This window comes from Mesocricetus auratus, unplaced genomic scaffold (genome assembly GCF_017639785.1).
Source record: "Mesocricetus auratus isolate SY011 unplaced genomic scaffold, BCM_Maur_2.0 Super-Scaffold_100676, whole genome shotgun sequence".
NCBI classification, from domain to species: Eukaryota; Metazoa; Chordata; class Mammalia; order Rodentia; family Cricetidae; genus Mesocricetus; species Mesocricetus auratus.
In genome coordinates, this window is record NW_024429266.1 from 187,362,324 (window position 1) to 187,423,698 (window position 61,375).

General features: G+C 39.7%; 3 protein-coding genes across 4 annotated transcripts; 2 read left to right on the top strand and 1 right to left on the bottom strand.

The window, feature by feature from the left end:
• Window positions 1–3,669: 3,669 nt before the first annotated feature.
• Klrb1 (killer cell lectin like receptor B1) lies at window positions 3,670–20,373 on the top strand. The gene is made up of 6 exons (XM_040739142.1): window positions 3,670–3,790; window positions 15,761–15,859; window positions 16,575–16,649; window positions 17,150–17,304; window positions 17,656–17,771; window positions 20,106–20,373. Exons 1-6 carry the CDS (start codon window positions 3,706–3,708, stop codon window positions 20,227–20,229), a joined length of 654 nt encoding a protein of 217 aa, XP_040595076.1. The 5' UTR covers window positions 3,670–3,705; the 3' UTR covers window positions 20,230–20,373.
• Window positions 20,374–36,796: 16,423 nt separating this feature from the next.
• LOC101839334 (killer cell lectin-like receptor subfamily B member 1F) lies at window positions 36,797–51,771 on the top strand. 2 transcript variants are annotated; one of them, XM_021235299.2, is made up of 7 exons: window positions 36,816–36,939; window positions 37,991–38,092; window positions 41,210–41,308; window positions 45,544–45,618; window positions 46,112–46,266; window positions 46,617–46,732; window positions 48,647–51,771. In XM_021235299.2, the coding sequence occupies exons 1-7, from the start codon at window positions 36,855–36,857 to the stop codon at window positions 48,768–48,770; spliced, it is 756 nt and encodes a 251-aa protein (XP_021090958.1). In that variant the 5' UTR covers window positions 36,816–36,854; the 3' UTR covers window positions 48,771–51,771. The 2 variants fall into 2 exon arrangements, with proteins under 2 accessions (XP_005084141.1, XP_021090958.1); XM_005084084.4 differs by lacking the exon at window positions 37,991–38,092 and having other exon boundaries at window positions 36,797–36,939.
• A 2,351-nt stretch (window positions 51,772–54,122) lies between these two features.
• Window positions 54,123–60,728, bottom strand: LOC121136555 (C-type lectin domain family 2 member H-like; the record flags this gene model as incomplete). Its single annotated transcript, XM_040737101.1, has 5 exons — window positions 54,123–54,388; window positions 55,712–55,850; window positions 57,372–57,478; window positions 58,023–58,198; window positions 60,500–60,728. Coding segments are annotated over 5 exons (687 nt in total), but the record flags the coding sequence as incomplete, so codon positions are not given.
• Window positions 60,729–61,375: the final 647 nt, after the last annotated feature.

Here is a 61,375-nt window from a genome sequence, read left to right on the forward strand (position 1 = left end):
ATTCCTGCCCATTGTTTCATTTTATTAAAAAGAAACGCGTCTCTGTGGTGACCCAGACCAGCAGGTCATTCTTCAGTGACAGGTCCTGAGAAAGAAGGTCCAGGATAAAGAAGATAGAACAGGTAAGTTTGGGAGGTATTGCAGAAGCTATGTCTTATGCTAAGCAAGTTTACTAAGAAATACGTCATCTTGTACACTATTTCCAGGGAAGAAATGGGACAGAGCCAGAAAAAGATGTCATACAATATAATTAAGTCCAAAGGAGGTTAATCAAACAACAATGCACAAAGGAAATGAGGAGACTCTAAAAAGCATGGCAGACCAAACACACAGTGGCCTTGGGGATGATAACTCCAGTCTTTTATGGAGGGAAGTCCCATTAGCAGGAACTGAAACTTAAACTCCTTTGAGGCCCTATCGCCAGCCCCAGTCTGGCCTTGCCAAGTTCACTCCTGTGCCAGGACACAGAACTGTATTCCATTTTCCTTTTCATCAGGGCCTCTGAGAATGCCTTGGATAGTTCTGGCTCTCAACAGTGTGGGATGTTTCCTCCTAGACCTTCAGAAAGATGAAGCATGAGAGAGCTGCATCAGTTGCCTAGCCCCTTCTCTAATGTATCTCTGGGGCTACATCCTCTCATCTAGTCTCTGGACTTCTCGCAGAGGTGCTCTGGTGTGTTTGGTGATGCACAAAGTAATGGCTGTGTGGAGCAGTAGGTCTTGTAGCTTCTGATGAGCCATTCTGCTCATGTCATCCACTCCTCTGTAGTTTTAGCCTGAAGCAGAAGTTCCTACCTCACAATTATCACTTTCTGTCTCATATTTTCAACTTCTAGAATACAATTGTTAATTTATCACATTTGTTTTCACATGAAGGAATAATGTTGCTTACATTTTGCTCCCATTATTACCTTGGAATGTTTGATATCAAAATAGACCTACAACTTGTCTTTATGTTTTCTTGAGACATTCAGCATTAGTTTCTTTATTTCCACTCTCTAAAATCCTGGATTACTTACAGTTATTCATTATTAGACTTACTTAGATTTAATGTCACATTGTGTGCATGTAACACCACATAGTAATGTCTTTCACACATTCTCTCTCTTCTCTGTTTCCATGTATTTTATTGTGACAAGATCAAGGTAATTCTGAATTCTGATATATTTTGTGGTGAAAAATATCATGCTGGAAATCAGGTGATCAGATGACATCTTTAACACAACTAAATTCTCAGGATTGCAGTCTCAAGAGAGCACATTTTATTATCTGTAGGATGATAGCCACATAACTGTGCAGCAGTTGTTTCTGATATTGTGTAACCCGCGAGTGGTCAGTTTTCTTCCCACTCATGTGGACAAATGACGCTCATCTCTGCTTGTTTTTTTCCACTTAGTTCACACTTCATAGAACAGAGGTGTTTGTAAGCATGTTTATCAGAAATCATCTTACCTCAAACCTGCCATTTTTAGCAGAGCTATTGCAGATTCTTAGTAGCCACAGAAATTACAGCTCAAGTCAGTGTCCTCACAGCAGGGTCTGATTCGTCTGCTTAGAGCATCAGATCTCTTCACTTTATGATATTTCTAACTCATCCCCACAGCTTTCATTGGCTGCAGGATTGCTTATTTAAGTATGCTCCATGAATGAACTTAATACTTGGAATGTTTATTCACACAATCCACATGTAAGGCCACACCGTCTTGAAAAAGGAGTTCATGTGGCAGGGACATACATTGTTAACAAATTTTCTGGTGATTCTTGTATATAATAAAACTGAGAACCTTATGAAATATACACTGAAATTCCTATCTGCTATATTTGATAATTTTCTAGAACTGTATAGAGTAACTCAAGATTGACATCTCTGGAAGGTCTTGCATGCTTGTTGGAATCTTAGGTTTAGATGAAGAATGAGGAAGATCTTTGTGTCTGGCATTGAGTGAAATGACTATGAACAAACAGTGACAGCTGAGGAGGTTTCACGGAGTCTTAAGTGTGTTATGAGACCTGCACACAGGCTTCCTCTCATTTTTTAATCATCTTGGGGAATGAGGGTGTACATCATGCTGTGAGTACACATCTCCTGTCTTCTAGAACTCAGCCAGCAGATTGCTGCCACTGACATGTAATTTTGAGTGCCTGGTACATTTCACTCTGTACACAGAAAGGAAGTTTAAGGAAATCCGTGCTTTACTTCTTCTTTACCTATAATCTGAGAATGTCTGACATGGAATTTGGAGTCTTGCTCTAAGTCTCTAGGCCTGAAAATCCTTGAAGGAATTAACACACTCTATAGACCCAAGTCCTCCACTCTCTGCAGCTCTGACAGATAAAGTCATTTCACTCAGGTGAATATTATAACAACCATGTGAGCCTTCAGGACAATGCTGAAAAGCACATTTGACTCCCTCCTCACAGCTTTTCCTATTGTGCCAGTATGTATCTAACATCTGTCTGTCTGTCTATCTATCATCTATCTATCTATCTATCTATCTATCTATCTATCTATCTATCTATCTATCTATCATCTATCTATCTATCTATCTATCTTCTATCTGTCTATCTATCATCTGTCTAGTAATAAGCCTGAGCTCAGGCTTATTACTAGCTAGCTCTTACACTTTTCATTTACTTTTTTATTTAGAAGCAATCATTTTACATATCAATCCCCCCATTCTGTCTCCTTCCCACCCTCTCATGTCTCCTACCAATCCCCCAACCAATGTCCCACCTACTCCCCAATGGATAGTGAGGCTTTCCATGGGGGAATCAGCAAAGTCTGTCACGACATTTGGGGAGGGCCTTGGCCTTCCTCTATGTATGTGGACTGAAATAGTATCCATCCATAGAGAATGGGCTCCCAAAGTTCATTTGTGCATTAGGGATAAATACTGGTTCCTCTGTTTGAGGTCCCATAGCCTGCCCAGGCCTCCTAATTGGCATCCACATTCACAGGGTTTGGTTCAGTCCAATGCTGTTTTCCCAGCTTTATGACTGGGGTCTGTGAGCTCTCACAAGGTCAGGTCAGCTGGTTCTGTAGGTTTCTCCAGGATAGTCTTGACTGGTTTGCTTATCTCTCCTCCCTCTCTACAACTGGAGTCCAGGAGTATGGTTCAGTGCTTTAGCTCTTACATTTTAAGCTAACCCATATTCCTTATTTACAGTCTGTCACTTAGGGATACAATTATTAACATGGTAGGTTCATCTAATGCTCCCTCTCTGTGTGGCTGGCAACTCCTGACTCCACCCTCTTCCTCCAGCATTCTCCTAGTCTGGCTCTCCAGCCTAAACTTATTCTGTTCGGCTACTGTTCAGCCCGGTTCTTTATTAAACCAATCACAACAAAAATACATTCACATAGTGTAAAGGAATATTCCACAGCAGGTAGTCATGTACCCTGACATTTGCTCTGAGGAAATAACAAAACACACGGCTAAAGAAATAAGAACAAAAAAGTCTTTTCCATAATTTTCTCAAAAAGCATACCATGTGTTATATCTTCCCTTTGAAAGATAAGAATGAGTAAACTGTGAGAGCATAATGAACACCAAGTCCGGTAACTGGAGAAACCCTCAGATACAAGTGTGTGTGGGTGTGGACACAGGCAGGAGAGTCTTCACAGCGGATTTCCTTTTGTTCATTTGGCCTCACAGAGCTTTGAGTTTCTCTTCACTCACATGCCAGTGCCATACCTCCTACCTTGATGGACACATCAGTTGTCTACGCTGACTTAAACTTAGCCAGGACTCAGGGGCTTAGCCAGGCATCACATTCATCTCTTCACACAGGTATGTGGCTTTATTTCTTCTTTCAGTACCTGGACATATTCTAGAGTTATGATTCCAATTATGTTATAATTTTAAATGATTGCTTTGGCATGGTGAGATGGCTCATCAGGTAAAATCACTTGCTGCACAAATCTGACAACAAAAGTTCAATTCCCAATACCTTTGGTGGATGAAAATCACCTCCTGAGAGTTGCTCTTGCATTTCTACACCTGGTGTGACATGCACACACCTGCGGTCACACAGACATATAAACACAGGCGCTCACACACTCACCTATTCATTTACAAACACACACACACATGCTCACACATGTCAGATAATCACAATTTTGTAGAGAAAACTTAAATGTAATTTTATTCAAGAAGTTCATGAAATGTGAACAGGGATTCTCCTATTGGGCTTCAGTTAAAAGTCTGTGAATAAATAACATTTTCCATGTATGAACAGACAACTGTTTTAGACACGGTAGACTTGCTGTAAGAGCTTGCCCAGTCCAGATCCTGGTACAGAGCCCCGACACTTTGACTCAGGTCTACTACAGTTGCACCCTTGGCAATCAGCATTGGGGAAACCAACCCTCACCTCTGCCAGAGAGGTTAGTAATCTAAGTGAGAGAACTCTCAAAACATGAGATGAGAGTGTGTGAAAAGGGGCCAGAAACTGAGGTGAGAAAATGTGTCTAAAATTGTTGCAAGACTAGTATTGCAGTCAGTGATCTAATTGAACTTACTGATATCATTACATTGTTTTCACTTTAACATTAATACTACATTGCGAGAACTATGTAATTATCAATATTGAAAGACTTTCTGTGAATGCTGCCCTGGGGACCAGCCTTCAGCAGTGCAGGAATTGAGGGGGAGTCACAGACTCGGTGAACTAACCACTCAACTTGACCTTTCTATCTGAGGGAGTAAAACTTAACTTTCCGGGGCCTGTAAAAAGAGAAAAACCACACACACACACACACACACACACACACACACACACACACACACACTTAGGGTCTTTCTATGATCTCTCTCTCATTTATTTCTTTTCTTACATCTATCCAAATTGATGCCTTTTATGCATTTATTTTTCCCTTTATACCTTATATACCTAGCAGAACCTTTCAAGCAACATAAAAATTACAATGTGGTCACATTCTGTTCTTTTTAAGTGAATGATTACATTGAATACAAGTGAAAAATGAGATGTTTCTCATTTTACTTACATGGTTAAACATTTTACATATTACAGAAGGAAAAGAAATTATTCCTGTAAACACACATACTTTCATGTACAAGAAAGCTGCTGTAGATTAACAGAATAAGCAAACAAGTAAGGTATTTTTCTCAGTTCTTTTGCTTTCAGGCTGCATTTTGTGGTTACAAAGAAAGGATCAATTGTTTTTATTTATCTCTAAAGCTAATGTTATAAAAGAACTTGTAAGAATCACAAATCTAAATTTTTTCTATATGAAAAATAATCAGTTCTACTTTAAATCCTTAGAGAACTTACCCATTTGTCATTTTTTTTATATCAGGGGGCTAAGTGCAGGAGTGGGTATGAGGAATTAATTATCACCTTTGATCACCAACGCATTCTATCAAGAGAGATACAAAAGCCAGCAATAGGTTGTCATTGTTTTTGTTCCCTGACTTCAGTGAGTCTCTTTTTCAACTATTAAAAGTATGCCTTTCTAAACTACAAATTGTTCCCCAAGATTTTCTACCTCAAGGGCATTAACAAAAACATATACCTAAACTTGTCATTATTTATAGCTATGTTTTAGCTAAAATGCACACTGAAACTCATTATCACATCTTCAAACATTAATATTTAAAGGACTTGTGCTAGACTATCTTCTAGGAATCAATTGTTTTCCTTAATCATTAACCCAAGCCACAGTCTGTAGAGCTCCTCAAGAGAAACTCATAAGTCCTAGAACAAATAAGAACACTTCCTTCTTTTTATTTTCTATCCTTACAGCCCCTGTTTTATCAGGGGCAGGGACAACAATATGTCCTGCTTTTATCTATATAAAATTTCCCATTAAAATAACCTCTATCACAATACCTTACTATATTTATTCAAAACCCTCAATCATAAAAATTCTATTTAAAGTAGCACTATTATTGCATTAAATCATTGCTTCAGTTAAACAGTACAGCTTAGGAGGAAATCATCTTCAAATAATCCTCAGGCAAAAATGCCCATTAGAACAGGATATTTCCCTGAGATAACCACAATACATTAAAGCTAGTGGAAAATTGCCTCACATCCATTGACACAATGCCAGATACCAGAGAAAATTAGCAGTGTCAGAGGTGTAATGGCACAGTAGCAAGAGGTGTTCTGGACCGACCCCTTGCAGCCTTGCCTATCAGAGACTGACTCATCAGTGCCTTGCATTCTGGTGGATGGATCACCTGAAATCAATCGCCACCAGTAGGTTAGGGACTATTTTTATATATAATTTTTTATTTAAACTAGAAACAAGCTTGCTTTACATGTCAATCCCAACTCCCTCTGCTTCCCTTCCTCCCTTGCCCCCCACCAGCTCCCCAGCCCCCCACCAAATCCCCACACTGTTCCCCAGGGAAGGTGAGGCCCTCCATGGGGATCTCTAGAGTCTGTCATTTCATCCAGGGCAGGCCCTAGGCCCTCCTCGATGTGTCCAGGCTGAGAGAGCATCCCTCCATGCAGAATGGGTTCCCAAAGTCCATTTGTATGCCAGGGCTAAATAATGGTCTATTATCCAAGGCCCCATAGAATACTGAGGCCTCCTCACTGACACTACATTCAGGGAGTCTGGATCAGTCCCATGCTGACCTCTCAGTCATCAGTATGGGGTCCAAGAGCTCCCCCTTGTCAGGTCAGCTGTCTCTGTGGGTGTCACCAGCACGGGCTTGACACCTTTCCTCATCATTCCTCCCTCTCTGTCACTGGGTTCCAGGAGTTCAGTTTCTGTGTTTATCCGTGGGTATCTGCCTCTGCTTCCATCAGTTGCTGGATGAAGGTTTGGCAGTGGGATTGTAGGCTGGCACTCCCATGATCCATGGCTAAAATCCATATATGAGTGACTACATACCATATTTGTCTTTTTGTGACTGGGTTACCTCACTCAGGATGGTTTCTTCTAGTGCCATCCATTTGCCTGAAAATTTCAAGATTTCATTGCTTTTTACTTTTTTTTCTGCTGAGTAGTACTCTGTAGTATAAATGTACCACATTTTCTTTATCCACTCTTCAGTTGTGGGGCATCTAGGTTGCTTCCAGGTTCTAGCTATTACAAATAATGCTACTATGAACATAGTGGAACAGACAACCTTGTTGTATGAATGTGCATCTTTTGGGTATATGCCTAAGAGTAGAATTGCTGGGTCTTGTAGTAAATTGATTCCCATTTCCCTAAGGAATCTCCATACTGATTTTCAAAGTGACTGTACAAGTTGGCATTCCCACCAACAGTGGAGGAGTGTTCCCCTTTCTCCACATTATCTCCAGCATAAATTGTCATTGGTGTTTTGATTTTAGCCATTCTGACAGGAGTGAGATGGTATCTCAGAGTTGTTTTGATTTGCATTTCCCTAATGGCTATGGATGTTGAGCACTTTCTCAAGTGTGTCTCAGCCATTTTAGGCTCCTTTATTGAGAATTCTCTATTTAGTTCTGTACCACATTTTTAATTGGATCCTTTGGAGTTTTGGAGACTTGCTTCTTGAGTTCTTTGTAAATTTTGCAGATTAACCTCTGTCAGATGTGGGGTTAATGAATATCTTTTCCCACTCTGTGGGCTGCCTTTTTGTCTTGTTGACTGTGTCCTTTGCCTTACAGAAGATTCTCAGTTTCAGGAGGTCTCATTTGTTAATTGTCGATCTCAGTGCCTGTGCCACTGGTATTATGTTCAGGAAGCAGTCTCCGGTACCAGTTCATTCAAGGGTCCTCCCACTTTCTCTTCTAAGAGGTTCAGTGTGGCTGAATTTATGTTGAGGTTTTTGATCAATTTGGACTTTTGTGCATGGTGATAGATCTGCAGTTTTCTATATGCCAGTATCCAGTTATGCCAGCACCGTTTGTTGAACATGCTTTATTTTTTCCATTGTATAATTTTAGCTCCTTTGTCAAAGATTAGGTGTACAATTCTATTCCATTGGTCTACCTGTCTATTTTTGTGCCAATACTAAGCTGTTTTCAGGACTATAGCTCTATAATAGAGCTTGAAGTCAGGGAAGGTGATGCCTCTGGATGTTGCTTTGTTCAACAGGGTTGCTTTGGCTATCCTGGGTCTTTTGTTTTTCCATATAAAGTTGATTATTGTTCTTTCAAGGTCTGTGAAGAAATGTGCTGGGATTTTGATGGGGATTGCATTGAGTCTGCAGATTGCTTTTGGCAAGATTGCCATTTTTACTACGTTGATCCAAGAGCATGGGGGATTCTTCCATTTTCTGGTGTCTTCTTTAATTTATTTCTTTAAAGACTAAAAGTTCTTGCGATACAGGTCTTTCACTTGTTTGTTTAGCATTACCCCAATGTATTTTATGTTTTTTGTGGCTATTGTAAAGGGCCATGTTTCTCTGATTTTTTTCTCAGCCCTTTTATCATCTGTATATAGTAGGGCTACTGATTTTTTTGAGTTGATCTTACATCCTGCCACTTTGCTGAAGGTATTTATCAGCCATAGGAGTTCCTTGGTAGAGTTTTTTGGGTCACTTATGTAAACTATCATATTATAATCTGCAAATAGTGAAAGTTTGACCTCATCCTTTCCGATTTGTATTCCTTTGTTCTCCTTTTGTTTTCTTATTGTTCTAACTAGAACTTCAAGTACAATATTGAAGAGGTATGGAAAGAATGAACAGCCTTGTCTTGTTCTTAATTTTAGAGGAATTGCCTTGAGTTTCTCTCTATTCAGTTTGATGTTGGGTTGCTATATATTGTTTTTATGATGTTTAGGTATGGTCCTGTTATCCCTGATCTCTCCAAGACCTTTGTCATGAAAGGGTATTGGATTTTGTCAAAGGCTTTTTCAGCATCTATTGAGATGATCATGTGATTTTTCTTTCTCAGCTTGTTAATATGGTGGATTACATTGATGGATTTTTGTGTGTTGAACCATTCCTGCATCCCTGGGATGAAACCTACTTGACCATGGTGGATGATTATTCTGATGTGTTCTTGGGTCCGATTTGTCAGGTTTTTTTTGTTGTTGTTTTGAGACAGAGTTCCTCTGTATTGTTTTCGAGGCTGTCCTAGAACTCGTTTTGTACACCAGGCTGGTCTCGAACTCACAGAGATCCATCTGCCTCTGCCTCCTGAGTGCTGGGATTAAAGGCATGAGCCACCAACGCCTTTTGCGATTTGCAAGTATTTTATTGAATATTTTTGCAACAGTGTTCATGAGGGATATTGGTCTGAAGTTCTCTTCCTTAGTTGTGTCTTTGTGTGGCTTGGGTATCAATGTTACTGAAGCCTCGTAGAAAGAGTTTGGCAAAGACCCTTCTGCTTCTATTGAGTGGAATACTTTGAGGAGAATTGGTAAAGGCTGTTCTTTGAATTTCTGGTAGAATTCTGCACTGAGGCCATCTGGCCCTGGGTTTTTTTTTTTTTTTTTGGTTGGGAGACTTTTGATGACTGTTTCTATTTCTATAGGGGTTATAGGTCTATTTAAGTTGCTTATCTGTTCTTGATTCAATTTGTGTAAATGATATCTATCCAGAAAGTTGTCCATTTCCTTTAAATACTCGAAATTTGTGGAGTACAGGTTTTCAAAATATGACCTGATGATTCTCTGGGTTTCCTCAGTGTCCGTTGTTATGTTATCCTTTTCATTTCTGATTTTGTTAATTTGCATGTTCACACTCTGCCATTTGGTAAGTTTGGATAAAGGTTTTTCTATTTTGTTGATTTTTTTCAAAGAACCAACTCTTTGTTGCATTGATTCTTTGTATTGTTTTCCTAGTTTCTACTTCATTGATTTCAACACTCAATTTGATTATTTCCTGGTGTCTACTCCTCTGGGGTGCATTTGCCTCCTTTTGTTCTAGAGCTTTCAGTAGTGTTGTTAATTCTCTAGTGTGACTATTCTCCAGTTTCTTCATGTGGACACCTAGTGCTATGAACTTTCCTCTTAGCATTGCTTTCAAAGTGTCCCATAAATTTGGGCATGTTGTGTCTTCATTCTCATTTAATTCTAGGAAGTCTTTAGTTTCTTTTTTTATTTCTTCTTTGACATAGGAATGGTGCAAATGGGCATTATTCAATTTCTATGAGCTTGTAGGGTTTCTGCAATTTGTGCTGTTTTTGAATTTTAACTTTAGAGCATGGTGGTCTGATAAGATACATGGAGTTATTCCAATTTTTTTATACCTGTTGATGTTTGCTATGTGGTTGATTTTTGAGAAGGTTCTATGTGGTGCTGAGAAGAATGTATATTCTTTTGTGTTTGGATGTAGTGTTCTATAGATGTCTGTTAGACCCAAATTGGGTCATAACTTCTATTAGTTCCTGCTTCTTTGTTAAGTTTCTGTCTGGTAGTCCTGTCGAGTGGTGAGAGTGGGGTGTTGAAGTCTGCCACTATAAGTGTGTGAGGTTTTAGGTTAGGGACTATTAAATTAAAAATGTTAAAATTGGGAAAACATCTTGGAGTCACCAAATCAGGGGAAAGTGAAGGCTGTGACACTGCTGGGACCATCCCAACCAGCATGATAGGAAGAAACATGCTTTTCTTTTCCTTATGTCCCTGCCTAGCAAAAGGATGGGAAAGGGCTTTTTGAAATGGATGCAAGAAAGTGAAAGTTGAGAAAAACAATGAGATTTCCTCAACACTATTATCCAAGATCCCAAAACAAGAGCCTAGAAAATTTTGTCTACCCTCATTGTGATTATTATCCCACCCATTATTAACTTGAACAGAAACCTAAAGGACAAAAATAGTAGAATAAAACCAGAGCAAAGATTGTGAAGAGAAAACACTGACCCAGTAGTGAAAGAAATGAAACTGTCTGAATCCATGAGGTAAACAGCTCAGACTTTGGGAAATTTACAGCATAGTAATTAGATGTCTCAGTAAACAAAAAACAGAATGAGGGACATAGGCAGTGACCTGTTTTAAACATTTTACATATTACAGGTGAAAAACAAATTATACCCGAGCAACCTGTTATAAATTTACAGTGTGGGCAAACAAGGTATTCTTTTACTGGCAGCCTGCATTTTGTGGTTACAAAGAAAAGACCAATCACTTTATTACTTATCTAGAAAGGTAATCTTTAAAGAATAACAAAACTAAACTTTTATAAATGGAAAACAATTGTTTGGCTCTGCTTTAAATCTTTAGGGTGCATATCCACTCATCCTTAGTTTTTTTTATACCAGGAAATTGAGTACAAAAATGGGTACAAGGAATTAATCATCATCTTTGGTCATCAACCAATCCTAGCAAGGAAAGCATGTCAGCTCGTAATAGTTGTGCTGACTGTATTTGTTACTTGACCTTACCAAGTTCCTCATTCAGCTATATGCCTTTCTAAAATTTTAGATTGCCTTCTTTGGGTTTTTCATCTCAAAGCTATTTGATGAAAATAACTTAGTCTAATTTTGTTATTTTCAGAGCTTTGTTTCAACTGTGATATACTCTGAAACCTGAGGACACATCTCCCACCATTAAGGTTAAAAGAATTTAAACTAGGTATGCTATTGGGACTCAATTATTTTTCTTAATCTTTAGCCTAAGTCAGTCTATACAGCTCCTCAATAGAAACTCATTTATGTGTTCTAGCTGTGTGACACTTCATTGTTTTATTTATTATCATTATTATTATTATTATTATTTGGTTTTTCGAGACAGGGTTTCTCTGTGTAGTTTTGTAGACCAGGCTGGCCTCAAACTCACAGAGATGTGCCTGCCTCTGCCTCTGGAGTGCTTGGATTAAAGGTGTGCACCACTACCGCCTGGCTCTCTTGTTTTATTTTTTAATCATTTGTACACTCTGCTTTATCAAAGGCAGGAGCAACATTTTATCTTACCTTTACCTATATTAATTTTTCCACTATACTAATCTCTATCATAATTCTTTACTATATTTATTAAAAACCTTCAGTCATCAAAATCCTACTTAAACTAACACTATTATTGTATTAAATCGTTGCTTCAGTTAAACAGTACAGCTTAGGAGGAAATCATCTTCATAATAACCCACAGGTAATAATGCTGAGTAAAACAGGATGTTTCTATGAGATAAACACACGACATAATAGGCAGTGGGGAATCTCCCCCACCCATTCACAGCATTCCAGATACCTGAGAAAGATGGCAGAAGCAAACATGGAAAGGCACAACAGAAGCAAAAGACATTTTGGAGTCTGTGGTCTCTGGGCATTGTCAGTCAGAGATTCACTCATCAAGGCATTCTTCTCCTGATGGGCCGACACCTCAAACTTCTATTGCCATCTGCTGCTCCTCTGACATAGTCAGTAGCAAATGATTTAACTTACTTAATGACTATTTGTCAGCTTCCTAAAACTGCTGTACAGTCCTAAGACCACTAGTGTTTGTCCGCAATTTCAATCATACAATTCAGCCACCAAAGATAATGAAAAGAAAGAAAGAAAAGAAAAAAGAAGTAGATATGGATATATGAGCAATTCCTGACCACTCAATGAGAATAAGGAACATTTTAGAACATCTGGTTTCAAATTTTAACATGTAACTCAAAGCATGCCAGGAATTATAGAAACAAAACAAAAACAGCTATAGCTGTAGAAATTAGGAATCCCTAGTCATGCATGGTATGATACAGCTGTAATTCCAGTACTGGAGAAGTGGAGACAGGAGCATCAGGAGTTCAAGGTCATCTTTTACCACAGAGGAAGTCTGGGAGTAGTCTAAGCTACAGGAAATCCAATCTGAGAAACAGAACCTGGCAAAACCAAAAGCGATGGGAAAGTTTGTTCAGAATGGTACAGTATTTTGTTCTAATACTTAAATCTAGAAGGTCACTCATAAGATGGTACTGCATAGAGTGTTAGAAACTAAATGAGAACAAAGGGAGACTGTGATTAAATTAGAGATGTAAGAGACAACCAATATTTCTGGTTATTAGCTTTATAAACAAAATTCATGAGTGAGTACATACTGTGTTTGTCTTTCTGTGTTGGGTTACTTCACTCAGGATGGTTTCTTCTAGTTCCATCCATTTGTTTGTGAATTTCAAGATGTCATTGTTTTTTTACCTGAGTAGTACTCCACTGTGTAAATGTACCACATTTTCTTTATCCATTCTTCTCTTGAGGGGCATCTAGGTTGCTTCCAGGTTATGGCTATTGCAAATGATGCTTCTACAAATGTAATTGAACAGGTATTTTTAGACATAGAGCAAAGGATAACCAGCTTATAATCTATAACCCAAGAGAAGCTAGGAAACAAGGAGGATCCTAAGAGAGACGTACATGAACCCCCGAGAAGGGGAGAGGGACAAGATCTCCTGAGTAAATCGGGAGCATGGGGGGAGGCAGAAGGAGGTAGGAGAGAGAGGAGAGAAGGGGAAGGGAGAGGAGAACATGAGTAAGGTTGTTATGTCATGTCCTATGACTTTTCCTGTGGCTGTTACTGAAAAAAAAAACAGCAGCAGCAGCAACAACAACAACACACCCAAAAGGTTTTGTTAATGTCAGTGGGAACCAATATATATGAAAGATTTAAAAGGCTTACAGAAAAAAACTTGTTCCATGTCTGATGATTCGGCAAATAAAATACAAAGATTGGAACATAAGATTGAAATACTAACAGAAAGAATTTGTTCCATGCCTGCGACTAATGACAAGCTAGCAGATAAAACATTGTTTCTGGAAGGCAATTTACATGCCATTCAGATAATATCTAAGGATGAGAATATTAAATGTTTAGAATCATATATAAATAAAAGGAACAAGAAACTGACTGATTCAATGAAATCTTTAGGAACTTATATGGTCCAGGAAGTTCAAACACTGAGAGAAACAATGATAAATAGACTACAGGCCTTACAAGACCTTCAATCTGATACACCAGAAGCAGAGATACAAACAATAGGGCATGAAAAAGATTTAATATTACCTGCACCTTTTGGTAGTTGCTTGCTTGCACTTCCTGCCTACTCTAGTATTGTTATCCTCCTTCTCAGGTCTTTGATGGGGTTGAAGATTAGACTGTCATGGTTATTGTTCTTTCTTCCTAGATAGAAATATTAGGTTAAAGACTTAAACTTTCCAGCTTAGGACAACTCTATAGTAATCTCTGTTATGCCTTTACCCTAGGACTGGATATGTAGTTCTTGTCATTTGCTCTTGTTGCTTCACTGGCCAAACGTAGTTACTACACATGAAGAATCAGGAAGGTTGAATTGGGGGAAGAACAGAGTAAAAGAGAGCAAGGAAAGAGATACCTTGATAGAGGGAAACTTTATGGGCTTCACAAGGAACCTGGCCCTAGGGAAATTCCTAGGAATCCACAAGGATGACCCCAACTAAACCTTAGCAATAGTGGAGTGAATACCTTAAATGTCCTTTTCCTGTAATGAGATTGATGACTATCTTAAATGCCATCATAGAGCCTTCATCCAGTAGCTGATGGAAGCAGAAGCAGACATCCACAGCTAAACCCTGAGCTGAACTGGAATCCAGTTGTAGAGAGGGAGGAGGCGTCACCCTCTCGGAGGAGTGGATAGGGGGTGGGATGGGGAGATAGTGGGAGGAGTAGGAGGATGAGAGGGAGAGGGAACTTGGATTGACATGTAAAATAAGCTTGTTTTAATTTAAATTAAAAATAATAAAAAACTCACATTGTTTTCCATATCTAACCCAATTTTTAAAAATGTCTAACATAAAGTTAAATTCACAAATTTGTGGGATATTATGACCACATTTCAAAAATTAATTAATTTCATAGTCTAATAGGTATAAGATATTCATTACCGATGGTTACCAAAGAAAGTAGAGATATCAAACATGGTGTCTAGGCAGTGCAATGTGGTAGATATAGTGTATGTTATGTTATAGCACAGAACCACTTATCTGCTATAGACATAGTTTGTATCATGTTATAGCACAGAACCCCTTATTAGCTATACATATAATTTGTCATGCTACAGCACAGAATCCCTTATCTACTGTAGACATACTTTATGTCATATCATAGCACAGAACCCCTTATCTGCTACTGACACTGTATATGCCATGTTATAGGACACTATCCCTTATATGCTATAGATATTGTGTATGTTATATAATTGCATAGTAACTCCTTATTTGCTATTTCAGTGTCTGTAGCTTCTGTTACTTGCATGTAACAGCAGTCTTAAACCATTAACTATAAAATTATAGGAGTAAGTAACTCAATGTTTTTATCTAGATACTGTCCTGAGCAGCAATGAGGAGATCTTGTACATTGAGGTTAGGAAGTGAATTGCTAGTCACCAGCACTTGTGTCCTAGTAACACTCACTCAGTCAGTGCTGACCCCAAATTGAAAAAGTAATGACGTCAACATCACAGTCATCCCAGCGAGCAGCCATAAAGCATTATTTTAAATAAAGCTGATAGTACAAAGTACTTCATAGCATTTTACTTAGTGGAAAAATTCATTTTTACTGACACACACCAAGTTGTGAAAACTGTAGCCACCATATGTAGTATGTGCTTAGTTAAGATGGAAAAATCAACTCTTCCCTACCCCCCCGTGTGTGTGTGTGTGTGTGTGTGTGTGTGTGTGTGTGTGTGTATAAAATAGTGCACACAGAATGTACCATTAAGTTTAGTTCAATCAGTGCACTAGGAGTTTTGGAAACACTCCTTGTAGTTAAGGGAGGGTTGTGAGCCTAGCCTTTAATGACTGAGCCATCTCCCCAACCCATTAAGGGAGGTCTTCTGTAGGTAGGAAACCACCTCTGATTTTTCTCTCAGATGTACCCAAGAGGATTTAACAAGTGTATTCTTTGTTCATCCTAGATGCCTGTCAGTGCCCACACTGGCGTCAGTTGGTCCTGGAACTCAGCTGTGCTTGGCTGATCCTTCTTGTCTTGAGCCTGACTGGACTCAGTGTCTCAGGTAAGTGAGGTAAGAGCTTTAGCTTCATAATTCCCCAAAAACATTAGTCCTTTTATAGCATTTGACCACCTTGAGCCTAGGGGAAGGTCAATGACATCTAATGTTACAGGACAATATCTTGTGCTCATTGTAGAAACTTCACATTATGTTGTATGAGGTTTGGCATATATCCATTTAGAGCTATAAAAAGTAATAGTCAAATTGTGACAAAAGATGGTAATAACAAAGAACACAAAAGACCCTCATATTTAGCTTACCCAGTCAACCTTTTCTCGGGGTTGGTGTGACTGCGAGCAATCTGAGAGTTTCAACAACACCCACAGATTGGCTTGTCAATCAGAAGATATGCAGCCTCAGAGTTGTGTGAATCCACATGTTCTGTGTGTTTCTTGTTCAGATATCCTGGTTCAAAACTTGTCCCTCAATCCTATTTGCTAATATTTCATCCTGAGTCCAGATGTTCAGATGAAATAACTTGATTTCCTGAAATAAGAAATAAAACAAGCTGGGTGTGGTAACACACACCTCTAATCCTAGCACTTGGGCAGGTGGGTCTCTATGAGTATGTGAGGCCAGTCTGATCTAAATAGGGGGTTCCAGGACAGTCCAACCTGTTACCCAGAGAAACCCTGTGCCAACCCCCACCTCTGAAAGAAAGAAATAGACCACCATTCATTCCAGCATTTAATCTTCTCTGTGTGATCTTATTTAATAGTGGGATTCTTAGCGCAAAAACCACCAACAGAAAAATGCAGTGTGGCTGCTCAAGAGAACAGGACTGAACCAAAAGGTAACTGTGCGGCTTAAATTTCCTAAGAAATTTTGCATACATGTTACCTCAGTTAAAGTCCATAAGAGCCCTCAATGAAGACACTATATCACCTTTTATGTCTTAGAAAACATCCAAAATAAACCATTAAGAAATCGCAGGGAGCCATGCACTCTGTAAATATTGTTGCTGGGAGTTGCACTGAATTGGGCGATCTTGACATTTATGTTTGTAGGCAACTGGCCATGCTGCCTCAGGCTGATGGTGCACATGATCACTAAAAGGCAGATAACAAGTGAAAAAGCAGAATATCTGATTATTTTAATCAATATGTTAAAGTTTATTTTTTGTGAAGCTAATAATAGAAACAAAAAAATGAATCCTTTGTCATTAATTTGGATTCCTTGACACATGACAGCATTAACCTTGTTCTGGCATGCTCTGATGAAGAAGCTACTGTGTGGAGTTGATTGTGGTGCAGCAGGAACAGGGCAGAAATAAACAAATATTTCTTATTCTAGGGGGATCAGCCATGCTAAAGTGCCCGAGAGACTGGCATTCATACCGAGAGAAATGCTTATTTATTTCTCAAACTTCAGGACCTTGGTCTGAAGGTCTAACTGATTGCTCTGTGAAAGAAGCCACTTTGTTGTTCATTGAAGATGAAGAAGAATTGGTAAACAGATAAATAAAATTGCCCAGTTAGAACATAATTCTTTCTTGAATCTGTGTTGACGTCTCTGGACTTAGCCAATTGTCTACGTTGAGGAAATGGAGATTTGGATTTTAAGCAGCTCATAATCTAAGAGACTAATTGGATTTATGAATTACTAACTGACAATAATGGGCCAAATCAATTAAAAGTAGAAATACATAGGGAACAATTTTACAAAGGAGACAGACTTATGATGGTGGGGAACTAGGAAGAGCTCAAATAGCAGACATAGTGTTTTAGAAGTTTGGTACAAGAAAGTCAGTCATGATAAACAGATTGATGATTACGTCTCCCACTATGTTTTGATTATAGAAATTCATCCGGGATTTCTTAAAGAGCAAAGAACATCAGTTTTTTATTGGACTGCATTATGTATCAGCAGAGAAGATGTGGAAGTGGATCAATGGCTCTACTTTAAACCCTGACCTGTGAGTATTAAATGAGCTCATCTGAATATCCAATTCACATCCATATTACTGAAAATTTACTTTTGTAGTTTTGATTTACTTTATAAATTCTTGAGTCTTGAAATAAGCTGAAAAGACAATTCTAAAATAAGTTGAAAAATTTCTTGTACAAATAGACATCAACCCTTTATGATAATGTATGTGTGTATATTTATTTACAAAGGAATTTTAAAAGACAGGGAACATGGGGAACATGTCTGCTTGGAAATCATAGAATTTCTTTTTTTTCATTCACACACTCAGCTAGAAATAAAAAAAATTGTTTTATTTTATGTATGTGTGCCTGAGTGTATGAGTGTGGCCAGAAAATTAATGTGGTCATTAATTTTCATGGAACTGGAGTTACAGATGGTTGTGAGCTACCCTGAGGTTGCTGGGCCTTGAACCTGGGTCCTCTGCAATGGCAGTAAGCACTCTTACCCTCTAAGCTAGTTCTCTAGCCTCTACACTGAAATTCTTAAGCAGTACTTTAAAATTGTGGAAAAATGTTGCCATACAATTTTGTGTGTCATTAAGTGAATTTCTTTAGGTAGAACCAAAGTAGACATTGCTGCTTAAAAATAATTTCACATATAGTAAGATTTGATTTTTCCTTTGTGTGTGTTGGTTCTCTCTCTCTCTCTCTCTCTCTCTCTCTCTCTCTCTCTCTGTGTGTGTGTGTGTGTGTATGTGCGTGTGTTTGTGTGTAATTGTACTATGATGTAAAATGTTTACATGATTTTAATTCATAGTAAAAATATGATGACACGTGAAGAAATCCAAGTAAGGCAGAGGATTTATCTCAGTGGCTGTGTGCTTCTGCTCTTTGGATAAAGAGATGCTGTCGTTAGACAGTAGTGAGCAGGTACATTTTGAGGCTTTCCTGTTACAATATAAAGAGAGTCAGTTAAATCTGTTTTTGTTTTAACTGGACTGAGGTAATGGCTTTGGGTAAAAGCTCTAACTGTATAAACATTACAGTGTGACATCCCACAGAACTCTTATATAAAAAGCCAGATTCAGAAGTCCACATTTGTATCACAACACTCCTGCACCAGAGGGGCAGGAGGGGACAGGAGAATCACCCAGAAGCACCTGGGCCAGAGAGTCTGGAATCCACAGCACAATGTCAGAAACAAGGTAGAAGGGAGGCTCCCCCCAAATTGTTCTCTGACTTCTACACATTCTCTGACCTTTCCTTTCTTACCCCATCTCTTCTCTAAATTAGCTCTATGATCCCTTGTTTTCAGACTAGGAAAACAAGGGGAAAGCAAAAATTTTGCAAGCAGGAATATTTTGAGAATTAAATGAGATAATGTTAAAGTCGTCACTGGAAGTCTTGCTGGGGAGGTCCTGGGAATCTGTCAAGGGCTTTTGGAAAAGAAGTCGTTGATTTAAGCAGTTTGGCTTGAAGATTGAAGAAAGAAGCTAAAGCATGAAGAAATGTAGGGACATTTACAGAAGTCCAGTTGAAGGGAGTTCATAGATGATTAGCATGCAGGGCACTGGGTGACATCAAATTTGCTGCTATGGCTCAAGGGCTCCATGCAGAAATAAACAAAGGAAAAGTGACAGCTGTGATGGAGCCCTGCCTACTGCCTGATGTGTGACATCTCTGCTAGACACAGGTTGGTCTTGAACTCACCCCTTCCTCATAATCACCCTATAAGATCCCTGTTATAGTGCTTTACATCTGGCCTCAACCCACATTCAGCAATCCACAGGAACCCTGTGTGTGGGAGTAGTGTCATGATAAAGCAAAGATCCACCATCTCTGGAATGAGACAGGAAGAAACCTGAGTTTCTTCCACATGAATTGAGGCTCTTTTTCTCTGTGCATCTAATTCTGTAGACCCACTGTGTTCATTCTGTATGTTGAATACATTTACTGAGCACCTACCATGTAACTTTTGTAGTACATTAATGTAAATATACCTCAATGCCTTCCCTAAGCAGTAGTTGGTTATAACTTGTGTTTAAGGAACTTGAAGCTCAACATAATGAAGATGTTTTCCACATGGTCACATGACATGTCAGTTGTACATCTAGGAGATTTCATGACAGATTCTCATACCTTCTCCTTTTCATACATCATGATAAATATGCTTGATGAACTAATTCTTCTCCAATGAGGGTGCAACTGAAAATTCTAGTGGTGTTGATTGGCAGTATCTTTAGTGTTTATAATGTTTATTATTGTGTTTACTATGCTTCAACACTGTGTAATCTGCAGTATCCTTACATATTCAAAAATGGCTGATATGATCACTTTTAGAAAATCCTAAAGACTAGGAGCATCTATTCTTTGCTCTTCAGATTACAGGTCACTGGAAAGGCCAAAGAAGACAGCTGTGCTGTTATCTCGAAGACAGAAGTGTTTTCTGACACCTGTTCTGCAGACAACCGCTGGATCTGCCAAAAGAAGCTGAAACATGTCTGAAACCCTGTGTCCTGACTCCTGACTGCAAAGCTCATCTCCATTGCTTTACCTTCCACCCCAGATCTATGCACTGAACTGTCAAGCCCTCCCAGCACAGTTAGTGGCACAAAGCATGGTTCATAAAACCTTGGTGACTCTTACTGATGCTCAGTTGCAATGTCTTTATTCTGTAAATGTAAATGTACACAGACACAGATGTGCCATCCTAAGAGAGGTGCTCTATAGGAGGAAGCCCAGGCCAGCAGGGGGCACTGGAGGCCTTGTGTGACCTTTGTTGATCTCTGTCCCTGAGGTCATCTGTAGACAGCTGTTTGCAAAGTTTTCATCTGTACCCTCCACTCCAAACTATTTCACATCTGGGCTCTAGAACCGTGATTAAAGTCTTTGCTGCTGACTCTGACACCAGAGGCCCAGAGTTGGCAGGGGAAGAGTTGCTTTTTATGGACACCTCCAACATTCACAATTGACTAATGCCGTGATAATGAGAGTGACTGCAGGTAAACAGCTCTGTCAGTGTGACACTTCCCACTCTGCTGTAATCCACAAACATGTCCTGGAGAGTTGGTGGCACCTTGGTTCTGGGCTTGTCAGTCTCCAGTCCTGTGAGACAGGAGGGTCTATTTTCTCCGGTTTTCTATTATAGCAACAAAAATGGACTAAGGCAAGGCCTTAACTCTTCCCTCTGTTCCACAGGCCTTCTCATTTTAATGTTTTCATCACATCTTTCTTCCACACTGTCTATAGTCTATGGCTCATGCACAAAATGTAGGAAGTCTGCAATTAAATATTTTGTTATTTTAGTAAAAATTAATTTTAATAACTTTTTAGTAAAAAATTAACAATATCTTTTTAATTCTTCAGTTGCAGAAATTAAAAATTAGTTTTTACTCTGATGAATCTCTTTTATATCAACTCTCACTGAAAAAACTTGACAAATTGTCAGTGGCAATCCAAAGAAGAATAAAATTGAATTTACTGTATAATGAGGCATACTAAAATTTCTATTAAAATAGGTATTTACATATTCTAGACACTCATAGTCCAATTCAATTACTTAAATTGAAGCATATGCTAAGGTCCGAGTAAAATAATTTTTAAATAAAATATTATTTTGTATGGATGAATGTTCGGCTTGTATATATGTCTGCGCACCATGCACATACAGTACACTTAGAAGCCTGAAGGGGGCATTGGATCCCCTGGGAATTGAGTTTTCTTTTTTTTTTTTATTCTTTTTTTATTTATTTATTTTTCAGTTTAAATTTAGATTAGAAACAAGGTTGCTTCACAAGTCAATTCCAGGTCCCTCTCCCTTTCCCTCCCTCCTCCCGTGCCCTCCCCCAACCCCCCCATTATCTCCTCATTTCCCCAGGGAGGGTGAGGCCCTCCATGGTGGTGTCCATAGTCTGTCATTTCATATAGGGCAGGGCCTAGACCCTCCCCCAAGAGTTCAGGGTGAGAGTGCACCTCACATTGTTCTATGGGAGTCCAAAGTCCATGTGTATACTTGGGATGGGTACTGATCTGCTGCCCAAGGCTCAATAGATTCCCTAGGCCTCCTCACTGACACCCACATTCAGGGGGTCTTGATCAGTCCCATGCTGGATTCCCAGGCTGATGCCTGGGATTCAAGAGTTAACCCTTGTCAGGTCAGCTGTTTCTGGGGGTTAAACCAGCCCAGTCTTAATCCCTTTGGTCATCAGTCCTCCCTCTCTGTTACTGGCTTTCTTAAGTTCAGCTCAGTACTTAACCGTGGGGAATTGAGTTTTCAGTGGCTGAAAGCTGCAATGTGGGTGCAGGGATCAAACCTGGATCATCTACAAGATCAGGCAATGCTCCTAACCACTGAGCCATTTCAAAGTGTCAATATTCTTACTTGTCAGAAGCAAGTACTTATATTATTGTTGATAGTAACTTTCTAGTATATTAAATATCAAAGAATAATTCGTTTGTTAAAATCCTTATGAAAAAAATTCTGCAGGAATTCCTTTCTGAGCAAAGCAGCACTATAAATCAATGGTTAACATCAGCAAAGTTTTGGAAAGGTCCTGTGGTTGTTAAGAGCATGTAGCTAAGCAGATATGAGCAGGAGGGTAGCAAGGTCATGCACACCCACCTTTTTCTAGTTGGGTACTTCCTGACCAGGGAGGGAGTCAAGAGGACCATGGCTGTGCATTGGTGGCTGTGTCTCTTGATGGTTGCAATGTTCCCTTGAAGCTACAGTTAGGCTCCTCCTGCCATGAAAGAAACTAAGGTACCAGGGGACTTTCCCAATGACCACACATGCCACCAATGAATAAGATGATAAGCAGGGAAGGAAGTAATGTAGGAACATCTTGGCTCTGGAACAATTTCCTTAACATAGGAGAAAGGAAATTCCCAAGAGAGTAATTGAAAATAAGATTGTAGAATTGGGACCATAAGAAATTTCTATACATTCCATTATTCAGAGTCCAAATGAGCTACCTCCCACCTTCAGATCAACCTGCTCCGATCTTGTTTTGGAGTGTACAATCCCTTTGAGTTACTTTGCTTTGCTAAATAAACTTTGCTCAAATTTTGTCTTGGTGAATTCTTTCTGTGAGAAGGCAAGAATAAAGGAGAAGCTGTCACTTGCTAACAATGACACCATCAGGACAGAAATCAGAGGGGACTATTACCATAATTGACAATGTGCACACAGACTCTTGGGATGGTGTTGGTACCTGTCTTCTGATGCTGCTCAGAAGGAGCTGAGTCCTTCTTGATGGTTCAGTTCATCATCTATGGGTGTTAGATCTGAAATCTAGTAACCCTAAAGGTTTATTGGTAGGAATATTTTCCCATGACACCCACCCCAAGAAAACAAAGTATCTGTGTCTGTCACTTTTGTTCTATCTCTAATTTACTATTGGATAGGATACTACTGAGATCTATTTAAGCTATGAAGGTGAAATTCCACTAGGAAGCCATGTCTCATTGTATCTCAACAGGCTAAAAATATGAAATCTAATTGTGATTACTACATGTGTGTATACTCACCTGCCAGATTTATTTTGAAGGGAGCAGGCAAAAGAACCTTGTCCTAAGCATTGCCATTGTGACTTTAGCCTCCATTTTACCTGTAGGGTGAAACATGGTTCTAGTTTCCAGGCCCTGGTGAAGCTTGGAACTGTGCCATGGCTGACCAACCTCCTCTTTAAATAAGAGAAATAGTCTGTTCTGCCCCTTAGTTCCCTAATACATTTTGGTTGTTACTAACAATAGAAGGAACTTATGTATCTCATTGTTTGCCATTCATTCTTTGCCACTTGATAATGATGGAACACTTAAGGAAATACTCTCATCCCTGATTGGTGAAAAAAGTAAATGTACCTTGGCATAGGTGTGTTTATGGTTTAGTACTTATAAACCCCACTTCTGCCCCTTCTTGCAGATGTCAGGAGAAACAAGCTTCCTGAGTCCTTATCCCACAGCTGTGATCAATCAGGACTCCACTTCTGTATTGATTTATTAACATCTTTGGATTCCATAAGTGTAGTCTCTCTTACCATGTGTTGCACGTTGGGCTGGGTATAAAAATTGATGTACTTTATATGACTGGAAGCCACAAAAAAAGTTGATGGTTAGTTTTGTATTCAAACCCGGCCCTCTGCTAATTACCAAACAAGGTAACATGGCTGTCATGCAAAACAGCATTGCGTTCCTCTTCTCAAAATTAAATGCATCCATTGTACCATCAAATAATCTCACTCTTTCCATATCCCTGATTAAAAAAAAACAAGATGTTTTAAAATTTAATTTTCAGCTGGGCGGTGGTGGCTCACGCCTTTAATCCCAGCACTCGGGAGGCAGAGGCACGAGGACCTCTGTGAGTTTGAGACCAGCCTGATCTACAAGAGCTAGTTCCAGGACAGCCTCCAAAGTCACAGAGAAACCCTATCTCGAAAAACAAAAAAAATTAATTTTCAATGTTTAGAATGGAGTAGGTTTACAATTTTTCATCTTTTAACCTTAAGGTGGTATCTATCTTTGATCTTTAGGTGTGTTTCTTGCAGCAAGAAATAGGTATGCACTTTCATTTAACCCAAATTTCCAGTCTGTTTGCTTTTATTGGGGAATGCAAAGCATTGACTTTCAAGTATTGACTTGAATATTAATTAAAAGTTGTGTATTAGTTCCTTTCATTTAATAATGTTGTTTTCACCCATTTCTTTCTTAACCATTTTCACACATGGTTTCACTCTTCCCAGTGGCCTCACAGGTATTTTTGTCTTCATCTTCAGACTGAAGGGTTCCTTTGTGTATCTTCTGGGGGAACTTTGTTGGTGGCGAAGAATTTCTTTATCTTGTTTTCATTCCATTTATATTAATTAGCAACAACTTCAGGATTAATGAATGCATTAATACCCAGGTATTTTAGAGTTAAGGGGATGTTTTAATAGCATCAATTAAATAGAATGCTTGGTTTTTTAAAATAACAGTCAAGAAGTATATTTCTAACTACAGTATAAACATTTCAGCAAGAGCTTTTTCTGCCTATTTTCCACCAATTTTCATAGCAGTGTGGAGGGAGGATTAGCATGTGATTCAGCAAATAAAAATAAATGAGTGTGTGAAGAACTTCATGACTCACATGGAGACATCATATAGGATCATGACTGTTCATGTTGGTTTTTCTACTGACATCCTTCTTTTCTCCTTCACCTAAAGGATATTTTAAAGAAATGTTGAGAAGTACTCTCTAGAGCATGGAGTGATTGTTCTGTGGCTAAGAACACTTGTCAATCTAGAGGAGAGTATGGCTTCTATATTAGAGTTCTCTAGAGTAGCAGGATTTAGAGAATGAATCTCTTTGTCTATGTTTACAGAAAGCAGATTTCTTAGAATGACTTGCAGGTTAGAGTTCAACTAATCCAACAATGGCTGGTTATGAATGAAAGTTCAAAAATCCAGAAGTTGCCAGTCCACAAGGTTGGATATTACATGATGGAATCCTGATGAAGTACACTCTAATGCAAGTGAATGAATGGACTTGTGGGTTGATACATTATGATCTAATAAAGCCATTGGGGGTCAAAATGCAATGATAGCCACAGTCATAGAGCCAGGCAATGGTGGTACACACCTTTAATCCCAAATCTCAGGAGACAGAAGCAGATGGATATGTTAGTCCAAGGCCACACTGATTACACCAAATTCATCCAGTCTAAAAGAGAAACAGCTTACACAAATGTGATTTTAGCACTTGGCTTAGCACTTGGCATCGCAGGCCTTTAATCCCAGCACCAGGGAGGTGGAGACAGGAGTGATATGGCTGGGCAGAGAGAGGAATACACCCTCTGAACAGGAAGATTGAGGCAAGGGAAGAACAGAGAAAGAGAGCAAGGAAAGAAATACCTTAGTAGACAGAGCCATTATAGGTTTAAAGAGAAATCTGGCACTAGGGAAATGTCCAGGCATCCACAAGGATGACCCCATCTAAAAATCTAAGCAATAATGGAGAGGCTACCTTAAATGTCCCTCCTCTATAATAAGATTGATGACTACTTTAAATGCTATCCTAGAGCTTTTACCCAGTAGCGGATGGAAAGCAGAAGCAGAAATTCATACCTAAACACTGAGTCAAATTCCTGGAATCTGGTTATAGACAAGGAGGAGTAGTGAGCAAAGGGGTCAAGACCATGCTGGGAAAAACCACAGAAATGGATGACCTGAGCTAGTGGGAGCTCAGGTCAGCAACTGGGGAATCAGCATAGGACCAAACCAGGCCTCCTGAAAGTGGGTGTCAGTTGGGAGGCCAGGACACTCTATGGGAACTCTGGCAGTGGAACCAGTATTTATCCCTAGAGCATGTACTTTGGGAACCTATTCCCTATGAAGAGATACTCTCTTAGCCTATATACACAGGGGAGGGCTTAGGCCCTGCCCTGAATGATATGACAGACTTTGATGATCCCCCATTGGAGGCCTCACCCTCCCTGGGGAGTAGAAGGGGGATGGATGGGATATTGATTGGGGGACATGGAAGAATGGGAGGAAGCAGGAACTGGGATTGGTATATAAAATAAGATTGTTTTAAATTTAAATACAATTAAAAAAGAGAAAGCAGTACAATTTGGGGGAATGTTTCAGTTTGTTTCATGATATTGGAAATGGATTTTTAAAAAATTCCTTTTAAATGATGCATATTGTATAGAAAGCGTTCTTTTCTGAATTTTAATTTTATATTCTGAAATGTTAAGTTACTTTATCAGTTCTAATTAGCATGTTTGTGTGTATGTCTGAGATATAGTGTGAGACAGACATGGAGGTTTTCATCCTTTGAGAATTATACATGCACATAATGCATTTTGATCATATCCACCCCTCATATCCTTCCCCTTCATCCCATCCCACAGCCTCTACCAATGAATGGCTTTTTGTTTGTTGTTGTTATTTTTTTTACTTATAACACAGTGTGAGTTCAGGGACTTCTACCTGTAGATGCATAGGTGTAGGGCCATCACTAGAACATGAGCAACACACCAGTGGCCACACTTACAAACAAAACTGTCTCTCCTTGTCCTAACAACTATCAACTGCTAATAGCTTCCTAGGAAGTGGTGGGGACTTGTGAGCCCCTCCCCCAACTATGCTGATTTTTTTCCCTATTTTTTAGAAAGTGCCTCTCTGTAGTCTGGTGTCCTGGAACTCATTGTATAGACCAGGCTGTCTTTGAACACACAGAGAACATCCTGTCTTTGCCTCCCAAGTGCTAGGATTAAATGCATGTGCCACCATACCTGGTCCATGCTGGAATTTTGACTGGTTTGATAATACAGCTGCTGTGAGTGTGTGAGTGTAATGACAGTGTCATGTCCAGAAGACAGAATTTTAGGTTATTTTTACATTCTTTTAAACCATTCTGTCCATGATGCTCCCTGAGTGGGAATTAATATAGACTCCCCATTTAAGGCTGAGTACTCTCAGTTACTTATTCTCAGTACTCCATGCAGTTGCATTCTTACTATATTGATCATTGCTGAACACACACACACACACACACACACACACACACACACACACACACACACACATTATTGCTTCACTCACCAAGGTGGAAAGCATCATTAATCTTTGGGGATAGACCTACATATTTAGAAGGTAGTGTGACAACATTTATCAAAACAACAATAGGTTCTTATCTTGGGCCTATGATCTCCATAGCCACCTATCTTATTTAGGGTTTCTATTGCTGTGAAGAGACACCATGACCATTGCAACTCTTATAAGGAAAACATTTAATGGGGGAGGGACTCACTTACAGTTTCAGAGGTTATGTCTATTTTCATCTGGCAGGGCAAAAGGCAACATGCAGGAGACACAGTGCTGGCTACATCTTGATCAGAGAGCAACAGGAAATGGATTCAGACACTGGGCAGTATGTTGAGCATAGGGAACCTCAAAGCCCACCCCCAGCGACATACTTGCTCCATCAAGGCCATACCCACTCCAACAAAGCCACACCTCCTAATAGTGCAATTCCACATGAGCTTATGGGGGCCAATTACATTGAAACTACCACATTCCACTCCCTGGCCCCTATAAGATTTTAATAACACCATAATGCAAAATGCATTTAGTCCAATTTTAGAAGTCTCCATACTAAATCCCAACCTCAATAGTGTTTAAAAGTCTAAAGTCCAAAGGATCTTCTGATATTCATGCAATTTTTCAACTGTAATTCCTTATAAAATCAAAATAAAAAACAGATAGCATACTTCCAACATATAATGTCACAGGATATACACTACCATTCCAAAACAGGGAAAGGAGCATAGTGAGGAAATACTGGACCAAAAACCAGTTGAGCAAAGTCCAAACTCTGCATCTCCATGTCTTATGTTTAAACGATTGTTCAGAGCTTTGTTGACTATAACACACTTCTTTCTCTTGGGTTGTTTCCAATTCCTGGTAGTAGATTTCCTTGGCAGGTATCCCCTGAATCTGGCATCTCAAACATCTTTGTGTCTTCAAGGAAATCCAGGCTTCAAACTCATAGCTTCAAACAATGGCCTCTTTAGGCCTCCATTTGACACATGACTGGCCTCGGAAGTTTTCCTTACTCTTGGGGGAAAATTCCACAGCCTTTTTCTTCTATCCTTATCTCCAGAACCACATGGCCAAAGCTGCCAAGTTCTGCTGCTTATTGTGGTTGGAACGTGTGGTGATATTTTGTTTATGATGTAACAAATAAAGCTTGCTTGAAGATCAGAGTGCAAAGCTAGCCACACTAGCTAGCCATAGAGGCCAGGCAGTGGTGGCATACATCTTTAATCTCAGCACTCAGAAGAAAGAGGCAGATGGATCTCTGTTAGTTCAAGGCCTGCCGCCCTGAGCCGTTTGAAATTGATTCAGTCTAAAAGAGAAACAGAGCTCACACAAAGATGATCTTAGCACTTGGGATACCATGCCTTTAATCTCAGAACTAGAGAGGAATATAATGCAGAAGGGGAGAGGAACAAAGGAGTTTGAGGAGCAGTGCAGTCTGGAGATACAATCTGAGGGTAGGATTGGCCCTTCAGTCTGAGCATTGGTAGAAAGGAGAACTCTCTAGTGACTGGTAGAGAGAACTCTCTAGTGACTGGCTACTTTATTTTTCTTATCTTCAGCTTTAACCTCAATATCTGTCTGAGCTTTCATTATTAAACCAACTAGTATTTGTGCTGTAGTCAGGCATATCCCAAGAATACCCCAGTCCTTGGAACCAACTTCGGTCTTAGGGTTTCTATTGATATGAAGAGATACCTTCAGCATGGCAACTCTTTGGGCTGCCTGATTTACAGTTTTAGATTATGACATCATCATCACAGCAGGGATCATGGCATTGTACAGGCAGACAAGGCTACATCTTGATCATAAGGCAACAGGAAATGGACTCAGACACTTTAGAATAAGAAACTTCAAAGCCTGTCCTCGCCTTCCCCCACAGTGACACACTTGCTCCAACAAGGCCATACATACTCCAACAAAGCTGTACTTCCTAATAGTGCCACTTCTTAAGAGCTTACGGCAGCAGATTACATTCAAACCACCACACCTTTGTTTTTAATCGATTCACACCACCAGACATGAATTCTCTCCTGTAGAGTGGGAGACCTCAAATTCATTCTGAAACCAATAGTTTACCCACATGACCTTCAAACCTTCATACCAGCATTGCACCAGTAGTCATTTTGCATGGGTGGTTGATGTTACAGGGCAAGACTGTTGATGACGTCTTCCTCAGCAGCTTGAACAGTGCATTCTAGAATTATGAAAGCTTACCAGAGCTTGGAGATTTTCTGGTCAACTACAGATTATAACACACACTTTCATTGGTCTTAATAATAAAAATCTGCAGCCAGATATGGGGCAAATGTTGAAAATTTGAGAGAGAAAAAAAGCAAGCCATAGCCAACTCTTACCTTGATAACTCCTCAGCTGAGAAGACCAAGTTCATGTCTCTTCCTGTCTTAAAATCCTCTCTCTGCCCAGCCATACCACTTCCTATCTGTCTGTACCAACCTCCAGATATCTATGTTTAATTAGTGGCTAGCTCTACCCTATGACCTTCAGGTAAGCTTTGTTAGAGTACAAACGACTATTTTATTTATGTGGCAACCATGTGGTATCTTCAGCAATAGGATCTTACCTCATAGTAACTTTGGACAATTAAGGACAATGACAATAGCCTGTGTTGTTTTGGGGATCTCTAGGGTCTTCCTGACCAAGAACTTGTAGGTAATCCCATGACTGGCACTGAGATGTTTGTTTAATAGCCGATGTCCACCTATGCAGGGTTACTCAGTTCAAACTCCTTTAAAAGTTTAAATAGACTTACTGTTTTAGTTAGAGTTAATATTGCTGTGAAGAGACACCATGACCATGGCAATTCTTATAAAGAAAACATTTTATTGAGGGTTACTTGATTACAGTTTTAGAGGTTCAGTCTATTATGCTAGACTGAACATGGAACGTGGCAACATGCAGGAAACATGGTGCTGAAACTGAGAGTGCTACATTTTGCAGGAAAATGGAAGTTGACTGACAGGCTGGGCAGTATGATGAGTATATTAAATGTTAGAGCCTGGCCCCACAGTGACACACTTCCTCCATCAAGGCCATACTCCTACAAAGCCATATCTCCTAATTGTGCCATTCCCTCTGAAATTATGGGATTATGAGACTATGGGATTATGGGAGGTAATTATATTCAAACTACCACACTTACAAATTATTGGGTTTCCATAGGTTTTCTCATACGTTCTTAGTTTCATTTAAACCATTATCTACCCCTTCTCTCCTCCAGTCCCTTAACCCCATCCTTGCTTAAACTAACATATTTTTCAATTATTTTATTTTTATTCCAGAATTTGTGTGATTTTATTTACACTTTCTACATCTTCATTGGTATAATTAATCCATGAATTGCTTTCCTAGAGTTGTTTTTTTGTGGTGCCAGTAAACATCTCCATGACAACTTTTGAAGATGGTGTGTCTAGGAACTGGAGAGATAGGTCAGTTGCTCTATAGCTTCCTTATAGGCAGTAAGATCACACTTCAGACTGCATCACCTATGTAAATAACTGGGAGGTATGTCAGCCCACCTGCAATCCCTGTGCTTGTGAGATGGAGATAGGAGACTACTGGAACAAGCTGGCTAACCAGAATAATTGAATAAGTGGGTTCTGCACTTTGTTGAGAGATCCTGACTCAGTAAATAAAGTACAGTATGATTAAAGACACCTGATATCAAACTTTTGCCTCCATATGTACACATATATACCACTGATATGCACCTACACACATGTGAACAGACAAACAAACATGCATACATACCATGTACACATGCAAAAGAAGAAATAAAATTATATCACAAGCAGCTTATATAGCTTATATATTTAGTTTAAGAAATTTTCTTTTCATTTTTTTGTTGGACCATATTTTGCTACTTAGTTTGTTTCTGTAATTGGGACATCTGAAAAACCAGTCCCATCTCCCTTATGTTTTGTTTGGGCTCTCCATCTGAGGTAAATGTTCATCAGTTTGAGGTTATTGTCTTTCTCAAACCTGTGTTCTTGCCTCCCTGTCTTTGCCCTGTCTACTCATGAACTGTGCCTCACACACACTGCTTTCTTCTATTATCCATGGGCTCTCAACTGGTGACATGTCCACTGGCCATACAAGTATGGCAAGACAGAAACAGTTCTTAGGTATCTTAAACAAACCAGAAAATTTCTTTCCTGCACATTGTTTTGTTTCATTGAAACAAAGCAGGCTATCTGTGATGACCCTGACCAATAGGTTATTTTTCAGTGACAGGGTCCTGAGCAGAAAGGCCTGGGAGATCAGAGATAAAGAAGACAGGACAAGTGAGCCTGAGATGTATTGTAGAAGCTGTATCTTATTCCAAGAAAGTTTATTAAGAAATTATGGGAACTTTTCTTTGTCTGTGCCCCCCCATTGGGTGCCACCTGTAGTAACCCATCTTTGTGGGTCTTTATTCAGATCCATCTCAATTGCTAGGTTCATACCTGAGAGGGGGAGTGTGCATTGCAAATGGCAGATAAAGATACTAAGGAAAAGACAGAGATACAGAATAGAGTCAGGAGAGCAGTCCAGTGAATATAGAATATGCCAAGTTTATTCTTCAACATTATTATATACCCCAGCTAAACAGGGGAACACTTCTTTATCATGATATAAGGAACAAACAAACTTTCTTAATTCTCCTAACATTTTGTAATCACAACTTAGACTAAATCTCTCATTATCTGATCTTGAGGGTTAAGAGTAACCATACCTTAGATCAAGTCTCTTGTGTTTTAGATAAGACATTCATGCCTAAGACCAAACACCCCACAGTAGCCATGCCTTAGACCTTTAGATCTTATGACTTTAACTTTGGAAGAGTAAGGATACTTTTGAACTCTGTGACCTTAAGTCAAGATGAATCAAAGTCATTTTTATCGACCCCAACAAGAAACGCAGCATCTTTTGCATTATTTCCAGGGGATAAATGGGACAGAGTCAGAAGAAAGCTAACATACATGGGGCAAAGCTAACCAAGCTGTGATGCACAAAGGGAACATGGAGTATTGAAAGAACATGACAGACCAAGCATACAGTGGGCTTGGTGAAAAGTTTCTGCAACCTGTGTGTTTTTCCACCAATGCAATAAATCAGATCAAGCCAAATGAATAAGTCCAGGTTTAATCTGAACAAAACATTCCTGAGTGGTCCCAGGAAAGAGGAGAAGACATGAGGGAAAACCATGAGGGGAAGTCTGTGGGACAGACCTCATATACCCTCTGGGGGTGTAGCTGCTGCTTGGTGGGCTTTCTTTGAGAAGGTTTGGAGATGGCAGCTCCAGAGGAGAGTTTAAGTCTGGCTACTTCATGCTGGCAAGAGATGATGAAGGGAGGGGTAGTTGGCAGTCAGTTGGGCTCATGCTCAGTGGGAGGTATGGGTGGAGAATCATTTGCTTAGCTTCCATCCTGGAGCGCTCAGAGGCTGTTTCCTTTTTTTTTTTTTTCCAAGACAGGGTTTCTCTGTATTGTTTTGGAGGCTGTCCTGGAAATCACTCTGTAGACCAGGCTGGACTCAAACTCACAGAGATCTGCCTGACTCTGCCTCCCAAGTGCTGGGATTAAAGGCATGTGCCACCAACGCCCTGCCCAGACACTGGTGCAGGGTCTGCCACAAGCTGGTGCAAGGAATGGTGTATCTGGAGGGACCCTGTAGGTTGGGTTTTTCCAGGAACATGCAGGTACCTGTAAAATAGCTGGAGTAGACTTTTATCTTGGTGTCATAACAAAAGGCTTTGGCTTTGGATTAAAAGGCATGAACGTTTTTCATAGGGCCTGGATTTAGCACGATGGAACATATCTTTAAGTCTATATTCACTGAAAAAAAGATGTTGAGCAAGAGGAGGAGGAGGGAGTTGCACATGCTTGCAGGGTTCATACCTTCCTTGATGTTGATCTGTGTCAGACAGGAAGAAGTTGGCTTTCAGCAGAGTTTTGTCATATGTGTCTAGATGCAATGCAGTAATGCTGAAAAGGCCTCTATATAGTCCTAAAAACCAGGACCAGTAAAATCCACAGAAATGCAAGAACTCCTGAAAACTGTAGTCAGTGCTTTGCCAGTTTATCAAAATTGCATTTATTAATGCTAAAACTCTGATCCTACCAAGTCAGTGTAAGAGAGTTTTTCAATTTCCCTGCTTCTGAGATGTCCATATGATACTTTAGGCCTTAGCCAATGTTGGTGGCCCTGACATTGCTGTGAGACCTTGGGTGACTGTCCAGGTAGTCTGCTGTTTCTGTCTTCACTTGCACCTTTGGAAGTGCTACACTTGCTAGGCGTTGGTGGCACATGCCTTTAATCCCAGCACTCGGGAGGCAGAGGCAGGTGGATCTCTGTGAGTTCGAGACCAGCCTGGCCTACCGAGCGAGTTCCAGGACAGGCTCCAAAACAATAAAGAGAAACCCTGCTTTGAAAAAAACCAAGAAAAAAAGGAAGTGCCACACTTGCATGGCCTGCTTACCCTAGTAATGTCATTTCCCTTCTGAGGTCTTTGATGAGGTTAAAGGGTAGACAGTCATAGCCATATCCTCTCTGAAGCAGTGGCTCAGGTGATCCAACATCTAAAACAGCTGAGATGATGCAGCCTTGGAAACTACAAATACAACTTAGCCAGGTTTCTGTGTTTTGTCATGATCCCCATGGTATGGACGGCGCCCCCAACTAGCAGGAAGCAGTTTGGAATGAATAACGTCCAAATTCCCAAATGCTGTTTATAAATTTTTGTTTTTATTTAAATGGAGTTGGTTATAAATGTTTAATGATCACAACTAATATCTTTTTAAAGCTAAAAGGGAGATTATGGTATGGAGATGAATACTTTGTATTGGTATGGATTTTCATTTATTGATACAAATTTAAGATCAATTTTATGATATATATATTTCTCCTCTTGTTTAGATATTGTGTTTATAAAGTTCTTTTAAAATTAAATGTATAATTAAGTGCAGATTATAGATAGTTACCTGTAATAATCAATACTTATAGTTAGGTTAGTTAGGTTTTCTAGATATACAGAGATATAATTGAGATGGCTAGATTTTCTTCAAACTTTTCAAAGACCTACAGAATATATGGCATTTAAATGGTTTAGGGTTTTTTTCATTATAGTGAGACACAACTACTCCTGACAAACCAATTACATCTGAGAGGAAGTTAGGCACCGAAGAAACTCTCGTGGAGTTTGCTTTCAACATGGCAAGATTAGCCGTTTGGGCAAGAAACTGCTCTTGCCTGGATTATTTGATTGTTACTGTATAAACTGGACATGCAAGACTGATAGGGGAGTGACTGCTGAACTTGATGGACAGTCCTACAGGGTTCGTGCTTCATGGAAGAGTGTGCCAGACATTCTGCAGGACACAGAAAAATGACTAAAAACCTGCCAATTCAGATGAACAATTTAAAATTTCCTGCTTTTCTGAGAAGTCTGCCTGTGGCCTATAGACTGAAGATGGATGCCCCAACGTTACAGAGGAACTTTGGGTGAATGTCCAGGTAGTGAGGTGTCTCTGCCAATTTTAGTGTTTATATATTATCCTTCTGTGGTCTTTGATGGAGTTGAAGACAGATAGTTACAGTTTTCCTTGGTTATAATAAAAGATAAGCTACGTATAAGACTTTAGACTCACAAAGACAGGATAGATGATACTTTCTTTAAATCTTGCTAACACTAATGGACTAAATATTGTATTTAAAGTTCTTGCTTAGATTTTGCTATGTTAAAGTTAAAACCTTTCTTTTTATTCAGACAAAAAAGAGGAGATGATGGGAGAAGTCCTTCTGTGTAAATGTTTGTCTTATTGGTTAATGAATAAAGCACTGTTGAACAATAGGGAAGCAAAATAGGTGGGACTAGGAGTTGAGGAGGATTCTGGGAAAGAGAGGCACAGTCAGTCACCATGTAATTCGTGAGAGAAGTAAGAGGTCTGGACCCTTTCTCTGGTAAGAGAAGACCATGTGGAAATACTCAGATTAGCAGTTATGGGTTTTTAAATTGAGTCAGAGCTAGCCAACAAGAAACCATTACAAACAGCCAACAGTTTCATAATTAATACAGCATCCTGCATGTTCATTTGGGACTGACATGTCTCTGGGACCAGGTTGGTGGGAGAATGCACGTTACAATTAGCACAGCTAAATTGTCTAGGAGTGCATTCTCAGGAGGCTTTTATTTTTTTTGTGCTATGATGGCTACATAACTACACGGTACTTGGTGTTTCTTCTGATATTCTGTAATTGACAAGTGGTCAGTTTGCTTTACACTCATGTGGACAAATGATGGTAGCTTCTGGTTGTTTTTTCCATTTAGTTCACACTTTACGGCATAAAAACATTTGTCAGCGTCTTTACTAGAAATCTCACCTCAATTCTGCTATTCTTAGTAGAGCTATTGCAACTTCTAGTAGCCACAAACAGGTAAACTTCATTGTTCTCACAGCATTATTTGAATCTTCTGCTTAGAGCATCAGACTTCTCTTCAGTGTATTGATATTTCCAATTTATCCCCACAGCTTTTATTGGATGAAGGTATTAAAGTATGCTCCATGAACAAACTTCATACTTGGAATGCTTATTCACACATTCCCCATGTAATGTTACACTATCTTAACAAAAGAAGAAGCATAACCCTAACATATGCTTACTCTCACTTCCTCCTCATAGTCAGTGTTCTTGGGGCACCAGAGTGCTCCCCATACTGTGAGTGTGCATCTCCTGTCTTCTGATGCCACTGTCATTTAGTTGTGAGGGCTTGGTACAATTCCACTCTGACCACAGAAAATGATGCTACAGTAGCCCTGATTTTGTTCTTCTTTTTTTCACTTGTGACATTAGAATGCCTAACTTGGAGTTTGTAGTAGTTGGGCTAAGACTCTAGGCCTGAAAACCCTTGGAGGGATTAGCACATCCCATAAACCTAAGTCCTTCACTCTCTGTATCTCTGAGAGATGAAGTCCTTGACTCAGGTGAACATCGCTGTACCTGTATGGACTTTCAGGACAATGCTGAAAGACATGTGTGGCTCCCTCCTCATTACTATTCTTACTGTGTCAGTCATTGTTTTGTTAATTATTTTTTTAAAAAATCCACATTAATATTTTATTTCTGTATTTCACAGCTTCCTTCACAGCATGAATGTTTCAGGAGGATTTTATAACTTCAATTCAAGTCAAATAGCAGCAGGGGCTTTCACATATTTTTATTTTCACAACATGGCACAGTATATTTCCTGTGAGTGTGGTGGGGATGATTCCTCAGATTTTTGTTCAATAGTGATTTCTTTGTTTTACCTCTGCTTTTAACTCAAAACAGATGATTAGAGGAAGAAGAACAAAAAATTCAGAATAGATCACGTGTTACATCTTCTGTTTTAAAGATAAGAATGTGGAAACTCTGTGGTCATAGTGGGTACCTGTGGTAAAACCCTTAACTACAAGTGTGGGTGGGTGTGGACGAAGAGAACAGAGTGTTCATACCGGATTTCCTTTCACCTCACAGAGCTGGTCACTGTTCACAGTTCACATCTTTTGTCTACAATGGATTCATCAAGAGTCTATGGCAGTTTGAAGACATCTAGGACCCCAGAGTACAAGCCTGTATCACTCTCATTTCTTCCCTCAGGTAAGTGACTTTTTTTCTCCTTTTGGCATTTGAATATCTTCTAGAGTTAAGATTCTCATTATATTTCAGTTTAAAAAATCATTTATTCTTTTTTCAAAGACAGTTTCTGTTGTTTTTCTATTTTTTTGTGTGTGTATTTTTTAAAATTTAAATTAGAAACAAGCATGTTTTGCATGTCAATCCCAGTACCCTCTCCATCTCCTCCTCTCCTGCCCCCCACTGACCCTTATCCCATCAACTTTTTGCTCCCCAGGGAGGGTGAGGCCTTCCATGGGGGATCTTCAAAGTCTGTCATATCATTTGGAGCAGGGCCTAGTCCCTTCCCTCTGTGTCCAGGCTGAGAGAGTATCCCTCTGTGTGGAGTTGGCTCCCAATTCCATTTGTGTACTAGGAATAAATACTGATTCACTACCAGAGGCCCCATTGATTGCCCAGACTTCCAACTGACATCCACATTCAGTGGGTCTAGAACAGTACTATGCTGGTTTCCCACCTATCTGTGTGGAGTTCATGAGGTCCCCCTTGTTCAGGTCAGCTGTTTCTGTGGATTTCTCTAGTCTTGTCTTAACCCCCTTGCTTATCACTCCTCCCTTTCTGCAACTGGATTCCAGGAGGTCAGCTCAGTGTTTAGCTGTAGGTGTTTGCTTCTGCTTCCATCAGCTACTGGATGAAGGCCCTAGGATGGCATTTAAGGTATTCATCAATCTCATTATTGGAGAAGGGCATTCAAGGTTCCCTCTCCACTATTGCTTAGACTGTTAATTGGGGGTCATCATTGTAGATCTCTGGACATTTCCCTAGTGCCAGATTTCTCTTTACATCTATAATGACTCCTCTTATTAAGGTATCTCTTTTCTTGTTCTCCTCTAGTCTTCCTCTGACTTAGTCTTCCTGCTTCCTCATGTCCTCCTCTTCCCTTATCTTCTCCCCTTCTCTTACTCCTAATTCCCTCTCCCTTCCCCACATGCTCCCAATTATTTCAGCAACATGTGTGGTTGGTTGTGGACGCAGACAACAGAGTGTTCATAGCATATTTCCTTTTGTCTCACAGAGCTTGTCACTGTTCATAGTTCACTTCTTGTGTCTAAAATGGACTCATCAAGAGTCTATGGCAATGTAAAGACATTTAGCACACCCTCATCTCTTTCCTCAGGTAAGTGACTTTATTTGTCCTCTTGGCATCTGAATAATTTCCAGAGTTAGAATTCCCATTATATTTCAGTTTAAAAAATAATTTCTTTATTCTTTTAAAATTCATTTTGCATTCCAATCAGAGTTCTCCCTCTCACCCATTCTTCAACCCCCCTCTTTCCTTCCCTGAAGCCCATCACCAGTCCATTCCTCCTCACAGATAAGGTCTCCCATGAGAAGTCAACAAAGTCTGACACAATAGGTTGAGGCAGGTCCAGGCCCCTCTCCCATGCATTAAGACCGAGCATGGCATCCCACTATAGGGAATGGGTTCCAACTAGTTAGGTCATGTACCATATTATATTGTGGTCTTACTGCCACTGAGCATGGCATCTCACCCTAAGAATGGGCTCCAACAAGTTTTCTCATATATTGTGGTCTTATTACCAGGTTCCTCACTGATAGTTCAGGCTTTACAACTCTCTCTCTCATAGGGAGGCTCTAGTTAAGTCCCCCTGTAGTCTCCACAGCTATAGGTCTAGAGTTCATGAGTTTCTGCGAGTTTGGTTGAAACCTGAACACAGATTCTCCTATTAAGTTTCAGTTCTTCAGATCTTCCACAGTTCTACAGATCAGTCTCTGTAAATTTCTCCATCATGATCTTGACCTCCCTGCCCATATATTCTCTCCTCCCTCTCTTCAGTTGCATTCCTGGAGCTCGGCCTGGTGCTTGGTTGTGAATCTCTGCATCTGGTTCCATTAGTTACTGAATGAAGGTTCTTTTATGATAGGTGGGGTATTCACCAATCTGACTACAGGGGTAGGTCAGTTCTGGCGTACTCTCCACTATTGTTAGGAGTCTTAGCTGAAGTCATCCTCGTGGATTCTTGGGAGTTACCCTAGCACTAGGTTTCTTCCACAGTGGCTCTCTCTGTTAAGATATCTCTTTCATTGCTCTTCCACTGCATCCCCACAGACAATTCCATTACCTCATGTTCTCATCCTCCTTCTACTTAACACCAACACCCCAAGTTTACTTAGTAGATCCCATATAATTTCCCTGCTCAGGCTGATCCATGTGTCTCTCTTACGATCCTCCTTCTTTGTAGACTGCAGTCTGGTTATCCTTTGCTTTACAACTAATATCCAATTATGAGTGAACATAGTGTCTTTGTCTTTCTGAATCTGGATTTCTCTATTGCCAATTCTGGTCAGCTAGCCACTGGCTCTACCCCCTGATTCAAAGTTAAACCTTACTGACAAGAATTGGGAGTGTCAGAGTGTGATTAAAATATTCCACAACATTACCATTTAACTCAAAGCATGCTGTCAGTAATAAGAGGAAGTATTTAGAAGCAGCAGGAAACTAACAAAACCAGGAATAAATCTGTACCTGTAGAAATTAAGAAATTCTAGCCATGTATGGTGGGGCACAGCTGTAATGCCAGTACTTGAGAAGTGGAGACAGGAGTGCCAGGAGTTCAAAGCCATCTCAACCACAGGGGAGTTTATGAAGAAACCCAATCTCAGAAGCAGAACAAAGCAAAACAGGAAGCAACTAGGAAAACTTCACTCAGGATGGTATGGTACTTGGTTCTAATAATTAAATCTAGAAACAATTAATGAAATGATAACACATGGAACTGTTTGAAATTAAATGAGAGCAAACAGGAGATCATGATTATATTAGAGATTAAAATCCAACCAATGTTTCTCCATATCTTTATAAAAATCTATAATTACATTCCATATGAAATTCACATTTTTAAATGTCTAGAAGAAAGTTAAATTGACAAAGATATACTTGATGAACACATTTCAAAAATTAGTATATTTCACTATCTAATAAACAGAAGACGTCCACTGTTGACATAGTTACCAAGGAAAGCAGAGATATTAAAGATGGTGTATAGTCATTGCAGTGTAGTAGACATAATGTATACCATGTTATATAGGAAGCATGGAGGTCCTTGTACTCACAAATAAGCACTGTGTAAACCAGGAATGTTCAATACACTGGATTGCTTCTTCAAAGAAGGGGATGCATAATCAGAGGGTGTGGACATGGCTAATACCCTGGTGACGTTTGCACTATCCGTGTGGCTGAGACCACAGTGAGTCATCTCCCAGACACTTATCATGAGCTTGTCAATCTATAGAATCTACCTTTATGGAAGGTGTCACATGTTCTTTGTAAAGAGTCTATGTAGTATAGCCTAAGCTTTATTTTGTTCATGGGATTGAGTTAGTTATCACCAGAGAAGTTTCCATAGCTCATACTGTGCTTAGATATGCCTAAAGTACACTAGTTGGGGTCAGAATCCAGAAGCTTAAACCAACACTGGCTACTTAGTCATGTTGATTTGAACTGTCTTCTTGCCTCCAGTATATAGTTACACTGCTAGTCGTGGTGTTCACAGAGACTCCCACAATGTTACACCACAGTACCCCTTATCTGCTATAAACATAGTGTATGTCATGTTACAGCACAGTGCCCTTTATGTGTTATAGACATAATGTATGTCTTGTTAAAGCACAGTACCCCTTATCTGCCATTTCAGTGTCTGTATCTTTTGTTGCTTATAGTCAATGGTTGTCTTAAAGTACTAATTAGAAAATTGTAGAATTAAGTAAATCAATATTTTAAGCTGGACACTGCTCTGAGCAGCAACAATGAGGTTCCACAGCATGTAGGTCAAGAGTGAATCACTAGTCATTAATATTTGTAACACTCACTCAGCGATGGTCCCAAATCTCAAAAGTAAAGCAAAAGTAAAGATAGCAACAGCCCAGTCATTCCAAAGAAAAACCATAATGTATTCATTTAAAAGGTGATTGTAAAAGTATGCAATTTAAATGAAAAATTTGTTATGCTATCACACATGAAACTGTGAAAGCTATAGCCGCCAGATGTAGTATGGGCTTAGGTAAGATGGAAAACTGTGTGTATGTGTGTGTACCTGATTATAAAACAGTTCCAGAGTGTGGAGCACAATCTCCAGTTTCAATCAGTCCCCTAGGAGTATTGGAAAGCGTTCTTGTAGTTAAGGGAGGTCTTATGTAGTAACAAAGCCACCTTTGACTTTTATCTCAGATGTACTCAAGTGGATTTAACAAGTGTATTCTTTGCACTTCTTAGGTGCCTGTCGGTGCCCACACTGGCATCAGTTGGCTCTGAAACTCAGCTGTGCTGGGCTGATCCTTCTTTTCTTGAGCCTGATTGGACTCAGTGTCTTAGGTAAGTGCAGAAATTGTTTTTGCTTCATAATTTCCCACAAGAACTTTAGTCTTCTTCAGAGTATTTGGATACCTTGAGCATAGGGGAAGGTCAATGACATTGAATGTTGCAGGACAACAACCCTTGTCCACTGTGGAAACTTCATAATTCTTCCATATTTAATTTTTTTGAGAAACATTATGAGGTGTGTCATATGTATATCTAGAACTGTAGAAAAATGTCACAAATGTGACAAAATATGACAAAAATTGAGAAGACTAGAAGACTCCCATATTTATCTATTACATGCCTTCTAAACCTTCTCTTGGGATGGGTGTGATTGAAGATGAGCAAGCTCAGGTGTGACTGTGAGCAAGCTGAGAGTTTCAGCAATACCCACAGACTGACGTGTCAATCAGATCATAAACAGTCTTGGAGCTGTGTGAATCCAAGTGCTCTGTGCTTTTCTTGTTTACATATCCACATTTGTCCCTTAATCCATATTTTTGGGTTTTTAAAAAAATAACTTGATTTACTGAAGTGAGAAATATTGTTTTATCTACAGCACAGTGGCTGCGCCTGAATTTACCAATGCCTCAGTTTCTGACTACACCTCCACAGCTATCACCTTGCTGTTGAGGTCTGGGGGAGCCTTCATGTCCCACTGCCCACCTCTGCCACTACCTAAGCCACCTCTATGTAGTGAGGCAAATGCTATTTCAACAGAGTCTCTCCTTTTTTTATTTTACCAATAAAGACTCAGGAGCCAGATGCTGGGGTGAAACCTGCTAGCTCAGGGAGGCAAAGAAAGCAGCTGGCTCACCTTCCTTCTCATTCTTTTGTTTGGAATATTCCTTTATGTTGTATGAAAATGTGACATTGTCATTGGTTTAATAAAGAGATGAATGACAAATAGCTAGACAGGTAGAGATTAAGTGGGACTCCTGGGGACAGAGAGGTCCCAGGGGGAAGAAGATAGGCAGAGCCACCAGTCAGATACAGATGAAGCAAGATGTATAGTACAGAGTAAAGGTAACCAAGCCACATAAAATAGATTTAAAAATATGGGTTAGTTTAAGTTATAAGTACTAGCTAGGAACAAGCCTAAGCTAAGGCTGAGGTTTCATAATTAACAGTAAGTCTCTGTCATTTGTGACCTAGCAGCCCCAAGAAAAAACCTGTTACATATGGTATTCAACATCCAGCCAAGTATATCCACATAATGCCTGAGAAAGCTTTTTTAAAAAAGTTCAGAATATTGAGTTAAATGTATGTTCGTGGTGACCATGGTCTCTTGGATAGGCTTGGCAACATACAAAGACTGTTGCCTGCGGGTTAGAGCAGGCTGCCAGCATGACGAGCCAGCACCATGCACTAAGCTGAGCTGTGTGGTAGGTAACCATAGCTGCTTAGGATTTGTCCCACACAGAAAAATGCTGCAGGTGCTTAGTAAAGTCAGGTAAAAAGGTACATTATGTTTAAACATGTGATTGGATGCTGAAGGAAGAAAAGAAAATGGGTATAGACGGTCATTAAAAACTTAGTTTAAAAATTTTCAAAATTTTAAAAAAGGAGTAAGGGACACACACACACACAAACACACAATATTATAACACAGGGTATTTGGCTCTTATATGGTGCTTTGAATTTTTTTGAATACTAGGAACTAGAAAATGATTGCTCCTGAGAGACATTGGAGCGTGGAAGGGACTGTTAGATTTAACCAACCTAGATACTTTAGGATAACCTTAACTTTAAAATGGAAGTCAGAAAATGTATTGCTTTGAGGAAGAGGTTATACTTTTGATTCCAGAGAAAGTGAAAGGTGTTGATATAAGGTTAAAGAGGATCAGGTTTGATTGGGTGAGGCCCCTTGAAAATCCTGACTAGAGACATAATAGACCTAGAAAAACTATAAGACAGGTGTTGCATATTTTACCTGCTCAAACATAAAACAAAATTTCATCTTTGACTGGCTTGGGTACAATGCAAAGTCCATATACCATATATATGCTACCTTTGAAAGTTCATGCGTTTTCAGAACAAGGGGACCAGACACCAGTGAAATGCATGGCCCAGGTGATCCAGCCTTTCAGAGTGACTATGTTTCAGTTTCTTCAGTGTTCTACATCCAGAACAGCTTCAAGGCTCCTGGCTGAGTTAGTCCAGCCTTACAGACTATTGCAGCCAAGAATTCAGATAAACTTTGTAGTTTCCCATTATACAGAGACTGGACAACAAACTGTAGCTTGTTTCTCAGGGTCCCTAGCCAACAGGACACAGTCTAGAGAACATACTGCCTGCATTCTCAAGAGGTGGGGTAGGTGGGATTTGGTCATTTGGTGGGTTATGGATGTTTGTCATCACTTAGAGGTGTTGGCTACAAGTTGTTATTGATCATGGTCAGAAAAAGTTTGAAAAAAGGAGATTAGATAAGAGATCTCTTTCTGAAAGGAAAAATGGGTATATTATAGAACTGATGGGATAAACAGGTAGATTGTTGAGTCTACTTTTGAAAAACCACTAGCTTCAAGTATTTTACATTGGTAATGGATTTTTATATGTTGATACAAATCTAAGTTTATTTTAGTTATAATGTTCATAATTTCTACTCTTGTTCAGGGTATGCAGCTTATTTAAAGATGTAATGTAAAGTTTTAGTACTTGAAAGCTATGTAGGATAATAAAATAATGCAGTTTAATTGTTAGTAATATATAACAATCAAACTTATAGTTATATTTGGTATGTTTTCAAGGTCGTGCAAACTTATATTTTAGATAGGTGATCTTCCAACATTTCAAAGACTTACAGAATTTAAGTCATTTAAAATATTTTAATAACATTAGGCTTTTCATGACAATGAGACATGTCTGCTCCTGGCAACAACAACTAACCTCACAAAAGAATGATGGGCATAAATGAACTTTCATATGGAGTTTGCTTTCTTTTTGGAAAAGCTGGTCATTTGGGTAAAAAACTGCTCTTGTCTTGACTGCTAAGAGTACGCTGTCTAGACTGGTTAGGCAGGAAACAAAAGAAAGAAATGGACAAAAGTTGTCAGGCAGTGTATAACAGTCCTTCAAAAATGTTTGCTTCACAGAAAAGTCTGTCAAATATTCTAGGCCTATAGGCCAACGATGGATATTCTAATGCTACAGAGGAACCATGGGTGACTGTCCAGGCAGCTAGTTGTTTCTGTCATTTCTATAGTTTTGTAAGTTTAATGGTCTGAAGGTAGTATTATATCCTTCTTGGGTCTCTGATGGAGTTGAAGACAACATAGTTAGAGTCACAGTTTTCTCTGTTACAAATTCAAAAAAGAAACTCACAAGAGAGGTATAAAATATATTTTTCAGGGGCATAAAAACAAATTGTTTATCAAAGAAAATGTTTTGAGGACTAAAAAGATAGTTTTCAGATGGTAATACAAGCTATGATAGAAAATGTTTTAGGTATAAGACTTTAAATTCATCAAGATAAGATAGATAATAGGGCATTTTCTCCAAAAACAAATGGACTGGGCATTGTAAATATAATTCTTACCTGATAATTGTTTTTATTGTTTATAGTTCCATCCTGTTAGATTTAAAACTTTTCCTTCTTATTTAGACAAAATGGTGGAAATATTGTGGAATATTCCTTTACACTGAGTGAAGATGTGTCATTGTAATTGGTTTAATGAAGAGCTGAGTTGCCAATAGCTAGGCATGAGGAGGTTAGGCAGGTCTCATGGAAGAAGAAAGGCAGAGTCACCAGCCAGATACAAATGAAGCAAGATGGGCAGTACAAAGTAAAGGTAACTGAGCCATGTAAAAGAATATAGATTAAAAGATATCGATTAATTTAAGTTATAAGAACCATGTAGGAACAAATCTAAGATAAGGCTGAGATGCCATAATTAACAATAAGACTCTGTACAATTATTTGTATGCTCTCAAACCAAAGAAAAAGCCCGTTGTCCTAGAAACAGTTTCTCCTACCTCATCTGAAACAAAATTTCCTCTAACCAGATGTTCCTCCCTTCTACTTCCTATCCCCCTCTCTCTCCTAACTCCTCACTTTCCCTCGCTCTCTATGGTTGCTCCCAGCCAACTGGTTGCTTGCTGCCTCTCTTGACCTATGGCTCATTTTTATCTAAATAATGCAATCTTGGAGTTCACAGTGTGATCAAATATCCTGCAACAGAGAAATAAAATTCTCATTTCACCTTTTATTTCAGCATTTGATTCTCTTTGTGTGTTTTCTTATTTATTAGTGCGATTCTTAGTGCAAAAACCACCAATAGCAAAATACAGTGTGGCTTCTCAAGAGAACAGGACTGAACCAACAGGTAATTATGTGGCTTGAATTTCCTGAGAATAAGAAGTGATTTTTGATATGTACTGTGAGTTACCTCATTCAATGCTCAAAACATCCATCCATGAAGACACTATAAAATGTTAGGAACTCATGGAGAGTCATGCAGTTTATAATTGGAGGTGCTGGGACCTTCACTGAAGCTGTGTGACCTTGAAGTCTATGATCTTAGGTACCAGGACATGCTGCTCAGGCTGCTGGTGCAAATGATCCTTAATAGGCAAATATCAAATTAAGAAGTTGAATATTTGGTTATTCTAATGAACATGTTCAACAATTTACTTTGGCTGATGTTACTTAATAGAAAAAAAACATAAAGTAAATCCTTTGTAATTATTTTGGATTCCTTGACACATGACAGCATTATCCTTGTTCTGGCATGCTCTGATGAAGAAGCTACTGTGTGGAGTTGATAGTGGTGCAGCAGGAACAGGGCAGAAATCAACATGTGTTCTTTCTTACTCTAGGGGGATCAGCCATGCTAAAGTGCCCGAGAGACTGGCATTCATACCGAGAGAAATGCTTATTTATTTCTCAAACTTCCGGGCCTTGGTCTGAAGGTCTAACTGATTGCTCTGTGAAAGAAGCCACTTTGTTGTTCATTGAAGATGAAGAAGAATTGGTAAACAGTTAAATAAAATTGCCCAGTTAAACGTTATTCTTTCTTGAAGCTGTGTTGATGTCTCTGGACTTTAGCCAACTGTCTATATTGAGGAAGTGGAGATTTGGATTTTAAACAGTTCATCACCTAAGAGACTAATTGGATTTATGAGTTACTAACAAAAATAATGGGATGAATCAATGAAAAGTAGAAATACATAGAGAACAATTTTACAAAGGAGACAGACTTATGATGGTGGGGAACTAGGAAGGAGCTCAATAGCAGACATAGTGCTTTAGAAGTTTGGTACAAGAAAGTCAGTCATGATAAACAGATTGATGATTATGTCTCCCACTATGCTTTGATTATAGAAATTCATCCGGGATTTCTTAAAGAGCAAAGAACGTGAGTTTTTTATTGGACTACATTATGTATCAGCAGAGAAGATGTGGAAGTGGATCAATGGCTCTACTTTAAACCCTGACCTGTGAGTATTAAATGAGCTAATCTGAATATCCAATTCACATCCATATTACTGAAAATTTACTTTTGTAGTTTTGATCTACTTTATAAATTCTTGAGTGTTGAAATAGGCTGAAAAGACAATTCTAAAGTAAGTTGAAAATTTTCTTGTACAAACAGACATCAACTCTTTATGATAATGTATGTGTGTATATTTATTTACAATGGGATTTTAAAAGATAGGGAACATGTATGTTTGGAATTCATAGATTTTTCTTCTTCCCACACTCACATAGAAATAAAAAGTATAATGTTTTATTTTATGTGTGTGTGCCTCAGTATATGTGTGTGGCCAGACAAGGGCATTAGTTTTCATGGAACTGGAGTTACGGATGGTTTTGAGCTACCCAGTGGGTGCTGGACCTTGAACCTGGGTCATCTGAATGGGAAGTAAGCACTCTTATCCTCTAACCCATTTCTTTAACCTCTACACAGAAGTTTTTCAGCAGTACTTTAGAATTGTAGCAACAGTATGATGTGTCATGAAATGAATTTCTATAGGTAGAATCAATACAGACATTGCTGTTTAAAAATAATTTCACACAGTAAGGTTTCATATTTTTTTGTGTATATGTGTGTGTGTGTAATTGTACTATGATATAAAATGCTTACTTAATTTTGGTTCATATTAAAAATATGATGAAAAGTGAAGAAATCCATGTAAGGCAGAGGATTTAGCTGAGTGGCTGTGTGATTTTACTCTTTGGATAAAGAGATTCTGTGGTTAGACAGCAGTGATCAGGTACATTTTGAGGCTGTCCTTTTACAATATAAAGAGAGTCAGTTAAACCTGTTTTTGTTTTAAATGGACTAAGAGAATGGCTTTGGGTAAAATCTCCAGCTGTGTAAACATCACAGTTTGAGTTCATCCCACCCAATCCTTATAAGTAGTCAGATTCAGGAGTCCACATTTGTTTCACAGCTCTCCTCAGAGAGACAGGAGGGGACAGGAGAATCACCCAGAAGTACCTGGACCAGTGAGTCTGGAATCCACAGCACAATAACAGAAATAAGGTAGAAAGGAAGGAACCCCTAGAACTGTTGTCTGACTTCTACACATTCTCTGACCCTTCCTTTATCACCCTGTCTCTTCTCTAACTTAACTTCCTGACCCCTTGTTTTCAGACAAGGAAAACAAGGGGAAGTAAAAATTTTGTAAGCAGGAATTTTTGGGAATTAAATGAAATAATGTTAGAGCCTCACCAGAAGTCTGGCTGGAGAGGTCCTGGGAATTTATCAAGGAGTTTTGGAAAAGAAGTCATTGATTTGAGCAGATTGGCTTGATGATTGAAGAAAGAATCTAAAGAATGAAAAAAAAAATGGGACATTTACAGAAGTCCAGCTGAGGGAAGTTCATAGTTTGATTAGCATGAAAGGCACTAGGGTGACATCAAATTTGCTGCTAAGGCCAAGGGCTCCATGCAGAAATCAACAAAGGAAAAGTGACAGCTGAGAGGGAACCCTGTCTACTGCCTGATGTGTGACATCTCTGCTATGTGATTAAGGAAATTGAAGCTCTGCACAATGAAGATGCTTTCCACATGATCACATGACATGTTAGTATTCCACATGGTCACATGACATGTCAGTTGTACATCTAGGAGATTTCATGACAAATTCTCACACCTTCTCCTTTTCATACATCATGATAAAAATGTTTGATGGTCTAGTTCTTCTCCAATGATGGTGCAACTGAAAATTCTAGAGGTTTTTATTGGCAGTATCTTTAGTGTTTATATGTGTTTACAATGTTTGTTACTGTGTTTACTATGCCTTACACACTGTGTAATCTGCAGTATCCTTACATATTCAAAAAAGGCTGATATGATCACTTTTAGAAAATCCTGAAAACTAGGAGCATCTATTCTTTGCTCTTCAGATTACAGGTCACTGGCAAGGCCAAAGAAGACAGCTGTGCTGTTATCTCGAAGACAGAAGTGTTTTCTGACACCTGTTCTGCAGACAACCGCTGGATCTGCCAAAAGAAGCTGAAACATGACTGAAATCCTGTGTCCTGACTCCTGACTGCAAAGCTCATCTCCATTGCTTTACCTTCCACCCCAGATCTATGCACTGAACTGTCAAGGCTGTCGGCCCTCCCGGCACAGTTAGTGGCACAAAGCATGGTTTACAAAACCTCTGTGACTCACAGTCGCTCAGTTGCAATGCCTTTATTCTGTAAATGTAAATGTACACAAACACATGCTCCATAGGAGGAAACCCACGCCAGCAGGGGCACTGGAGGCCTTGTGTGACCTTTGTTGATCTCTGCCCCTGGGGTCATTTATCTGCAGAGAGCTACAGAAAACTGCATAAAAAGTCCTTATCTCTGCCCCCCCCGCTCCAAGCTATCTTATATCTGGGCTGTAGAACCTTGATTAAAGTCTTTGCTCCTGACTCTGACACCAGAGACTCAGAGTTGGCTAAGGAAGAGTTGGCTTTAATGGACACCTCCATAATACATAATTGACTAATGCTGTGATAGTGAGTAACTCTAGGTAAACTGAGCTCTGTCATTGTGACATTTCCCACTCTGCTGTAATCCACAAGCACATCCTGAAGAGCTGGTGGCACCTAGTTCTGAGCTTGTCAGTCTCCAGAGCTGTCAGACAGGAGGGTCTGAGCTTGTCAGTCTCCAGAGCTGTCAGACAGGAGGGTCTGAGCTTGTCAGTCTCCAGAGCTGTCAGACAGGAGGGTCTGTTTTCTTCAGTTTTTTTTTATTATGGCAACAGAAATGGATTTAGACAAGGACTTAACTCTTCCCACTATCACACAGGGCTTCACATTTTATTTCTTCCACAGCTATCTATAGCTTATGGCTCATGCACAAACTGAGGTAGGCTATTTAGTTATTTTAGTAAATTATTAACATATTTTTACTTCTTCAGTTGGAGAAATTAAAAAATAAGCATTTATTCTCATAAATCTCTTGTATATCAACACTTATTGAAAATAGTTGGCAAATTTTTAGTGGGAATCAAAAGAATACAATTTAATTTACTGTATTAGGAGGCATACTAAAATTTCTATTAAAATAGGCATCTATATGCTTTAGAGACTCATTGACCAATTAAATTACTTAAATTGAAGCATATGCTAAAGTCCAAGTAAAATTTCAATGAAAATAATTTTTCAATAAAGTATTGTTATTTTGTATGGATAAATGTTCTGCTTGTATATGTGTCTGTGCACCTTGCATATGCAGTGCACTTAGAAGCCTGAAGGGGGGCATTGGATCCCCTGGGACTTGGCCTTTAGATGGTTGAAAGCTGTAATGTTTGTGTAGGGATCAAATCTGGATCATCTGCAATATCAGGCAATGCTCCTAATCACCGAGCATTTTCAAAATTTCAATATTCTTACTTGTCAGAAACAAGTACTTATATTGTTTTTGATAATAATGTTCCAATATATCAAACATCAAAGTAAATCCATTTTTGAAAATTCTTAAGAAAGAACTTCTCTAAGAAATCCTATCTGAGCAAAGCAGCACTATAAATCAATGGTTAACATCAGCAAAGTTTTGGAAAGGTCCTGTGACTGTTAAGAGCATGTAGCTAAGCAGATATGAGCAGGAGGGAAGCAAGGACATGCACACCCACCTTTTTCTAGTTGGGTACTTCCTGACTAGGGAGGGAGTCAAGAGGACCATGGCTGTGCATTGGTGGCTGTGTCTCTTGATAATTGCAATGTTCCTTTGAAGCTACAGTTGGGCTCCTCCTGCCATGTAAGAAACTAAGGTACCAGGGGACTTTCCCAATGACCACACATGCCACCAATGAGTAAGTTGATGAGCAGGAAAGGAAGTAATGTAGGTACATCTTGGCTCTGGAACAATTTCCTTAACATAGGAGAAAAGAAATTCCCAAGAGGGTAATTGACAATAACATTGTAGAATTAGGACCATAAGAAATTTCTGTAAATTCCATCATTCAGAGCTCAATGAGCTACCTCCCACCTTTAGATCAACCTGCTCCAATCTTGTTTGGAGTGTTCATTCACTTTGAGTTACTTTGCTTTGTTAAAAATCTTTTGCTCAAATTGTGTCTTGGGTGAATTCTTTCTGTGAGAAGACAAGAATAAAGGAGAAGCTGTCACTTGCTAACAATGACACCATCAGGACAGAAATCAGAGGGGACTATTACCATAATTGACAATGTGCACACAGCCTCTTGAGATGGTGTTGGTACCTGTCTTCTGATGCTGCTTAGAAGGAACTGAGTCCTTCTTGATGGTTCAGTTTATCATCCATGGGTCTTAGATCTGAAATCCAGTAACCCTAAAGGTACATTGGTAGGAATGTTTTCCCATGATACCCCCTCCAAGAAAATAATCTGTCTCTGCCACTTTTGTTCAAGAATTAATTTACTTTTGGATAGGATCCTACTAAAATCTATTTAAGCTATGAAGGTGAAATTCTACTAGGAAGCCATGTCTCACTGTATCTCAACAAGCTAAAAATATCAGGCCTAATTGAGATTATTACAGATGTACACATTCACCTGTCAGATTTATTATGAAGGGAGCAGGCAAAAGCACCTTGTCTTAAGTACTGTCATTTTGACTTAAGACTCCATTTTACCTGTAGGGCGAAACACAATTCTAGTCTCCAGGCCTTGGTGGAGCCTGGAACTTTTCTGTGGCTGAACGACCTCTTCCTTAAACAACAGAAATAGTCTATTATGCTCCTCAGTTCTCTAACACATTTTGGTTGTACCCAACAATAGAAGGTACAAATGAATCAGATTGGTTGGGCTGAAAGCCTTCCGTTCTGTGCCAGTTGACCATCATGGAACACTTGAGGAAAGCTCCTCATCCCTGATTGGTGAAAAAATAAGTGTAACTTGGCACAGGTGTGTTTATGGTTTTGGGCTTATAAACCCGACTTCTGCCCCTTTTGGTGGATGCCAGGGGAAACAAAGTTCCTGGGTCCTTGTCCTGCAACCCTGATCCATCAATGACTTCACTTATGTTCTGATTTATTAAAGTCTTTGGAACCTGTAAGAGTAGTCTCTCCCTCCATGTGTTGCAAAATGGGCTGGGTATAAGAATTGATGTAATTTACATGCCTGGAAGCCACAACAAGACCCGAGTTAACTAAGTTGAGGAGTATATGGACCAAAGGAAAACTGCCCACCTTGGCGGGAATGGAAGCTAACATGGCTGTCATGTAAAACAACATTGGGCTCCTCTCCTCAAAAATTAAAATGCATCCATTGGACCATCAAACAACCTCACTCTCCCATGTCCCTGATTAAAAAAATGAGATATTCTAGAATTTAAGAAGCTAGGTATTAATGTATTCATTAATCCCGAAATTGTTGCTGATGAATATAAATAAAAGGAAAACAATCTAAAGAAATTCTTGCCCACCACCAAAGTTCCCCAGAAGATATACAAAGTAACTCTTCAGCTTGAAGATGAAGACAAAGGCAGTCATGAGCCCACTATGAAGAGTGAAACCATGTGTGAAAATGGTTAAGAAAGAAATGAGGGGAAACAACATTATCAGATGAAAGTAATACACAACTTTTAATTAATAATTCGAGTTGATACTAGAAAGCCAATGCTTTGCATTCCACAATCAAAGAAAATAGATTGGCAGATTGAACTAAAAGAGAGGACACAACTATTTATTGCTTCAAGAAACACACCTCAAGGTCAAAGACAGTTAATACCTTAGGGTAAAAAGATCAGCCCATCAGCTTTCTCTCCTTCTTACTACTGATGAGGTGAGTTCTTAAGCATTGCCAAGGCTAGCTCATCCAATGCAGGCTGCAGCAAAGAATGGAACCAGTTCTCCTGCCCTCAGGTTCTCAGAGCTGGCTACCCACACTGACACCACAAGGGTCAGCTCTACTGTTTTGCCCAGGTGAAGAGCAGGGCTCTTTATCCTAATTACTGTAGGAGGCATGTGAGAGAGTGGAATTAGCTCTCCTGAACTCATGCCCTCAGAGTTGACTTACCTGTGACCCCTACAACAGGTTCATCTACAGTGGTCTCCCCAGATAGGGTGTAGGGCCTGCTGTTCTGTATGCTGCAGCTGGTGAGGCACAGGATTAGTTCAGTCACTCTCATGACCCTGGGCCCAGCTCTCTCATCTGCTGTGGGTGATAGAGGATAAGCAGGGGAGAGGACATCTTTCTCTCAACCATGCCACCACATGGCAGGCACATGGGGGAGGGATCAGGTCTCTGGCTTTTAATCCCTCAGGGCCAGCTCACCTGCAACCCCAACTACAGGATCAAGTTCTAGTGTGTTGCCTAGGTGAGGTACAGCCTGTGATGAAAGGGGGAGTTATATTTCTGGACTGTGGGGGCCACCTCTCCTGCTATAGTATCAAATGAGTGTCAGGGCCAGCTATCCCAGGGTCAGTGAAGGGAGGGGCCAGCTCAATAAAGCACTCAGATTTCAGCAGGCATGGTTCCTAGGGACTCCTATGGAAACACAGGCCATGAGCATCAACACAGACCCCAGCCATAGCAGGACAATGGGCCCAGACATGGCCCTTGCTAAAAGCTCAGGTCTTTATGTCACCATGGCCCCAGTGGCAGCACAGGATACACAAATCAGTATGGCTCAGGAGGCAGCATGGCCCTCAGATATCAAAATGGTTTCAAGTAGCAGCCCAGAACCCTGGTATCAACATGGCCTTCAACGGTATCAAGAGCTTCAGACATTAAAGCAGACCCTGGATGTGATCGTGCCACAGGGTCAGACACGGTCATTGGCAGCAGCCCTGGTCCAGCTGACACCATAGCCCCAGGTGACAGTGCTGGCCACCTGCTCACCATGGACCCTGTGGCAGCATGACCACAGGTGGCAGCCCACACAATAGGTCTCTGCATGACCCTCAGTGGTGACAGTAGACACAGACATCAGCACAAGCCTCCTGGGATGCTTCAGAGACTCAGATCAAGACATGACCCTTGGCAATAACCCAGGCCCATGCATCACCTTGTACAAGGGTGGCTAGGGCGTCATTCATATGAACCTGTTCCCTACTGTCCTCACCTCTTCAGAGCTGCCTATTTCCCCAGTCCGTGAACCATTCTGGCCCCCTCTCTTTTCCATTTTAACACCCTTTACTCAATCACTATTGTGGTGTCCAACCACCTGGTGGATTCACTGGAGGTGCTTGGTTGAGCACCAACCCCAGCCACAAGGCATGGTACAGAGCTGCTGCTTCTTCTCATGTGTGCCAGGGTCTAGCTGCAACCAATAATACATATAATCTAACAGGAATACCACAGTAACTCATGAGGACACACCTTCTTTACATACATGATTTGAACACTCCTGTGTTTGACACACTGTGCTATTCTCTGAGAATACAGGAGTAAATTTCACATAGGTATTTCTTATTTGTTTACTCGGAATAAAATGGACTGCAAAGCAAAACAGGCTAAAAGAAGAAGGATCTTCACTGAGAAAAGTATTTTCCTAAATGAGATATGCTTGCATTTATCTAAGAAATAAAAACACAGTCTAGGCCGAGCGATAGTGGCACACCCCTATAAACCCAGCACTTGAGAGACAAAGGCAAGCAGATTTGAGTTCAAGACCAAGTGGTCTATAAAGAAGGTTAAGGACAGCCAAGGCTACACAGAGAAATCCTGTCCTGAAAAACAAACAAACAAAAAGAAAAACAAAGAAACAATCAAAAGAAAGAAAGAAAATGATAAAATACAAACTCAATATAATCATTCCACTACAAAAAATGAACTTTAAAATTTTATTTCATTACTTATTTGTTCATGTTTATACACATAGCACAAGTTTGAGGGTCACAGACAACTTGCTGTGGATAGTTTTCTACTTCCAACACAGGGTTCAGGTGTTAAGCTCAGGTAATTAGTCTTAGTCATAGGTGCCTTTGCCTTCAGAGGCTAATTACTAGCTCTGAACAAATACTTTAATACAGAATAAATATATGTATCAGGTGGTGATGCATAGCTCTATTTCAGCCATCTCCAGATTAGGATTACATAGCAGCCTTGCTACAAAACTAAATTTACAAAAGGGTTGGTGGCAAATATAAGTAGTGCAGTGTTTGCGTAGCATTGGTTAGAAGGATTGATTCAAATGTCAATCAAGTAAGAAGTCAGAGCTAACAGAAGAGATACTTGTGACCTGTCATTTCGTCCTGTTTGGGACTCATCAGTACAGTGTAGCATATGAACAACAAGTTTTAAATGCTTTGCTCCTAAAATTCACACATCTGTAGACAGTTGCTTTGAAGGAGGTTCAGTAACTAACTGTGACCTGATATGAAAAGTGCCTGATAAGGAATAAAATTCAAAGGGCATACTCATATATGAAACTCTCAAAAAAGTTAAATTAGGGAAATAAAATGACATTTGCTTATAACAGACTTTAGTCTATTTTAATTAAAAAATAACAACACCGAGAGGAAAAGTATAAAACCTTTTGGACAATGGTATTGGATCACAGAGAGTACGGCACTGGTTTTGATCCTGTCTAGATCTCCCTTCATGTTGGTCACTGAATTCTGTAAAAGAATGATGGTAATGTTTACAAAATATTTGGAGGCCTCAGACCAATTATGATCTTTCTTGTGATTACTGAACCATCTTCATGGCTTCAGTCACCCCACATTTTTAGTTTCCATGCCTTTAAAGCAAGGACCAATGGAAAAAAATCAGATAGGATCATAAAAGTAGAGGTTACTGATACAGACAAGACTGTTCTTTAGGTTTAAGATATGAGTACTAACTCATACCCAAACACCTATTTAATTTACAATCATCTGTGTTCTTCCAATTTCCTATGTCTGTGCTCCTCTAAGTGAGTTTTCAACTTCAGTGTCAACACATATTATTGGTGGATTTTGATGATAATGTTAGCAGATCAGGAGTGGAGCAGCAACTGCAGATAACAGGTCACAGAGTATCTTTGATAACCAATGCTATGCAATTCCTACCCTCGATTTGAAATCTTTGGGACCTGTAAAATATGTCTTGGACTTGCTACAAATCCACTTCCTGTGTGTGTAGTCCCTTGCACTGCTGATCCCCATGTCACTCAGGTAGCCACATTCTCCTTTTCCTCTGGTGGGAACGCTGAAGGAAAACAAACAAACAAACAAATGAAAAATTCTGCACAGGCCAACATTGCATTCAAACACCTGAACTGGTTTTGCACCTACCATCTTTTACATACTCAGATTTCAATTTGAGCAACACATCTTTGTCTTTTGTCAGTGTTGACCCTGTAAAGTGTGTACAAAGCATTTGGCTGGTGCTTACTGCCAAGCTCAAATGGCCTACTGCAAGGTGTGGCTTCACTGAGGGTAACTTTTTATTCTATCTCAAAGCATTTTACACATATATAAAGGTGGGAGAAAACCTCCTTCTTAGAGAAATTCTGAAAGGTCTTTAATGGTTATGTGACTGGGTCTGTGTTTTGTGGTTCCAGAGAATGGCTCCATTCCAAATGGCTAATCTCACTTCCAAGAGCTGTAGTGATTATTTATGCTTTTTTAAAAGCTTGCCTGAGGATTCAGAAAGTGAAATCAGACACAAGCCTTAGAAGCCAGGCACACACCTTTAATCCTAGGACCCAAGATTAAGAGGTTATCAGATCTCTCTGAGTTCAAGGGTGCCCAGGTTTACAAGAGATTGAATCAGTCTAAAGGAGTAACAACTCACACACCTTTAATCCCAGCTCTAGAGAGGTGTAAAGACAGAAGCAAGGTCTTCAGTATTCAGCAGGAGGCATTCATTCTCCAGCCACACTGAATAGACACATTCGTTCTGCAGCCATCCAGAAAAAAGGTTACCATCTGAAGCTTGGTAGGAGCTCATGGAGACAGGGTCAGCCCATTCAGCCTGAGTCAGAAGTAAGAATCTATTGGCTGGCTGCTTTGCTTCCCTAATCATTAATTTAAAGTTTGAACCCTAATATCTGCCTCTGGGTCATTTACATTTCACGTCACAAAGAGTTCCTTGATGATGAGACTTTAGAGGAGGTTCGCAGTGACCCTGGAGTCTCTGCTTCTGTGAGATGTGCAGCTGTGCACGCAGTGAACTGACTAGTCTTACCCCAGGAGCTCTGCAGTGGTTTCCTTGGGTTTCAATGCCTTCACTGCCCATTCTAGGGTCTGTCTACATATGACAAGGGTGTTTCTCATTAAGGAAGAATTTTCAATTGGTGATGGAGCAGACCACATTTACCCCAGATGCCATCATCATGATAAGATTCAAGTGAAATCACACTAAGTGAACGCTTTGGAAATGATAACCAATAAATGGGAGAACATCCAAAGGAGTTACATGTGTAAAGAGTTTACTGGGAATTGGTTCTGCATATAAGCACACACCCTGCCTCTGAGTCACAGCTCCACTTGGAAGGTTTAAGTTATTAAGTTATTTCCTTCCCAGTATAGTTGGCTTCAAATGACACAGCCATTCATCTCTTACACACACACACACACACACACACACACACACACACACACACACACACACACAGAGAGAGAGAGAGAGAGAGAGAGAGAGAGAGAGAGAGAGGGACAGAGAGACAGAGAGAGAGACAGAGAGAGAGATTTACACAGAAGAATGAAAAGTGTTGTGAAAACATACAACTTGTTATATTCAATGTCGTCTGTCCACCTCCAAGGATGCTGTGGTGAGTCTCTGTGCAGGCCAATCCAGTGGTCAGAAGGCCCTTTGTATCTCTTCAGGAAATTCTGTCATAAAACACAGAAAGAAAATACACATGTCTCTCAGCTTCAGATGACCTTTGAGTGTCTCCTACCTACAGCCTCTTCTAGGGATGGCAGCTGAGGGTCATTGGTTTTTTAGCCATGATAACCCTCAGTTCCCAGCGGATGCATTTTATATGCATAATCTAAAGTACACTGATGACTGGCCATCCCGGTGCAGCTGATTAAGAACATCCTTGGAGTTTTTAAGAGATGCCATTTTTGTATACAACATGCAAGTTCTCAGAGGAAAATGTATATGACCACAAGTTATCTTGGTACATTTTATGTTTCCCCTTGAATGTTTTACTATGAGCACTACATGAGAGCATGATTCTGGAATGTCTCAGGGCTACAACCAGAAGCAATAACACTAGAAAATGGTGTGTACCAATGTGCTACCCATATGCCCTGCATACCCCATCGGTCTGGCATGGGCTTCTTCCTCATGCTTCAGCTTTAAGATCGCCATCTCCAGGCAATACACATTCAACAGAACAAACCACAAACCAATCCTGATCCTTCTTACCAGCTCCTCTAGGCTCTCAAATCCAGCTAGGTGGGCCTCTAGTGCCATGCAGTAGGTCTGGCTGAGTGTCCAGTTTCTCATGTCTTCAGAAAAATAAAAACATTTGCTTCCAAATCCAATCCAGTTTTTTGGGCAGGTGGCATAGCAGGTGGCACAGTTCTCAGTGACTAATCTCACTAAAATGTAAACAGTATAATGAAATATAATAAGAATATTTCCATGTCTGGTCACTTTGGCTAGCATCTAAATATCAATGGTGGGGGTGAACTTGGACTACTGTTTCATAACTGATCTCTAGGAGACCAGCCCTAGTATGGTGGTCCCCAATCCAGGTCCTTACAATCAACTCTGAGGAAGTGTTTTGTTTTTCTACTTTGTATTTTGTGTTTTGAAACAGAATCACACTATGTTCCCCTACCTGGACTGGATCTCACTCTGTGGACTATATTTGTGTGGATATTGTAATAATCCTGCTGGCTGTGGCTTGTGAGTCCTGAGACTAAAGACACCGTAACCAGTGAGTGTAAGGGTGAGACCCACAAAACTCTTCACGCCCTGTCATGTGACCCAGGCTGTTACTCTTGGGTATGTAAGAAGAGAATTCCACATCCTACAAAAGAGATACTTGTACATCCATGGTTATTGCTCCTCTATTTACAAATCGTAAGGAACTGGACCTGACCTATATGCCCATCAACTGATAGACAGATAATGAAAGTGTGTTACATGTTATTCAGCAGTAAGTGAATAATGAAACTTTTAGCAATGTGGGTGGCCTGGCAAATTGTAATATTGAGTCTGTAATGTATGGTGTAAACCGCTGTGAGTGTACGCATGGTGTAACACATAGGAATGAGAACAAGGAGGAGCAATGTAATTCCATGGGGAACAACAGGGTGTAGCAAAGGGCCCATAAGTTGTCAAAAAAGAGCTATAAATGGCATTGCTTCCTAGTTTTAACTCTGCCATAACTTTTCTTTCCTGTGGCAGATAAGTGCATAAAGATGTGATCCACAGTGAAGGTATAAAACCATAACCAAAGCTCCATGGCTTCAGAGAGGCTGTTCCAGCTGTGTGGAAGTTCCATCAGATACACAGGGTTTGGGACTTGACAAATGTTGGAGTGGCTATGCCAATGGGGCTGTGTGGTGTGTTCACTTATGAGCCCACTGTAATAAAGTGCTGTGTGTGTAAGTCTACATGTATTTGTGTGTGTGTATTTGTGTGTGTGTGTGTGTGTCTGTGTGTGTGTGTGTCTGTGCAAGAATATGTGGGTAAGTAGCTCTGAATGCAGCAAGGGTTCAGAGGACAGTTTAGAAGAATAATAGACATTTTCTATCATCCCTTTTACTTTCCCTTCTTCAGCAGGTCAGAATGAAACTGCTGCTGTGTCACTGCTCTATTGAGCCCAAGAAATAAATGATTTGATTAGAAATATTAAATACCCAAGATGACTCCCCAGTTATTTTTAGTGGATGAGAATTGTTGTAGTTGTCCCAGTTCATACACCCAGTAACATGAGGCTTCAGTGAAAGAAACAAATGCAATGGAAGTGAGGTTGACTGTCACTTTTTTATTTGACTCTTCAGAGCTACACAGTGGTTTAGGTATCAGTGACTAAGACTTGTTGCAGATGCTTTTCCTGTTTAGATATGTATGTATTATTTTTGGCTTGATTAAAGTTGATTTTTATAATACAATATTGGGTGGTGGTAGTACACACCTTTAATCCCAGCACTTGGGAGGAAAGACAGATGGATCCCCAAGTTCAAGGCCAGTTGGTCTATATAGTGACTTTCAAGACAGCCAGGACAACATACGGAGGCCCTGTCTCAGAAAAACAATATATCTATATTTATACTTATATCTATTTATTCATACACACACATATATATATATATATATATATTATCATGGACACATTTCCTTCAGCTATGGCAGTAAAGTTGCACAATATTTTATTCCAGTATTCAGAGCAGTCTATATCTAAAAGCTTAGGAATCACATCTTCTGAAACTTTCTATTTAATATTGTCAGACATTGTCTGAGGATATTAACTGAAACCATGGGTCATGGAGTGGGACTTCTGTATCTTCCTCAACCTTATTAATCTTTACTGTTCTCACTCCCCATTGCTGTGGCAATCTCCTTGAGAGTCTCTTTTCAAGTTTTCCTCTCCTTTTTCTCTGTGTTGAATAGTCCCCACAGGTAGACGTATGTCTCCTGCATCACTCTCTAGAGGTTGCTGAATGTCATCTTCCCAGGGATGCTGAGCCTGGTCTCCTGTGCACACCACAGCCTGTGCTGTCCCTTCATGGCTTCTTCCTGCTAGACCTTAAGTTCCCAGAGAAAAGAAATTTCCAGTGTGTTTTGTCTCGAGCCCTCACACAGTGCCTGACTCATAGTGGTCGGTAAATATTTGCTGACAACGTACATGTGTAGAAAATGCTGCCCAATTTGGAGAACAAGTCACTTACCCGACAATGACAAAGCAACAGAAAGTGCAACTACAGCTACAGTGAGGACCATGATCACTGCATAGCAGCAGTAAAGCTTAACAGGAGACTCAGTGGAGATGGTTCTGAGACATTTTCCATGGAGCTTTTTACCTGAGAATATAAATATCAGAACATCAATTTCAAGATAATGGGGACCCAGAAATGGGAAAGGGTGTCTATTCAATATTCTACTGTGACTCTGGGGGTCCTAGCAAGGACAATAGGGACTATTGGTATTCAGACAACATGGATATATCTACACATATATTTCTAAGAATTCTATTAAAAGGGATCTAAAAATAATGTAAGTGTTTGCAGTGTTGTAGGAAAATATGTCAAGGGGAAAAATAAATTCCATTTTTGGGTATCAGCAATTGGGAAATGCAAACAATTGCACAAGGATAGCAATATACACAGAACTTTCAAATACACAATTACACATCTAATTAAATATTGAGTTTTTTAAACTCTTAGTACATTGTAGGTCCAATTTCTTCTGAGAGAGACAGAGACAGAGAGACACATACAGAGACAAATAGAAAGACAGAGACACACAGTGGGGGAGAGGCTGCTAGCCCACTGTGGTCCTTTCTATGTCCTTTTAGGGACCATAGCAGAGTGCTCATTGCATTTAATCTAATTTATTTTTCTGGTGTATGGGTAAAGCTTTTGGAATTGTAACCAAGAAATATTTGTCTAAGACAAGCTCTCTCATTCATAAAGATATTTTTCACTTTTTTCTTCAAATAGATTTAAGGTCTGTGCTTCATGTTTGGGTCTGTGATCCATTTTGAGCCTGTATTAACACACAGGATGGGGTGTGAGTCTTACCATGAAAACCCACTAAGCAACATA

What these genes read in the sequence shown, in the direction of transcription:
- Klrb1 (XM_040739142.1), top strand. Translation starts at nt 3,706, where the DNA reads ATGGACACATCAGTTGTCTACGCTGACTTAAACTTAGCCAGGACTCAG. An exon ending in GACTGGACTCAGTGTCTCAG is followed by an intron (nt 15,860 to 16,574) that starts GTAAGTGAGGTA and finishes CTTATTTAATAG; the next exon opens with TGGGATTCTTAGCGCAAAAA. An exon ending in GAACAGGACTGAACCAAAAG is followed by an intron (nt 16,650 to 17,149) that starts GTAACTGTGCGG and finishes TTCTTATTCTAG; the next exon opens with GGGGATCAGCCATGCTAAAG.
- LOC101839334 (XM_021235299.2), top strand. Translation starts at nt 36,855, where the DNA reads ATGGATTCATCAAGAGTCTATGGCAGTTTGAAGACATCTAGGACCCCA. An exon ending in GATTGGACTCAGTGTCTTAG is followed by an intron (nt 41,309 to 45,543) that starts GTAAGTGCAGAA and finishes CTTATTTATTAG; the next exon opens with TGCGATTCTTAGTGCAAAAA. An exon ending in TTGAAGATGAAGAAGAATTG is followed by an intron (nt 46,267 to 46,616) that starts GTAAACAGTTAA and finishes CTTTGATTATAG; the next exon opens with AAATTCATCCGGGATTTCTT.